Consider the following 72,089-nt stretch of genomic DNA (forward strand, 5'->3'; position numbering starts at 1 on the left):
CCATTCTATTTCTATCCCAACAAGACAGAACTATAGAAATGCTCGGTTTTTAACGGAATCTGGTTGCAACCCCCCCATTTTATGGCAGCATGTCTCCCTAACAACCATTTCCTATAGCAGGATGTCTGAGGACAAATGACATATAGGAAATCTAATAACGTTCTTGTAAAAGACTTCCCTTTGTCTCAGAAAAGAGCAAACATTTTTAAATACACAGAGATTGATATAAATATTCAATACAATAGAAGAATAACATCCATTTTCAAGACAATTATAGTGCTTCACAAAGCTTTTATTTACATGCACCATTTTTCAGACATACATAACATAATGCAAAGTGGAAAAATACATGAGGAAAAGCCAACAAATCAAATATGGTTGTGGTCAATCAATCAAATGTATTTATAAAGCTCTTTTTACATCAGCAGATGTCACAACTCAAACAGCAAGCAATGCAGAAGCAATTCATGGAGGACCAGTGAGGTAAATAAGAACATCGGTAGGCAGTGGGTGTCGATCTACAGTACGTGACGTAATACTGTTAAATTACTTTAAAGGCGCAATCTGCAGTTTGAACAACAAAGCGGACACTCCCGCCGCTGATTTGGTAAACTGCTGAGGGATGGGGTTGGAGAAATGTAAGCACTTTCAAACTCATGGACCGACCCTCCATGATATCACACTAATAGTTAACCTTGTTGAGGCTATAGTGTTTGTTTACATTTAGGGTTGAATGGGTTACGACAGTTGAGGTAAGCACATGAGGCATCTATGTTGCATTCTTCAAGAATCAATGGGTATGCATCATTCATTTGAAAGTCTAAAAACGGACATTGCAACTGCAGATTGCTCCTTTAATGATACAAACAACTTGTTTCAGCATAAAACCAGCCTGTCAAATGGTTAATCATCCCAAAACCAATCCAATTACTGTATTCTAAATATGTTGAATTAGGAGTTTAAATCCATCGAAATTAATTACCAAGACCTCCTTTGTTGCTATGAAGTTAGTTAACGTCTCTTCACGTAATCCTACTCCATGTGGGCAATCAACTCAAAATATTGACTTCATATTTTTCGGGGCAATAATTCAGAACATTGAGAGTTTATTGCTTCTGATTCTACGTGGAATGTTATTTTCCATAATCATATTTTAGGCCTAGCCTATATGTCAATATTTAGCATGAGTAAATGCTTGTAAAATGTTCAAAAATTAGATTTAAGCTGTAATTACATCACTTTAAGGAATAACAACCAGCCAACAACTGGGCCCGCAGTCATAAAGTGTCAGATTTGGAGTGCTGATCTAGGATCAGGTCCCCCCTTTACAAGCAGAATCTTGTCATCCTTTTCAGGGTTTATCACAGGAGTATTGAATACTAAAATCATATAAGAAAATTAAAACACAAGTTACATACAGTACAATTAACACAATGTGGATTACCTTGGACTTGATATTACACATAAAAACCATGTTTTATTATATAGGTGCATGGAATTGTGCACTGATGCAAGGCTTTTCAAAAACAATTGTTTATTTTGTCCTCTTTTCTGCTGAGAACATACCAGTAAAAGCATAAAAAGCTGAATCAAGTATCTACAACAAAAGGGTCACATTCGCTGGAGCTTGTTAGATGTAACCAGGCAGTCAACCACTGGACTGACAAATGGTTTGGTAAAAATATTGTTTGGTTAAGAAATATGACATGGGAAGCAGGGTAAAAAAAAAAGTTTGATATATATATATATATATATATATCAGTGTTTACAATCCACCACATAAGGACAAATCCCTGAGACTTAAAAGCAGTGTCTACTTCACATAAATCCCACTGATAACACTGGTGTTAAAAAGGTTAAAAAACATTTTTTAATGTCACTGTCCCAACAGACTACACACATGTCCAGGGCCTGTATTCACAAAGCACCTCAGAGTACAAGTGCTAATCTAAGATCAGTTTTTGCCTTTCAGATCATTATGAATAAGAGTGAGGACCTGGTCCTAGATCATCCCTTCGACTGGCAGACGATTTGTGAATACATGCCCTGAAAGCAGACTCAAGCCTCCTTGTTTTTTGGAACATGGTTTAGGGTACAAGAAGCTCATCTCCATCTTGTCTTCCAGACACGTGCAGATCTAAATATGTAATGCCTGATAATAAAAACAAGAAAATCATTGAATACTTGACACTTAGCCCTGCTATACAATCAAGTTGCACAATATGCATGAGTTATGAAAGCTCATCTGCAATGATCACTATACTGATCAGGGTTGGGTTCAATTCCATGTCAATTCAGCAAGTACACTGAAATTTCATTGAATTACCTTAACTGAAATTCAAACTGACCCCAAACTTGACACTGTTCTGAGACCGGGCACTGGGTAGTACAGTACCTCAGCTAGCTTGGAACCCAGCTTGGGGAAGAAGAGGTTTGTTTGGAGCTGGAGAATCCCCCTGCTGTACTTAAGTTATTAGTGATCTGAGTATCAGAGCGCAGGGGCGAGTGGTCAAAGCATAAGCCAAGGCAGTCAGCGTCCATCAGCTCATTACGTATGATGTCACAGTCCAGGATGCCGTTGAACCCCTCCAGATCAAGGTCTGCAGGTATTGGGAAGTGGTCCTGAGCATTCAACTGCAAAAGGCTTCCAGATCTGCTGTTGGTACAAGAGCCACCAAGCTGCATACAAGAATTTCTACTGGGAGACGGAAGGTGCTGGAGAAGCTGGTTGGCCTGCTGGGACAATTCATTGCTTGAGCACAAGACTTCATTGTCAGGTGTTGACAAGCCAGCCTGAGCCCACCAACCGGGCACTGAGGAAGTCTGTGAATTCGGACCTGCAGCACAGTCCCGGATTGATGATGACATAGGGTCCTTGCGGAGAAGCATAGCATTCCGCTGGGAATTCTGGGACAAAGTGACAGAGGTGCTGGCTTGTGACATCATCGGGTCAGAGTGTGTGAGCATGACGTCGCTGACTTGGCTGCCATGGGTCTCCAGGTTCATTAGGTCTTGCAGGGTGTGGTGGTTGTTGAAACGAGAGGACAGGCAGGAGAAGGAAGCTTGGTGGTTCTCCTGGATGGTCTGCATGGGGGACTGACGTAGGGAGGCCACTGAGGAGGGTGGGGGGCTGAGCAGGAAGATGGTGCCGGGAGGGCCAAAGCTGCCAGAGGACGGGACGACCAGACTACTGCTGCTGCTGCTTCCTGGACACGTGTAGGTAAACACTGAGCTCCCCGTCTGATTGGTTATGCTCTCCACTTCCTGCCCCTGGGGCTGCTGGGACGCTGTCAGGCTGATGTTGTCAAGAAAGTCGCCCATCAGGTGGTCAGGGAGCCCGTCGTTGAGGTTCATAGTAAGGGCCATGTCGCCCAGACCGAGGGTGGCGGTGGAGGGGGACAATCTGCTGGGACTGGAGTAGAGCATGGGGGAGAGGGGCGCGATCGAGTCGTCATCCAGAGACTCGTCCAGTTCCGGGTTGGCCAGGATGGGGGAGAGGCGCCCACTGACCGTGCTGGCGTTGGAGTTGGTACGTGACCTGAAGTCTGTCCAGGTGTCCAGTTCGTCGCTGCTGCGAGACGTGGGACTTCCTGTCCACTTGGACAGGCTAGAGGACAAAGATAAACTCTCAGAGCTGCCATCTTGGAAGGTTTGTAGGCCTAGAGATGCCTTCTTCGCGGCGCGGCCTCGAGCACCTTTGATCAGCTTGTTGCTGTTGTCCATGGATACGGCCCGTCGTCGTGGAGCTTTGCCACTTTTCCCAACCTCTGGGTTTACCATCCACCAGGAACTCTTCCCCGTTCCTTCATTATGCACCCGCATGAAACGACTGTGGAGAGAGAGGTTGTGTCGGATGGAGTTCTGGAGACAGAGGAGAGGGTTGGTTAGAATTAGGTCACTTCAGTTGTGTAATTAGTGTTACTACTCAGGTTTAAGAGCAACAATATAACGTGATCATTTTTTTTTTAATGGAGTGAGCCCAATACACGTGGATTTAGCAGTATTGATTTAATTGCTGATGCAAATTTGTGAATCGTCTTTGATGTTAAAAGATTCTTGGCAGTAAGTGGTAACTTTGCTCCAAAAAGTTGTTTTTCCTATGGAGACTTGTGTAAAATATCAACCTCTGTACTCAACTATACATAAACTGGGCACTAAGCAGAAAACACTAATATACACTGGTTATTACACTGCAGTTAGTTATACAATGCGTGTCTTCTTCTGGGAGATACAGTATTCCACTGCAGCTGTGACCCATTTTCTGTCTTCTGTAAAAGGTCTAACAGCTTTCCCTGGAGATATTCTCAACCATGTAGCGTCTAAATGAAAGTCTATTCAGGCTACACTAACCGAGTACTGCCGTAGAGCAGAGGAACCAGCGCAGTAAGTCATCTCTGGCACTGCAGCACCAGGGCTCAGAGGGCTGGGCTAATGGCATGTATGGATGGGAGTGGTTCTAGTCTTTCTACCATTTAGGCTAGAGTCAGCTGACAGCTTGATTGGTGGTATACAAATTAGATATGTCCCATATGGTTTCAGGTTGCATAATAGCCTACGTAAGCATTCCGCTAGAATCACACAATAGTCTACAAAGCTGGGAAGTTCTGTGATGTGAGAGATGACTGAACAAGTCTGTCCACGATGTACTATGGGTCATTGGGCCTGACCATGCCGGTCTATATTTTACTTTGGGGTCAATGGGTTGGTCTTGTGAAATCAAACTTCTAGCAAAGCCCTCAGCCCTCGCTTACTCCAAGCCAATTAATTACAGGGTTAAATAAAACCGTGAACCTTTTCATCACCCAGTCAGTAAGAAGTGAAACATGCTTCTCCTTAACTCTTAATGACTCAGCCTGTCTTTGTTATGGACTAGCCTGGCAAGGTGCTCATGACTAAGGTTAGCAGATCAGGGTAACACAAACCTACCTCATTAAGATCCAAATGTATTCTTTGTTACATCATTTGTATTTTCCCCATGTATAATCCAATCAAACTACAAAGGCTCATTCTTGAGAACCCATGTAGCCCAATCCAGAACTTTTCCTTGTAGGCCAAGTCATAGCATATAAACGTTTGATTGTTGTGATGCCTTTAAAAAAGAACAAAGCCTTTAGGTGGGTTTTTTTTTTTAGCTCAGCTGGGACTGACGTCAAAAGAAAGTTAATTATTTGTGGCAGAGACAGTCAAAAGCCTAAGCCCCTTTCCTTTCCCACATTCTAGGCTTTTCCAAGATCTTGGAACTTCACGTTCACTATTCAGTTAAATGAATGCCTTTGTTGCCAAGCTATGTAGTTGAACTCAAGCCCGCTACGGAAGAGTAGGAATTACATTTTCCACAACCCTCAGGCAGCGACAAGTCCCAGCCCATTTAAATGAAAACCTCCTCAAAAAGTATTGTGCAGCGTGCAGACTTCGGGTTCTCTCCCCGAAGTGCTCTTCTGTGTGGAGAAAGAAACAGGGGTACGCATGTTGGCTTCCTCCTCCAACCTGTCACACCAGTAGGCTAGCTGGCTGGCCAGTGTGGTCACATCTAAAAAGGATGTCGACTGACACGGGGATGGATGTGTGCAACACTACCACGAGGCCTGTGAACCGAATACCTTGACAATTATTCTGCATGTCTTTTGTCACTGATGTGACATTAAACAAACACATGGTAAACACTCTTCCAGTTGTGGAAAATCAAAATCAAATCAACTAAGCAAGATTCTATGGATTCTCTGATGGAATTGCAGAGTGAAAAGATATCACATCTAAAACATGATTCCTGTAGAAAGACTGTGCCAAAAGCACCCAGTGCAGTGCTCCCTTCCCCCACCCTGTCAGTGCACAGCAGCGCTAGCAGCCTTTAAGCAAAGCCTTGTGAACAGACAGGGCCTCTCCCTCACACACAAACCCTCCATTTCTGTCACCCTCTACTACCCCCCCACTTCTCTCAGGCTCTCCTGCTATCTCTCACTGCTGACCAACAGTTTCCAGTCAGCTGATTGATTGTGCTCAGGCCACCAGCCAATGAAAAAAAGGAGGTATGGAGCACAACTGCCAATGGCAAGCCTCCCATTGATTTAAAGCTAATCGTAGTAGGTAGGCCCATAACACTGCATCAGAGCATTAGCAAGGGCTGGCACTATTACTGTATTATCGTGTAAGTAACGGACAATTCTAGACAATAACGTGAACAAAATGCCTAACTGTCTTAAGTAGACATAGTTAACCCAATAGCAGTTTACTTTCTACATGGAGGGTAAAGTTGTTCATTTTTGGACGAGCACAGTAGAACGGTAGTCGGGAGTAAAAATCTTAGTTCCCAAAAGTTTCAAGCGGTCAAAACCATTGGTTTTTGAGACGTGGGTTTCACCAAAAATGTGTTGTATTAATTAAGGATGTCATAGCTCATTGTCAAAGACGCATTATGATGGATTACAAGCTCAAAACATCTTTCAACCAAAATGATTACGCTCAATTGCAAGACAATTAAATGTTACCCAAAACTCCATAACCGTCACAAAAATCTTACAATAGCTACAGCAAAAGGGTTGGTGATCCATCTAGCAGCCTCACATGATGCATAGAATCAATACTCTAAAAATAAGGTTAGTTACGTGTTGAACGAATTGGGTTGACTGCAAGGTTAAATAAAAACTACATTCAAGGTTGAATATAAGAACTGGTGTATGACAAAACAGCATTATCACAGTGGGAGCTGGATTAACTACTGTATATCAGAGATAAGATGTACATTATTTCACCCCTTATTTTTGTCACTAAGTCTCCATATACAGGGCATTGGGAAAGTATTCACATCCCTTCACTTTCTCAACATTGTTATGTTACAGCCTTATTCTAAAATTGATTTACATTTTTTTTCCCCTCAAACACAATACCCCATAATAACAAAGTGAATAGGTTGACATTTTTTGCAAATGTATTAAAAATAAAACAAATGCCTTATTTACATAAGTATTCAGACCCTTGGCTATGAATTTTGAAATATACAGTGGGGCAAAAAAAAATTTGGTCAGCCACCAATTGTGCAAGTTCTCCCACTTAAAAAGATGAGGCCTGTAATTTTCATCATAGGTACACTTCAACTATGACAGACAAAATGAGAAGAAAAAAGATCCTGAAAATCACATTGTAGGATTTATTAATGAATTTATTTGCAAATTATGGTGGAAAATAAGTATTTGGTCAATAACAAAAGTCTATCTCAATACTTTGTTATATACCCTTTGTTGGCAATGACACAGGTCAAACATTTTCTGTAAGTCTTCACAAGGTTTTCACACACTGTTGCTGGTATTTTGGCCCATTCCTCCATGCAGATCTCCTCGAGAGCAGTGATGTTTTGGGGCTGTCGCTGGGCAACACGGACTTTCAACTCCCTCCAAAGATTTTCTATGGGGTTGAGATCTGGAGACTGGCTAGGCCACTCCAGGACCTTGAAATGCTTCTTACGAAGCCACTCCTTCGTTGCCCGGGCAGTGTGTTTGGGATCATTGTCATGCTGAAAGACCAAGTCACGTTTCATCTTCAATGCCCTTGCTGATGGAAGGAGGTTCACTCAAAATCTCACGATACATGGCCCCATTCATTCTTTCCTTTACAAGGATCAGTTGTCCTGGTCCCTTTGCAGAAAAACAGCCCCAAAGCATGATGTTTCCACCCCCATGCTTCACAGTAGGTATGGTGTTCTTTGGATGCAACTCAGCATTCCTTGTCCTCCAAACACGACGAGTTGAGTTTTTACCAAAAAGTTATATTTAGGTTTCATCTGACCATATGACATTCTCCCAATCCTCTTCTGGATCATCCAAATGCTCTCTAGCAAACTTCAGATGGGCCTGGACATGTACTGGCTTAAGCAGGGGCACTGGCACTGCAGGATTTGAGTCCCTGGCGGCGTAGTGTGTTACTGATGGTAGGCTTTGTTACTTTGGTCCCAGCTCTCTGCAGGTCATTCACTAGGTCCCCCCGTGTGCTTCTGGGATTTTTGCTCACCGTTCTTGTGATCAATTTGACCCCACGGGGTGAGATCTTGCGTGGAGCTCCAGATCGAGGGAGTGGTCTTGTATGTCTTCAATTTCCTTATAATTGCTCCAGTTGATTTCTTCAAACTGCTTACCTATTGCAGATTCAGTCTTCCCAGCCTGGTGCAGGTCTACAATTGTTTCTGGTGTCCTTTGACAGCTCTTTGGTCTTGGCCATAGTGGAGTTTGGAGTGTGACTGTTTGAGGTTGTGGACAGGTGTCTTTTATACTGGTAACAAGTTCAAACAGGTGCCATTAATACAGGTAACGAGTGGAAGACAGAGGAGCCTCTTAAAGAAGAAGTTACAGGTCTGTGAGAGCCAGAAATCTTGCTTGTTTGTAGGTGACCAAATACTTATTTTCCACCATAATTTGCAAATAAATATAAAAATCCTACAATGTGATTTTCTGGATTTTTTTTTCTCATTTTGTCTGTCATAGTTGACGTGTACCTATGACAAATTACAGGCCTCATCTTTTTAAGTGGGAGAACTTGCACAATTGGTGGCTGACTAAATACTTTTTTGCCGCACTGTAGCTCAGATGCTTCCTGTTTCCATTTATCATCCTTGATATGTTCCTACAACGTGATTTGAGTCCACCTGTGGTAAATTCAATTGATTGGACATGGTTTGGAAAGGCACACACTTGTCTATAAGGTCCCACAGTTGACAGTCTTAAATGAAGAAGTTTGGAACCACCAAGACTCTTCCTAGAGCTGGCCGCCCAGCCAACTGAGCAATCAGGGGAGAAGGGCCTTGGTCAGGGAGGTGACCAAGAACCTGATGGTCACTGACAGAGCTTCAGAGTCCCTTTGTGGAGATGGGAGAACCTTCCAGAAGGACAACCATCTCTGCAGCACTCCACCAATCAGGCCTTTACAGTAGTGGCCAGACGGAAGCCACATGACTGCCCCCTTGAAGTTTGCCAAAAGGCACCTAAAGACTCTCTGGTCTGATGAAACCAAGATTGAACACTTTGGCCTGAATGCCATGCGTCACATCTGGAGGAAACCAGGCAGCACTTAGCACCTAGCCAATACCATCCCTATGGTGAAGCATGGTGGCAGCATCATGCTGTGGGGAAGTTTTTCAGTGGCAGGGAGATCAGCCAGGATCAAGGGAAAAATGAGCAAAGTAGAGCGAGATCCTTGATGAAAACCTGCTCCAGGGCGCTCAGGACCTCGACTGTGGCAAAAGTTCACCTTCCAACAGGACAACAACCCTAAGCACACAGCCAAGACAACGCAGGAGTGGCTTCGGGACAAGTCTCTGAATGTCCTTGAGTGGCCCAGCCAGAGCCCGGACTTGAACCCGGTCGAACATCTCTGGAGAGACCTGAAAATAGCTGTGCAGTGATGCTCCCCATCCAACCTGAGAACTTGAGGGGAACTACAGAGAAGAATGGGAGAAACTTCCCAGATGCCATGATTCTGAAACAGGTCTTTGAAAACCTCTTTAGGAATGGGGTTTTATTGAGGGAAGGGTCTGAGTACTTGTGTAAATGTGATATTTTTGCAAATGTATATAAAAAAACAAATACATTTGTCATTATGGGGTATTGTGTGTAGACTGATGAGGAAAAACAATAATATATTTTTGAATAAGGCTGTAACGTGACAAAATGGGGAAGTGAAGTGGTCTGAATACTTTCCAAATGCACTCAAATGCACCAATAACCAAACGGTACCGGGGGACCGTCAGACAGATGTTGTGAAGCCTGTGTATAACCACCATGTATGTGTTCGTGAGAGTCTCACCTTTACACAGAGGGGTTATATTATTGTGTAACCCAAACTGTTCAGACGATCGTGAGAAGACCGATTTTCGGGATGTCTCATGGTCTGACAAACACCGCTCTAGCTCGGTCACATTTCAACGCAGATGCGGAAGTTTTATATAGGCTGATGTGGTGGATTGGGACATCCAATGAAAAACAGATCTCTAGCTTAAAGTGATGGATTTTTATATTATGCTAATTGATTTCCACATGGGCGTTGACATGGACCTTATTAAAATGTTCCCCAAATAAGCTTTGTTGTACAATAAAAAAAAAAGTAAAAGGTCAAATACACCATTTCAAAACAGTCAGCAATAATCGAATAATTCAGGGCTTATACCTAGGCTAAAAATAAACCTACCACAATGATAATTTCATCTAAACAGTTGAACCTTTTTTGCAATAATTACTGGATGTGGCTTTCAAGTCGGTTTAAGAAAATGCCCTTTTATTCCTCTTGTAAAATTGTTCTATTTTAATTTTAAACTGCATCGTTAGGAATGGCTCGTAAGCATGCATTTCACGGTAAAAGCTACATCAATTGTATTCGGCGCATGTGACATACAATTTGATTGTAAATTTGATTTTACTAACTTGTAGCAGGGCATTACAGAAAATGAGCAAAGGTCTAGTAAACAATCACTCAAGCTAGTGAGTACCGTAATTTCCGGACTATTAAGCGCACCTGAATATAAGCCGCACCCACTGAATTAAATAAATAAAATATATATATATATATATAAATAAATAAATAAATAAATAAATAAATATATATATTTTGAACATAAATAAGCCGCACATGTCTATAAGCCGCAGGTGCCTACCGGTACATTGAAACAAATGAACTTTACACAGGCTTTAACAAAAACACGGCTTGTAACAAAAAAAAAAAAAAAAATGTTGCAGTAAGCTTTAGTTGTCTTTTTGCACTGAGTCAATTCCTCACGCTGCTGTTTCCAACGTCTTATCATCGACTCATTAAGACCAAGCTCCCGTGCAGCAGCTCTATTTCCTTTTCCAACAGCCAGATCAATCGCCTTCAACTTGAAAGCTGCATCATATGCATTTCTCCATGTCTTTGCCATGATGAGGGTGACAAAATGACTACCGTAATCAGAATGATGGGAAGTTTGAGAGCGCTCGATTTAATCAAAACAGTAAACAAAAAAGTTGTTTGACCTTAACCCGTTCGGCAATTTCATTGGTCTAATGAAAGCTTCATGCCGCCAAAAAACTGAGCACGTCACAGAATGTGTTTTTTTGGGAAAAAAAATTTGAAAGCGGGAAAAATCCATATATTAGCCGCATCATTGTTTAAGCCGTGAGGTTCAAAGCCTGGGAAAAAAGTTCCGGTTTATAGTCCGGAATTTACAGTAGCCAGCTAATCTTCATATTTAAAGTTGAGCCAAATTGGATCCATTTGTTATCTAACAGGGTAGAACAGTTTATGAACACCCTTCTGTCCGTCTCAACCTTTGAACAGCATGCTAACCTGTCCACTTTGTTCAGATGTTGAAATCAATTGGCATACCTTATTTCTCAGATTGAGAACAAGTTGCCAATTCCTTATATAAATTGTGTTTATGCTTATTGCACAGACTAGACAGCCAGTATAACAGTCTTTGGCTAAAATGCTGTTAGTGGTATGTGGTACCGCAATAAACGCGACACACTGAGCAAGCATTTTCTAGAATGACTAAAGGTTCATAGATAGTCCTATTTGAGTAGTGTCTGCTCTGCATGTAATTTGAGACATAAGGGTGTCATTAAAAGGTCATCTTTTCTATTACAGTCAAATCATGTCTTCATGTGTCAAGTCCACATGACCGATTTGGTCAGACCAAATCTCAAATTAGCAAGTTGAAACCGCTTGTCAGAGGAAGAAGTGATCTCATCTTTGTTGTAGTGTGTGGCAGGGGGAGAGGATTGGTGTGTGTAAACAGGAAGAGGTGAAGCGAGAGGTTTCACTCTCGCCAAAATAAGCCCAATGTGTTTCTATGGGCTTATTTTGGACCCAAACTTGTCACCTGCCTTCAGCACAACTCCTATTGTTAGGACGGAGACATGAGCGTCTCCTCATTATATCCAGATCTCTGGTATAAATGGTAAGGTGCACATAGCCCAGGAGTTAAATAGATGAGACCAAAAAGACAACATGAACGAACCAGCAGACAAACGCTCAAAAAAATATACAAATAATTTAAATGATACACGCATTAGGAATTACATGCAAAACAAATAGGAATTCATCTAATGAGTTTGATATGGCCCAGCCCTATGTTATCACTATGATCATTATTCCTAGAGAAGCCTGAACATTACTGATAAAATGGAAATTGGCAGATGACGAAGTACCTCCACTGGGGAAAAATAAAAGGGAAAGCACTCCCTTCCCAGGTATGATTAGGCTGCTGAGGACTAGTGGGACTCCCTTCCCAGGTATGATTAGGCTGCTGAGGACTAGTGGGACTCCCTTCCCAGGTATGATTAGGCTGCTGAGGACTAGTGGGACTCCCTTCCCAGGTATGATTAGGCTGCTGAGGACTAGTGGGACTCCCTTCCCAGGTATGATTAGGCTGCTGAGGACTAGTGGGACTCCCTTCCCAGGTATGATTAGGCTGCTGAGGACTAGTGGGACTCCCTTCCCAGGTATGATTAGGCTGCTGAGGACTAGTGGGACTCCCTTCCCAGGTATGATTAGGCTGCTGAGGACTAGTGGGACTCCCCTTCCCAGGTATGATTAGGCTGCTGAGGACTAGTGGGACTCCCCTTCCCAGGTATGATTAGGCTGCTGAGGACTAGTGGGACTCCCTTCCCAGGTATGATTAGGCTGCTGAGGACTAGTGGGACTCCCTTCCCAGGTATGATTAGGCTGCTGAGGACTAGTGGGACTCCCTTCCCAGGTATGATTAGGCTGCTGAGGACTAGTGGGACTCCCTTCCCAGGTATGATTAGGCTGCTGAGGACTAGTGGGACTCCCTTCCCAGGTATGATTAGGCTGCTGAGGACTAGTGGGACTCCCTTCCCAGGTATGATTAGGCTGCTGAGGACTAGTGGGACTCCCTTCCCAGGTATGATTAGGCTGCTGAGGACTAGTGGGACTCCCTTCCCAGGTATGATTAGGCTGCTGAGGACTAGTGGGACTCCCTTCCCAGGTATGATTAGGCTGCTGAGGACTAGTGGGACTCCCTTCCCAGGTATGATTAGGCTGCTGAGGACTAGTGGGACTCCCTTCCCAGGTATGATTAGGCTGCTGAGGACTAGTGGGACTCCCTTCCCAGGTATGATTAGGCTGCTGAGGACTAGTGGGACTCCCTTCCCAGGTATGATTAGGCTGCTGAGGACTAGTGGGACTCCCTTCCCAGGTATGATTAGGCTGCTGAGGACTAGTGGGACTCCCTTCCCAGGTATGATTAGGCTGCTGAGGACTAGTGGGACTCCCTTCCCAGGTATGATTAGGCTGCTCAGGACTAGTAGTGAGTCTTTTGTTTTCATCCTCAGCTGTATAGATCTGTTTTACATAAAGAACGGCTCTCTCACCATCATCATAGCTATCCTTCGTCACGTCCCAAATGGCAGCCTATTCCTTATATCAAGCACTATGGGCCACCTAATCAAACGTAGATCGCTATAAAAGGGACTCATTTGGTACACTTGTGTTTAACTGCCCCTTGGTTATGATCTTGTGACTGACAACTGTTCTAATAAATCCACTTAAACCACAAATCACTAGCAGTTATGTATTTATTTAAAAAAGGCAAGTCAGTTAAGGACTAATTCTTATTTACAATGACGGTCTACCCCGACCAAACCCTAACCTGGACAACGCTGGGCCAATTGTACTCCGCCCTATGGGACTCCCAAATATGGCCGGTTGTGATACAGCTTGAAATTGAACCAGGGTCAGTAGTGATGCCTTTAGCGCTGTAATGCAGTGCCTTAGACCGCTTCTCTTCTTGGGAGCCCAAAACAATTGGTTAGCCTAAAGTGTTTTAAAAGTTGCAACTAATGACAAAGATTGCTTTACAAGAAGTGTTTATTTTTTGTGATTAGAGATTTGCATGGAGGCCTGCAGGCCAGAAGTCCTTTACTACATGGTTTCACCAAACTCGGTCCTCGGGACCCCAAGGGGAGCAAGTTTGGGTTTTTGCCCTAGCACTAAACAGCGGACTCAAAATAATCATCAAGCTTTGATCATTTGAACCAGCCGTGTAGTAATACGGCCAAAAACAAAAACGTGTAGTACTACGGCCAAAAACAAAAACGTGTAGTAATACGGCCAAAAACGTGTACCCCTTGGGTTGTTTTTTTTCCCCTCTCGCGCAACGCTGCTCTACTAGATGCAAATACCCTTAGTCTCAGGTTTCCACTAGTTACCACAGCCACAACGGCTAGATTGTAAAAATTTACTGAAAACAATTATTGTTATGAATTTAAGGTTAGGCTACCCCATTCACAGACGCAAACTGTTTTAGTGCCCATTGCCAATAGTATCTTCTGACTGGGAGAGTTTTGTTAAGCACCCCGATGCTTGATGTAAACATTAACACACGTCGCTTGCGGTACTGTTTTGGAAACAAAGAACATATTTTTGTAAATCAGCAAGAAATAAGTTTCAAAAAACAAAAAGGTTCAATTACTACACACACCTTTATAGGGTTAGCGGTCCCACACAGCCATATATCCATGTTACAGACCTTGTATACAGAAAACAGACAGAAGACAACAGGTACCTGTGCTATATGGCTACTCTGAACACCTGTGTGTAAACGTAACTCGGGAAGTCACCCATATAGCTGTATGGATCTGTGCAAAACTGCTACAGTAAGTCTATCGGTTTTATTTATCAGTGATGAAAGACAATGGCCATATGTTTCAAAAGCCATGATTAATCAACGTTTCTAAACATTTAACACACAGCATGGGGATTGTAGTTCACGAGCCGGTCGTGGGCGAAGCTAATGGCTGAACTGCTAGGGGAAGGCAAAATGCCACCTAGAGTTTAAGAGCTAGGGTTAGACATAAGGTTAGCAGTGTGGTTATGGTTAAAAATCGAATTAAGAGATAAGTAGGGTTTATGAATTTGTGGTTGAGGTAACGACCACTGATACGACTGTCAGTCAGAGGAACTCTAGAATCCTAGTAGCCTAGCCTGGATCTAAAATTAAGTAAAACTGAACAATTAGCCTATAGCCCAAATCAACCAAACCAGAGCAATAATGTAAAGTACTCAGAACCCTTGACATTTTCCACATTTTATTACAGCCTTAATCTAAAACTGATTAAATATAATATTTCTCAATCTACACACAATACCTCATGACAAAGCGAAAACAGATGTATTAAGAAAAAAGAAATACCTTATTTACATTAGAATTCAGACCCTTTAATATGAGACTCGAAATTGAGCTCAGGTGCATCCTGTTTCCATTGATCATCCTTGATGTTTCTACAACTTGATTGGAGTCCACCTGTGGTCAATTCAATTGATTGGACATGATTTGGAAAGGCACACACCTGTCTATATAAAAGGTCACACGGTTGACAGTGCATGTTAGAGCAAAAACCAAGCCAAGGAAAAGGAATTGGCCAGAGCTCCGAGACAGGATTGTGCCGAGGCAAAGATCTGGGGAATGGTACCAAAACAATTCAGCAGCATTGAAGTTTCTCAAGAACGCGGGGGCCTCAATCATTCTTAAATGGAAGTTTGGAACCATCAAGACTGTTCCTAGAGCTGGCTGCCCGGCCAATCGGGGGAGAAGGGCCTTGGTCAGGGACCAAGAACCCGATGGTCACTGACAGAGCTCCAGAGGTCCTCTGTGGCGATGGGAGAACCTTCCAGAAGAACAACCATCTCCGCAGCACTTGCAGCCCACTTGGCGTTTGTCAAAAGACACCTAAAGACTCTGACCATGAGAAACAATTTTCTCTGGTCTGATGAAACCAAGATACACAGTTGTAGAAGTTTACATAAACTAGTATTAATGACTCCACCCTAAGTGTTTCAACCACTCCACAAATTTCTTGTTAACAAACTATAGTTTTGGCAAGTCGGTTAGGACATCTAGTTTGTGCATGACAAGTATTTTTTCCAACAATTGTTTACAGACAGATTATTTTGTATCACAATTCCAGTGGGTCAGAAGTTTACATGCACTAAGTTGACTGTGCCTTTAAACAGCTCGGAAAATTCCAGAAATGTACATGGCTATAGAAGCTTCTGATTGACTCAAATGATGTCAATTAGCCTATTGACATAATTTAGTCAATTGGAGGTGTACCTGTGGATGTATTTCAAGGCCTACCTTAAAACTCAGTGCCTCTTTGCTTGACGTCATGGAAAAACCAAAAGAAATCAGCCAAGACCTCAGGAAAAAAATTGTAGTCCTCCAGAAAGTATAAACGACATGGGACCACGCAGCCGTCATACCGCTCAGGAAAGAGACGCATTCTGTCGCCTAGAGATTAGTGTACTTTGGTGAGAAAAGTACAAATCAATCCCAGAACAGCAAAGGACCTTGTGAAGATGCTGGAAGAAACAGGTACAAAAGTATCTATATCCACAGTAAAACGAGTCCTATATCGACATAACCTGAAAGGGCGCTCAGCAAGGAAGAAGCCACTGCTGCAAAACCGCCATAAAAAAGCCAGACTATGGTTCGCAACTGCACATGGGGACAAATATCGTACTTTTTCGATAAATGTCCTCTGGTCTGATGAAACAAAAATAGAAATGTTTGGCCATAATGACCATTGTTATGTTTGGAGGAAAAAGGGGAAGGCTTGCAAGCCGAAGAACACCATCCCAACCGTGAAACACAGGAGTGGCAGCATCATGTTGTGGGGGTCCCTTGCTGAAGAATGGACTTGTGCACTTCAAAATAGAGGGCATCATGAGGTAGGAAAATGGTGGATATTTTTTTATTTCACCTTTATTTAACTAGATAGGCTAGTTGAGAACAAGTTCTCATTTGCAACTGCGACCTGGCCAAGATAAAGCAAAGCAATTCGACACATACAGAGTTACACATGGAATAAACAAAACATAGTCAATAATACAGTAGAAAAAAGAAAACAAGAAGTATATATACAGTGAGTGCAAATGAGGTAAGATAAGGGAGTTAAGGCAATAAATAGGCCATGGTGGCAAAGTAATTACAATATAGCAATTAAACACTGGAATGGTAGATGTGCAGAAGATGAATGTGCAAGTAGAGATACTGGGGTGCAAACGAGCAAGATAAATAAAATAAATACAGTATGGGGATGATAGCCCATCTGTAAACAGCCCATCTAAGTACAGGTGCAGTGATCTGTGAGAGCTGCTCTGACAGCTGGTGCTTAAAGCTAGTGAGGGAGATATGAGTCTCCAGCATAAGTGATTTTTGCAGTTCGTTCCAGTCATTGGCAGCAGAGAACTGGAAGAAAGAAGACCAAAGGAGGAATTGGCTTTGGGGGTGACCAGTAAGATATACCTGCTGGAGCGCGTGCTACGAGTGGGTGCTGCTATGGTGACCAGTGAGCTGAGAAGCCGGGGCTTTACCTAGCAGAGACTTGTAGATTACCTGTAGCCAATGGGTTTGGCGACGAGTATGAAGCGAGGGCCAACCAACAAGAGCGTACAGGTCGCAGTGGTGGGTAGTGTATGGGGCTTTGGCGCAACATTTCAAGACATCAGTCAGGAAGTTACAGCTTGGTCGCAAATGGGTCTTCCAAATGGACAATGACCAAGCATACTTCCAAGTAGTGGCAAAATGGCTTAAGGACAACAAAGTCAAGGTATTGGAGTGGCCATCACAAAGCCCTGACCTCAATCCTATAGAAAACTTGTAGGCAGAAATGAGAAAGCATGTGCGAGCAAGGAGGCCTACAAACCTGACTCAGATACACCAGCTCTGTGAGGAGGATTGGGCTAAAAATCACCCAATTTATTGTGGGAAGCTTGTTGAAGGCTACCCGAAATATTTGACCCAAATTAAACAATTTAACCTGTTGGGGGTAGGGGGCAGTATTGACACGGCCGGATAAAAAACATACCCGATTTAATCTGGTTACTACTCCTGCCCAGTAACTAGAATATGCATATAATTATTGGCTTTGGATAGAAAACACCCTAAAGTTTCTAAAACTGTTTGAATGGTGTCTGTGAGTATAACAGAACTCATATGGCAGGCCAAAACCTGAGAAGATTCCATGCAGGAAGTGGCCTGTCTGACAAGTTGTTGTTCATCTTGGCTCTTTTTATTGAAGACTGAGGATCTTTGCTATAACATGACACTTCCTACGGCTCCCATAGGCTCTCAGAGCCCGGGAAAAAGCTGAATGATATCGAGGCAGCCTCTGGCTGAAACACATTATCGCGTTTGGCAAGTGGCCGATCAGAGTACTATGGGCTTCGGCGCGTGCCCGAGTCGACCCCATGCTTTATCTCTTTCGTCTGTTTACCTAAACGCAGATTCCCGGTCGGAATATTATCGCTTTTTTATGAGAAAAATGGCATAAAAATTGATTTTAAACAGAGGTTGACATGCTTCGAAGTACGGTAATGGAATATTTACAATTTTTTTTGTCACGAATTGCGCCATGCTCGTCACCCTTATTTACCCTTTCGGATAGTGTCTTGAACGCATGAACAAAACGCCGCTATTTGGATATAACAACGGATTATTTGGGACCAAACCAACATTTGTTATTGAAGTAGAAGTCCTGGGAGTGCATTCTGACGAAGACAGCAAAGGTAATAACATTTTTCTTATAGTAAATCTGACTTTGGTGAGTGCTAAACTTGCTGGGTGTCTAAATAGCTAGCCCTGTGATGCCGGGCTATCTACTGAGAATATTGCAAAATGTGCTTTCACCGAAAAGCTATTTTAAAATCGGACATAGAGTGCATAGAGGAGTTCTGTATCTATAATTCTTAAAATAATTGTTATGCTTTTTGTGAACGTTTATCGTGAGTAATTTAGTAAATTCACCGGCAGTGTTCGGTGGGAATGCTAGTCACATGCTAATGTAAACAGCTGGTTTTTGATATAAATATGAACTTGATTGAACAAAACATGCATGTATTGTATAACATAATGTCCTAGGGTTGTCATCTGATGAAGATCATCAAAGGTTAGTGCTGCATTTAGCTGTGGTTTGGGTTTATGTGACATTATATGCTAGCTTGAAAAATGGGTGTCTGATTATTTCTGGCTGGGTACTCTGCTGACATAATCTAATGTTTTGCTTTCGTTGTAAAGCCTTTTTGAAATCGGACAGTGTGGTTAGATTAACGAGAGTCTTGTCTTTAAAATGGTGTAAAATAGTCATATGTTTGAAAAATTGAAGTTTTTGCATTTGAGGTATTTGAATATCGCACCACGGGATTACACTGGCTGTAGAGTAGGTGGGACGCAAGCGTCCCACCTAGCCCATAGAGGTTAAAGGCAATGCTACCAAATACTAATTGAGTGTATGTAAACTTCTGACCCACTGGGAATGTGATGAAAGAAATAAAAGCTGAAATTAGTCACTCTACTATTATTCTGACATTTCACATTCTTAAAATAGTGGTGATCCTAACTGACCTAAAACAGGGAATTTTACTAGGATTAAATGTCAGGAATTGTGAAACTGAGTTTAAATGTATTTGGCTAAGGTGCATGTAAACTACCGACTTCAACTATAAACTCTTTGGCCTGAATGCCAAGCGTCACGTATGGAGGAAACCTGGCACCCTCCCTATGGTGAAGCATGGTTGTAGCAGCATCATGCTCTGGGGATGTTTTTCAGTCGCAGTGACTGGGGGACTAGTCAGGATTGAGGGAAGAGATCCTTGATGAAAACCTGCTCCGGAACGCGCAGGACCTCAGACTGGGGTGAAAGGTCACCTTCCAACAGGACAATGACCATAAGCACACAGCCACAAGACAAGGCAGAAGTAGCTTCTGTACAAGTCTTGATGTCCTTGAGTGGCACAGCCAGAGCCCGGACTTTAACCCGGTCGAACATCTCTGGAGAGACCTGAAAATAGATGTGCAGCGACGCTCCCCATCAAACCCGAGAGCTTAAAAGCCCCATATACTACCCACCACTGTGACCTGTATGCTCTCGTTGGCTGGCCCTCACCACATATTCGTCGCCAAACCCACTGGCAAAGGTAAAGCCCCACCTTATCTCAGCTCACTGGTCACCATAGCAGCACCCACCCGTAACACGCGCTCCAGCAGGTATATTTCACTGGTCATCCCCAAAGCCAACACCTCTTTGGCCACCTTTCCTTCCAGTTCTCTGCTGCCAATGACTGGAACGAATTGCAAAAATCACTGAAGTTGGAGACATATCTCCCTCACTAACTTTAAGCATCAGCTGTCAGAGCAGCTTACCATTCATTACAGCCTATCTGTAAATAGCCCACCCAACTACCTCATCCCCATATTGATTTTTTTTGCTCCTTTGCACCCCAGTATCTCTACTTGCACATCATCATCTGCACATCTATCACTCCAGTGTTTAATTGCTAAATTGTAATTATTTTGCCACTATGGCCTATTTATTGCCTTACCTCCCTAATCGTACTTAATTTTCACACTGTATATAGACTTTTCTATTGTGTTATTGAGTGAATGTTTGTTTATCCCATGTGTAACACTGTTGTTTGTGTCACACTGCTTTGCTTTATCTTGTCCAGGTCGCAGTTGTAAATGAAAACTTGTTCTCAACTGGCCTACCTGGTTAAATAAAAGGTGAAATAAATACAAATAAAATCTATTTTCTATTTAACAAAAATGTCCAAAAACCTGTTTTTGCTTTGTTATTATGGGGTATTGTGTGTAGATCGATAAGGATTTTTTTTTAAATGCATTTTAGAATAAGGCTGTAACATCACAAAACATGGAAAAGGTCAAGGGGTCTGAATACTTTCCGAATGCAATGTATATTAGAGGTCGACCGATTATGATTTTAACGCCGATACCGATTATTGGAGGGCCAAAAAGGCCGGTACCGATTAATCGGCCGATTTTTAAAAAATTATTTATTTGATATAATGACAATTACAACAATACTGAATGAACACTTATTTTAACTTAATATAATACATCAATAAAATCAATTTAGCCTCAAATAAAATGAAACTTGTTCAATTTGGTTTAAATAATGCAAAAACAAAGTGTTGGAGAAGAAAGTAAAAGTGCAATATGTGCCATGTAAGAAAGCTAACGTTTAAGTGCCTTGCTCAGAACATGGGAACATATGAAAGCTGGTGGTTACTTTTAACATGAGTCTTCAATATTCCCAGGTAAGAAGTTTTAGGTTGTAGTTATTATAGGAATTATAGGACTCTCGATACTATTTGTATTTCATATACCTTTGACTATTGGATGTTCTTATAGGCACTTTAGTATTGCCAGTGTAACAGTATAGCTTCCGTCCCTCTCCTCGCTTCTACCTGGGCTCGAACCAGGAACACATCGACAACAGCCACCCTCGAAGCAGCGTTACCCATGCAGAGTAAGGGAAACAACTACTCCAAGTCTCAGAGCGAGTGACGTTTGAAACGCTATCAGCGCGCACCCGGCTAACTAGCTAGCCAATTCATAACAGTTAGACCAGCCTAATCTTGGGAGTTGACAGGCTTGAAGTCATAAACAGCGCAATGCATTGCGAAGGGCTGCTGGCAAAACGCACGAAAGTGCTATTTTGAATGAATGCTTACGAGCCTGCTGCTGCCTACCATCGCTCGGTCAGACTGCTCTATCAAATCATAGACTTAATTATAACATAACACACAGAAACACGAGCCTTAGGTCATTAATATGGTCGAATCCGGAAACTATCATCTCCAAAACAAAACGTTATTCATGTTACATTGCACAACCTTCAGTGTTATGTCATAATTACGTAAAATTCTGGCAAATTAGTTCGCAACGAGCCAGGCGGCCCAAACTGTTGCATATACCCTGACTGCGTGCAATGAACGCAAAATGACCATTTCACCTGGTTAATATTGCCTGCTAACCTGGATTTCTTTTAGCTAAATAAGCAGATTTAAAAAATATATACTTCTTTGTATTGATTTTAAGGCATTGATGTTTATGGTTAGGTACAGTCGTGCAACGATTGTGTTTTTTTCGCAAATGCGCTTTTGTTAAATCATCCCCCGTTTGGCGAAGTCGGCTGTTTTTGTTAGGAAGAAAGTCTTCACAGTTCGCAACGAGCCAGACAGCCCAAACTGCTGCATATACCCTGACTCTGTTGCAAGAGAAGTGACACATTTTCCCTAGTTAAAAGAAATTCATGTTAGCAGGCAATATTAACTAAATATGCAGGTTTAAAAATATATACTTGTGTATTGATTAAGAAAGGCATTGATGTTTATGGTTGGAGCAACGTGTACCTAAGCGATTATATGCAACGCAGGACAGGCTAGATAAACTAGTAATATCATCAACCATGTGTAGTTAACTAGTGATTATGATTGATTGATTGTTTTTTATAAGATAAGTTTAATGCTTGCTAGCAACTTACCTTGGCTTCTTACTGCATTCGCGTAACAGGCAGGCTCCTCGTGGAGTGCAATGTAAAGCAGGTGGTTAGAGCGTTGGACTAGTTAACCGTAAGGTTGCAAGATTGAATCCCTGAGCTGACAAGGTAAAAATCTGTCGTTCTGCCCCTGAACAAGGCAGTTAACCCACCGTTCCTAGGCCATCATTGAAAATAAGAATGTGTTCTTAACTGACTTGCCTAGTTAAAAAGGTCTAAAATATATATATTTAAATCTGACAAGTCGGCATCCAAAAATACCGATTAATCGGTCGACCTCTACTGTATATGGCTCTGTCCTAAACGCGAGACCACACCTGATTGTCCTGAATTTCTCTGAATGGTCTTCATCAAGAGAGCTGAATGACAATTGGTGCATCTTTTTCTATTACAGTACAACACTGCATCATGGGGTGACAGGAGAGCTGTTGGCAACAGTCATCAGTGATATCTGCGAGGGACCGGGCAGTCCCTGGACAGTGCTGCATGATTGAATAAATTCTGGGATCTCATCTAATACACACCGAGAGACATGGTCTAACAGCATACCATACTGTGGTCCTTGGTATGCATGTGATTGAATGCGTCCGAGTGTCTGTTTGAATGCACCTTTAAAATGTTGGAATACTTCTTGATGTAATGTGAATCAAATAAAGTATTTAACGTGTGTGTGCGCCTGTCCACTACAATATGTACATTATGTACCTAAAAGGTGGATTTAGTCCAAGTGAAAGCAGTGCATTTCTTTATCAATTCAGACGCCACCTTCATATGACGGCGTACCTTAAAAACATGGGCTCGGTCACACAGCACTTTGTTAGTATTCTGACTGAACGCATAGTTCCCATATCAGTGATGTCACCCCACTACCACTGCTTACCTTCCAGCCTGCAGAGCTGTTGCTGTCCCCTTTGTCCTTGAAGTAAGTGACAGATCTCACCATCCAATCATAGATCTGGGCTAACGTCAGCCTCTGGTCCGGGGAGCTCTCTATGGCCTGGGTGATGAGGTCCGCATAGGAGTAGTTCCCCCAGGCATTCCTCCGAGTTGAGGACTTCCTAGGTTGGGAGGCCAGGCCATTGAGAGCTGTGAAAGCATGTGTCTGTGAAGCATGCGTCTCCTCTTTTGAAGTTGGGGTTAGTACTTCTTCCTTAGTGGCGGAGATGGTTTGGTGTTCAGATAAGTTATTTGTGTTCTGAGGTATAGTTATGCCACCATTCACATTGTTGACAGGAGTGGAGCTAGAGATGCTGGGCGCTGTGACATAATCCTCCTCGTCCTCCGGGATGATGTCATCGTTCGAGTCGGGCTTCCCTGTGTTGGACTCGGGTCGAGGCAGAGGCCAGGTACAAGACCTTGGTCGTTTCTGGGGCTCGAAGTCTGGATCGATGTCAATATCATTGTGCGGTACTTCAGCCATATTCCTCTCCTTGGTTTGTCGCTTGTATTCGGTATACACTGATTAACAAAATTGCATTCCATTAATAAAATGTTATTTGTTTGGTTATCATGCATAATATCAGCATGACATTACCAGACTCATATTAAAACAATGAGTACAATAACTAGTACCCACATTCCACACATCCAGCTGATAGAACTCCACGTGCGTCCAGTCGACTGTCTTCTCTGCTGATCGCAGCAAAACTGATGGCGCGGCTTAAAAGTCCCTTGTTTTATGTGCATTGAGATAGCGTCTGTTTGTACTTTGTAAAAAAAAAAAAATTATATAATTTGTTAATACATACGTTAAGGGATTCAATATAATTCCATCACCTATCTTGGGAATGGCGTGTAGCGCGTCCTCAATGAATAGATAACGTTAGCTACTCAATCAACAGCGCTCCGTTTGCCCGTGTTCCTTTACCATTTCCAATATGCGGGTTACATCAAAATGTAAAACTAGCACCTTCACATACCGAGTGCAGCTGCCATCTTGACCATTTCCTTTCGAAGTCCTTTATTATTCGTTTAGCTATGAGCAGAGCACCACCGAGAGCCCTTTCCCTGCCTCCAGTGAGCTAGCTACTGGTTACCATCGAGACATTTTCAGCATTTGCACCGAGTCCAATTGTAGAGTTAAGCTACTTACAAAATGTTGCATGTCGAAATTCGAATAAATAAAACATTCGCTCCGTCTGTGACTCTGCGCTACCTCTCCTCATCTCGAGTAGTCGTGCACACCACACACACAACCTCCAAGGCCATCCCTAACTGGCACCTAGCACTGTAGTACAATACAATTAGCCTAGCAACTAGTAGTCCCAGAGGACAGAACAGACCTGCGCTAAAGGAATCGGCTTTTAAAGAGACACGCTGTATCGCATCACATTGACAGGTTGGAACGTTTCAAGTGACGTTAAGTGAACGTAACATACTAATGCCGCGTTCATGTGCTAGTCGGAACACGACATTTTCCGGCTTCCTACTGGTTGTAGTTTATCAAGTGCTGCGTTCAATGAATTAGCTAATTGAAAATGTCCGAGTTTCCTAGTTCAGACTAGTACGTGAATGCAGCACAATAATATAATTTAAAGGCCAATATGCAGGACTCTAATTTCCGTTTATGTGACAAAACAAGCACTCAGAATGTAGAGAATCATTGTACCATCTAAACCGCTGTGAAATATATTTTTAATAACCAAACATGTTGTATTTTCAGCAGGTGGAAGCTAGTGTACAAAACCATAAGTATAAAAACCAAAAACGAAATGTATGAACTGAAAGCATAGAAATAGCACACATAGAACATATCTACCACTTCGTAGACTTGCTTTCAATGAGAATTACAAATCTATAACTCAATTTCTATGTGAATTGGGTCAGGTCACCCAAAAAGTTATTGCAGCTTTAATACAGTGACGTGTCATCATAATTCTACAGAATTACAGAGGTACTTACTTGGAATTTAAAATAATAATTATAATACTATTATGATCATGAAATCGCATTGGAGGGCAAAATTACACAAGGTGCTGCACAGTCAAGGTATGTCATCATGTCTTAAACTACAAGGTTATGCCCAGTAATCTATGTTTCCTAGCCTGGTCCCAGATCGGTTGTCTCCTTCTATATCCTGCTCCCAGATCTGTTGTCTCCTTCTGTACCCTGGGCCCAGATCTGTTGTCTCCTTCTATAGCCTGGTCCCAGATCTGTTGTCTCCTTCTATAGCCTGGTCCCAGATCTGTTGTCTCCTTCTATAGCCTGGTCCCAGATCTGTTGTCTCCTTCTATAGCCTGGTCCCAGATCTGTTTGGGCGCTTGCCAACTCCATTGCTTATTGTCAAGCCAATTGTTTGGCATGACAATTAGTGACAAAGCGGTGACATGAAAGCACATCACAGACTGGCACTCAGGCTACAGTAATCTCTGTTTCCTAAATAAAATGTAAGACTATGAAGAAGGTAGGTGGCAGGATGTTGCCTTCAACATTAGACAAGCAGCCTTAAATACATCTATGATATTATTCACCCTACTGTAGTAGTTCTCTCTTAGTGATCGTTTTAATTAAATAATACAGTACATCACTTATTAAAATTAACAATCCTTTTCATCACCAGATTTCAATCAAATAAAATAGCAATGCACCTCGAACCAGGAGTTCCATTTGTACAAGTGGATTCCCTTGAAGACTTCTTTGCAAACGCCATTCACATGTACTGCATAGTAAATGTAAATGATTAAAATATAGAAAAAAATCAACGGATACCAGGGTTTTAATGTAAAAATATTCTGCACAATATGGTCAGTTTGTATTATTATATATATATTTTTTAAAAAGGTTTTATTATTTGACCCCTAATTCTCCCCAATTTTGTGGTATCCAATTGGTAGTTACAGTCCTGTCCCATCGCTGCAACTCCCGTACTGACTTGGGAGAGGCGAGGGTCGAGAGCCCCCCGAAACAACCCAGCCAAGCCACACTGCCTGCTTAACCCAGAAGAGTGTCGGAGGAAGCACCGTACACCTGGCGACCATGTCAGCGTGCACTGCTCGCCACTGGAGTTACAATGGGAGCGGAACATCCCTGCCAACCAAACCCTTCCCTAATCCGGACGACGCTGGGCTAATTGTGCCCCGCCCCATGGGTCTCCCGGTCACAGCCGGCTGCGACAGAGCCTGGACTCGAACCAGGTTCTCTAGTGGCACAGCTAGCACTGCCTTAGACCACTGCACCACTCAGGAGGCCCATATGGTCAGGTTTTAAAGTGCAATGGCAAAGTAAAATCAAAGGCTTGAATTCATACTGTCTTACCTTCTGATCAAACCGGCTCAGAGCGTGCATCTGCGTGCGCATGTTGATTTTGTCTATCCCCACACGACAAGTTCATGACACGCAGGTTAATATACCAAAACCCACTGTGAACCAACTATATTCATTTGGGGACAAGTCGAAACACACATGAAACATTCATGGACATTTAGCTAGCTTGCTGTTGATAGCTAATTTGTCCTGGGAGATAAACATTTGGTTGTTATTTTATCTGAAATGCATATGGTCTTTTTTTTAGCTGGATCTTTGTAGAATTTTGACACATTTTGGGCTATTCTTTACTCTGGCAATTAATCCACAGATAAAAAGGGGAAACCTAGTTTGTTTTTAGTACATCTTTTTTTATTAATCTCTCCTCATTCATCTTTCTTCTCCTGTGGATTTTATATGGCGGTTGGCAACCAACTTTAACGTGCATTACTGCCACCAACTGGACTGGAGTGTAAACCTCGTTCATCATTCTATCACCAACTTGGGTATATGCTCATAAAAAACAATGAGTAGATAGGAGAGGCAGGACTTGCAGCGAGTCAAGCGTCTAAAATAGAACCAATTTCTATTTCAGCGCCTGGCTACGTAGACGCCCATGAGCAGTTGGGATGAAATGATTGAATGGCAGGTACACGTGTAAATGTAAACTCAGCACAAAAAAGAAACATCCCTTTTTCAGGACCATGTGTTTCAAAGATAATTCATAAAAAATCCAAATAACTTCACAGATCTTAATTGTAAAGGGTTTAAACACTGTTTCCCATGCTTGTTCAATGAACCATAAACAATTAATGAACATGCACCTGTGAAACGGTCGTTAAGACACTAACAGCTTACAGACGGAAGGCAATTAATGTCACAGTTATGAAAACTTAGGACACTAAAGAGGCCTTTACTGACTATGAAAACACCAAAAGAAAGATGCCCAGGGTCCCTGCTCATCTGCGTGAACGTGCCTTAGGCATGCTGCAAGGAGGCATGAGGACTGCAGATGTGGCCAGGGCAATAAATTGCAATGTCCGTACTGTGAAAAGCCTAAGACAGCGCTACAGGGAGACAGGACGGACAGCTGATCATCTTCGCAGTGGCAGACGACGTGTAACAACACCTGCACAGGATCGGTACATCCGAACATCACACCTGCGGGACAGGTACAGGATGGCAACAACAACTGCCTGAGTTACACCAGGAACGCACAATCCCTTAATCAGTGCTCAGACTGTCTGCAATAGACTGACAGAGGCTGGACTGACTGCTTCTAGGCCTGTTGTAAGGCAGGTCCTCACCAGACATCACCGGCAACAACGTCGCCTATGGGCACAAACCCACCGTCACTGGACCAGACAGGACTGGCAAAAAGTGCTCTTTTTGTGTCACAGCATCATCGGACTGAGCTTGTTGTCATTGCAGGCAATCTCAACGCTGTGTGTTACAGGGAAGACATCCTCCTCCCTCATGTGTTACCCTTCCTGCAGGCTCATCCTGACATGACCCTCCAGCATGACAATGCCACCAGCCATACTGCTCATTCTGTGCGTGATTTCCTGTAAGACAGGAATGTCAGTGTTCTGCCATGGCCAGCGAAGAGCCCGGATCTCAATCCCATTGAGCACGTCTGGGACCTGTTGGACCGGAGGGTGAGGGCTAGGGCCATTCCCCCCAGAAATGTCCGGGAACTTGCAGGTGCCTTGGTGGAAGAGTGGGGTAACATCTCACAGCAAGAACTGGCAAATCTGGTGCAGTCCGTGAGGAGATGCCCTGCAGTACTTAATGCAGCTGGTGGCTACACCAGATACTGACTGTTTCTTTTGATTTTGACCCCCCCTTTGTTCAGGGACACATTATTCAATTTCTGTTAGTCACATGTCTGTGGAACTTGTTCAGTTCATGTCTCAGTTGTTGAATCTTGTTATGTTCATACAAATATTTACACATGTTAAGTTTGCTGAAAATAAACGCAGTTGACAGAGAGAGGACGTTTCTTTTTTTGTTTAGTTTACATGTAAACAGGAGTAATAGTGACTGATAGGAGGAATATATAAATACTGATGGTAATATATACATGTAAACAGGAGTAATAGTGACTGATAGGGGGAATATATAAATACTGATGGTAATATATACATGTAAACAGGAGTAATAGTGACTGATAGGGGGAATATATAAATACTGATGGTAATATACTAGTGATAATATATACATGTAAACAGGAGTAATAGTGACTGGTAGGGGGAATATATAAATACTGATGGTAATATACTAGTGATAATATATACATGTAAACAGGAGTAATAGTGACTGATAGGAGGAATATATAAATACTGATGGTAAGGTAATATATACATGTGAACAGCAGTAATAGTGACTAGTAGCAGGAATATATAAATACTGATGGAATGATAATATATACATGTGAAGAGCAGTAATAGTGACTGATAGGAGGAATATATAAATACTGATGGAAATATAATATATACATGTGAAGAGCAGTAATAGTGACTAGGCAGGAATATATAAATACTGATGGTTTAATATATACATGTGAACAGCAGTAATAGTGACTGGTAGCGGGAATATATAAATACTGATGGTAATATACTATATAATATATACATGTGAAGAGCAGTAATAGTGACGTAGGAGGAATATATAAATACTGATGGTAATATATACATGTGAAGAGCAGTAATAGTGACTAGTGCAGGAATATATAAATACTGATGGTAATATATACATGTGAACAGCAGTAATAGTGACTAGTAGCAGGAATATATAAATACTGATGGTAATATATACATGTGAAGAGCAGTAATAGTGACTAGTGCAGGAATATATAAATACTGATGGTAATATATACATGTGAAGAGCAGTAATAGTGACTAGTGCAGGAATATATAAATACTGATGGTAATATATACATGTGAACAGCAGTAATAGTGACTAGTAGCAGGAATATATAAATGCTGATGGTAATATATACATGTAAACAGGAGTAATAGTGACTGATAGGAGGAATATATAAATACTGATGGTAATATACTAGTGATAATATATACATGTAAACAGGAGTAATAGTGACTGATAGGAGGAATATATAAATACTGATGGTAATATATACATGTGAAGAGCAGTAATAGTGACTAGTGCAGGAATATATAAATACTGATGGTAATATACTAGTGATAATATATACATGTGAACAGCAGTAATAGTGACTAGTAGCAGGAATATATAAATACTGATGGTAATATATACATGTGAACAGCAGTAATAGTGACTAGTAGCAGGAATATATAAATGCTGATGGTAATATATACATGTGAACAGCAGTAATAGTGACTAGTGCAGGAATATATAAATACTGATGGTAATATATACATGTGAACAGCAGTAATAGTGACTAGTAGCAGGAATATATAAATACTGATGGTAATATATACATGTGAAGAGCAGTAATAGTGACTAGTGCAGGAATATATAAATACTGATGGTAATATATACATGTGAACAGCAGTAATAGTGACTAGTAGCAGGAATATATAAATACTGATGGTAATATATACATGTGAAGAGCAGTAATAGTGACTAGTGCAGGAATATATAAATACTGATGGTAATATATACATGTGAACAGGAGTAATAGTGACTAGTAGCAGGAATATATAAATACTGATGGCAATATACTAGTGGTAATATATACATATAAACAGGGCTGAAAAGTGAGTGGTAGCAGGAGTATATAAATACTGATGGTAATATACTAGTGATAATATATACATGTAAACAGCAGTAATAGTGACCAGTAGCAGGTCAAATAGATGCGTGGTGATTGGTTGAAATTGAGAGCTCTCTTTTTGTACTGTGTGTTGGATCAGTTTTATGTGATGATTTGACTGTTTTATGTGGAAATAGTGCTGTGATTGGTCAAATTTGCAAGCCCACGCATAATATGCAGGGAAGTGTTGATTTTGCTAAAATGTTTGAATTGGAGAATTCTGAGATCAATAAAATACTGGAGCAATTCTTAACATTTTTAGGTCAAGGTCATCCATAAGTTCATAGCGGTGGTTTTCGTGATTTCCATCGTGTACAAAGAAGTTTATTTCTGTTTTATTTTATTTCACCAGGTAGGCCAGTTGAGAACAAGTTCTCATTTACAACTGCAACCTGGCCAAGATAAAGCAAAGCAGTGCGACAAAAACAACAACACAGAGTTACATATAAACAAACGTACAGTCAATAACACAATAGAAAAATCTCTATACAGTGTGTACAAATGAAGTAAGGAGGTAAGGCAATAAATAGGCCATAGTGGCGAAGTAATTACAATTTAGCAATTTACACTGGAGTGATACATGTGCAGATGAGGAGGTGCAAGTAGAAATACTGGTGTGCAAAAGAGCAGAAAAACAAAAAACAAATATGGGGATGAGGTAGGTAGTTGGTTGGATGGGCTATTTACAGATGGGCTGTGTACAGCTGCAGCGATCGGTAAGCTGCTCTGACAGCTGACGCTTAAAGTTAGTGAGGGAGATATAAGTCTCCAACTTCAGTGATTTTTGCAATTTGTTCCAGTCATTGGCAGCAGAGAACTGGAAGGAAAGGCGGCCAAAGGTGGTGTTGGCTTTGGGGATGACCAGTGAAATATACCTGCTGGAGCGCGTGCTATGGGTGGGTGTTGCTATGGTGACCAGTGAGCTGAGATAAGGTGGGGGCTTTACCTAGCAAAGACTTATAGATGACCTGGAGCCAGTGGGTTTGGTGACAAATATGTAGCGAGGACCAACCAACGAGAGCATACAGGTCGCAGTGGTGAGTAGTATATGGGACTTTGGTGACAAAACGGACGGCACTGTGATAGACTGCATCCAATTTGCTGAGTAGAGTGTTGGAGGCTATTTTGTAAATGACATCGCCGAAGTCAAGGATCGGTAGTATAGTCAGTTTTACAAGGGTAAGTTTGGCAGCATGAGTGAAGGAGCCTTTGTTGCGAAATAGGAAGCCGATTCTAGATTTCATTTTGGATTGGAGATGCTTAATATGAGTCTGGAAGGAGAGTTTACAGTCTAACCAGACACCTAGGTATTTGTAGTTGTCCACATATTCTAAGTCAGAACCGTCCAGAGTAGTGATGCTAGTCGGGCGGGCGGGTGCGGGCAGCGATCGGTTGAAGAGCATGCATTTCGTTTTACTAGCAATTAAGAGCAGTTGGAGACCACAGGAGGAGTGTTATATGGTGTTGCAGCTCATTTGGAGGTTTGTTAACACAGTGTCTTAAGAAGGGCCAGAAGTATACAGAATGTATTTATTTTTTATTTTTTATTTCACCTTTACTTAACCAGGTAGGCAAGTTGAGAACAAGTTCTCATTTACAATTGCGACCTGGCCAAGATAAAGCAAAGCAGTTCGACACATACAACAACACAGAGTTACACATGGAGTAAAACAAACATACAGTCAATAATACAGTAGAAAAATAAGTCTATATACAATGTGAGCAAATAAAGTGAGATAAGGGAGGTAAAGGCAAAAAAGGCCATGGTGGCAAAGTAAATACAATATAGCAAGTAAAACACTGGAATGGTAGATTTGTAGTGGAAGAAAGTGCAAAGTATAAATATAAATAATGGGGTGCAAAGGAGCAAAATAAATAAATACAGTAGGGGAAGGGGTAGTTGTTTGGGCTAAATTATAGATGGGCTATGTACAGGTGCAGTGATCTGTGAGCTGCTCTGACAGCTGGTGCTTAAAGCTAGTGAGGGAGATAAGTGTTTCCAGTTTCAGAGATTTTTGTAGTTCGTTCCAGTCATTGGCAGCAGAGAATTTGAAGGAGAGACGGCCAAAGGAGGAATTGGCTTTGGGGGTAACGAGAGAGATATACCTGTTGGAGCGCGTGCTACAGGTGGGTGCTGCTATGGTGACCAGTGAGCTGAGATAAGGGGGGTCTTTACCTAGCAGGGTCTTGTAGATGACCTGGAGCCAGTGGGTTTGGCGACGAGTATGAAGCGAGGGCCAGCCAACGAGAGCGTACAGGTCGCAGTGGTGGGTAGTATATGGGGCTTTGGTGACAAAACGGATGGCACTGTGATAGACTGCATCCAGTTTATTGAGTAGAGTATTGGAGGCTATTTTGTAAATTACATCGCTGAAGTCGAGGATCGGTAGGATGGTCAGTTTTAAGAGGGTATGTTTGGCAGCATGAGTGAAGGATGCTTTGTTGCGAAATAGGAAGCCAATTCTAGATTTAACTTTGGATTGAAGATGTTTTATGTGAGTCTGTGTCACGTCCTGACCAGCAGATGGAGCTGTTGTTGTAGTTTTGGGGTCAGGACGTGGCAGTCTTGTGTGTGTGATTGTTCTGTGTTGGTCTTGTGACTCCTGATCAGGAACAGCTGGGGATCGTTGTTCCTGATTGGGAGTCATATATGTAGGAGTATGTTTGTCACTTGGTTTTGTGGGTAGTTGTTTTTGCACTGCGTGTTGTGTGCCTGCAAAACTGTTCCTGTCTGATATATTGTTTGAATTGTTAAGTGGATGCTCTACTCCTTTATTTTAATTAAAGATGAGTATTCACATACCTGCTGCGCCTTGGTCCATTTTTACAGAAGACAGCCGTTACAGAACTACCCTCCACCAAAGGACCAAGCAGCAGAAGAGGAGGAAGCCACAGGAGAGAAAAAGGGAACAATGGACATGGGAGGACGTCCTGGACGGCAAGGGAGCCTACACCTGGGAAGAGATCCTGGCCGGAAGGGATCGCCTCCCATGGGAACAGGTGGAGGCACTCAGGAGAGTGGAGGCAGCTGGACAGAGGAACCATCGGGAAAGTTACGCTGGAACACGGTTGGCTAGGAAACCCGAGAGGCAGCCCCAAGATTTTTTTTGGGGGGGGCACACGGGTAGCTTGGCCAGGCCAGGGAAGAGCCGTAAGCCAGCTACCCGTGACTGCAGGGAGGTGCGTACGAGGTGGAGGGCGCCATGTTACGCTGAGGTGCGCACCATCTCGCCTATACGGACGCACAGCCCAGTGCGCCCAGTACCAGCGCCCCGCAGGTGCCAGGGCAAGGGGAGCATCGAGCCGGAAGGGGTGATGCCAACCCTGCACTCAAGACCGCCAGTGCGCCCTTTCGGTCTGGTGTTTCCCGCCAGACGCACTAGCATGGAGGTGCGTGTCTCCGGGCTGGCACGTCCTATACCAGCCCCGCGCATCAGGAGTCTAGTGTGTCAACCCAGCCTCGCCAGTCAACCATCACCAGAGCTGCCCGCCAGTCAACAGTCGTCAGAGCTGCCCGCCAGTCAACAGTCGTCAGAGCTGCCCGCCAGTCAACAGTCGTCAGAGCTGCCCGCCAGTCAACAGTCGGCAGAGCTGCCCGCCAGTCAACAGTCGTCAGAGCTGCCCGCCAGTCAACAGTCGTCAGAGCTGCCCGCCAGTCAACAGTCGTCAGAGCTGCCCGCCAGTCAACAGTCGTCAGAGCTGCCCGCCAGTCAACAGTCGTCAGAGCTGCCCGCCAGTCAACAGTCGTCAGAGCTGCCCGCCAGTCAACAGTCGTCAGAGCTGCCCGCCAGTCAACAGTCGTCAGAGCTGCCCGCCAGTCAACAGTCGCCAGAGAGGTCAGACTGCCCTGAACTGCCGGAGTGGCCAGACTGCCCTGAACTGCCGGAGTGGCCAGACTGCCCTGAACTGCCGGAGTGGCCGGACTGCCCTGAACTGCCGGAGTGGCCGGACTGCCCTGAACTGCCGGAGTGGCCGGACTGCCCTGAACTGCCGGAGTGGCCGGACTGCCCTGAACTGCCGGAGTGGCCGGACTGCCCTGAACTGCCAGAGTGGCCGGACTGCCCTGAACTGCCAGAGTGGCCGGACTGCCCTGTTCTGCCAGAGTGGCCGGACTGCCCTGTTCTGCCAGAGTGGCCGGACTGCCCTGTTCTGCCAGAGTGGCCGGACTGCCCTGTTCTGCCAGAGTGGCCGGACTGCCCTGTTCTGCCAGAGTGGCCGGACTGCCCTGTTCTGCCAGAGTGGCCGGACTGCCCTGTTCTGCCAGAGTGGCCGGACTGCCCTGTTCTGCCAGAGTGGCCGGCTGCCGTCGGACTGCCCTGTTCTGCCAGAGTGGCCGGACTGCCCTGTTCTGCCAGAGTGGCCAGACTGCCCGGTTCTGCCAGAGGTGCCCGCCTGCCCTGATCTGCCAGGGTGCCCGGCCTGTCAGGATCAGCCCGAGTGGTCCTCCTGCACTCCGGTCCAGCCCGAGTGGTCCTCCTGCCCTCCGGTCCAGCCCGAGTGGTCCTCCTGCCCTCCGGTCCAGCCCGAGTGGCCCGCATGCCTTCCGGCCCAGCCCGAGTGGCCCGCATGCCTTCCGGCCCAGCCCGAGTGGCCCGCATGCCTTCCGGCCCAGCCCGAGTGGCCCGCATGCCTTCCGGCCCAGCCCGAGTGGCCCGCATGCCTTCCGGCCCAGCCCGAGTGGCCCGCATGCCTTCCGGCCCAGCCCGAGTGGCCCTCCTGCCTTCCGGCCCAGCCCGAGGGGCCCTCCTGCTCTCCGGCCCAGCCCGAGGGGCCCTCCTGCTCTCCGGCCCAGCCCGAGGGGCCCTCCTGCTCCCCGGCCCAGCCCGAGGGGCCCTCCTGCCCCCCGGCCCAGCCCGAGGGGCCCTCCTGTCCCCCGGCCCAGCCCGAGGGGCCCTCCTGTCCTCCGGCCCGGCTCGAGGGGTCCGTCTGCCTGGCGCAGCTATCGGCTCCACCGAAGTGGGCGACGCCGAGGGTGGAGCAGGGTCCACGTCCTGCACCGGAGCCACCTCCAGGATAGGTGGGTTGGGGAGGGAGGGTGTAGCACAGTGCCGTCATTGACGGCAGCCACCCTCCCTTCCCTCCCTTATTGTTTAGGGGTTATTGTTTATGGGTTTTGTTGGGGATTTTGTTTGTTGGTGTTTTTTCGTTGTTAGGTGCATTCCGGGGTCTGCACCTTGAGGGGGGGGTACTGTCACGTCCTGACCAGCAGATGGAGCTGTTGTTGTAGTTTTGGGGTCAGGACGTGGCAGTCTTGTGTGTGTGATTGTTCTGTGTTGGTCTGTCTGATATATTGTTTGAATTGTTAAGTGGATGCTCTACTCCTTTATTTTAATTAAAGATGAGTATTCACATACCTGCTGCGCCTTGGTCCATTTTTACAGAAGACAGAAGACAGCCGTTACAGTCTGGAAGGAGATCTTACAGTCTAACCAGACACCTAGGTATTTGTAGTTGTCCACATATTCTAAGTCAGAACCGTCCAGAGTAGAGATGCTGGACGGGCGGGCAGGTGCGGGCAGCGATCGGCTGAAGAGCATGCATTTAGTTTTACTTGTATTTAAGAGCAGTTGGAGGCCACGGAAGGAGAGTTGTATAGCATTGAAGCTCGTTTGGAGGGTTGTTAACACAGTGTCCAAAGAAGGGCCAGAAGTATACAGAATGATATCATCTGCTGGTGGATCAGAGACTCACCAGCAGCAAGCGAAACATCATTGATGTATACAGAGAAAAGAGTTGGCCCAAGAATTGAACCCTGTGGCATCCCCATAGAGACGTCCAGAGGCCCGGACAACAGGCCTCCCGATTTGACACATTGACTCTATCAGAGAAGTAGTTGGTGAACAAGGCGAGGCAATCATTTGAGAAACCAAGGCCATTGAGTCTGCCGATGAGGATGTGGTGATTGACAGAGTCAAAAGCCTTGGCCAGGTCGATGAAGACGGCTGCACAGTACTGTCTTTTATCGATGCCGGTTATGATATCATTTAGGACCTTAAGTGTGGCTGAGGTGCACCTGTGACCAGCTCTGAAACCGGATTGCATAGCGGAGAATGTACGGTGGGATTCGAAATGGTCAGTGATCTGTTTGTTAACTTGGCTTTCGAAGACTAGAAAGGCAGGGCAGGATGGATATAGGTCTGTAACAGTTTGGGTCTAGAGTGTCTCCCCCTTTGAAGAGGGGGATGACCGCGGCCGCTTTCCAATCTTTAGGAATCTCAGACGATACGAAAGAGAGGTTGAACAGACTAGTAATAGGGGTTGCAACAATGGCGGCGGATAATTTTAGGAAGAGGGGGTCCAGATTGACTAGCCGAGCTGATTTGTAGGGATCCAGATTTTGCAGCTCTTTCAGAACATCAGCTGGCTGGATTTGGGTGAAGGAGAAGGGGGGGGGGGGTGCAGAGCTGTTGGCCTTGGCCGGGGTTGTGATCCAGAGGGTGATCGGCCAGAATCACCACTCGTACCTGAAGAAACCAAGGATGAGCGGTTTACTGAGACTGGGAGTTCTCCTTTAGCCAGATCTGGGACCAGGCTAGTTCTCAGCAACTCACCAAATACAAGTGCATCCAACAATGTTAATCGAACAACCTCAGCGGCTACATCTACATATAAAATGAAAATAAAATATTACCCCAACTAAAATAGACATGGGTTTTAGGCTGGGTTTCTGTATAGCACTTTCTGACATCTGCTGATGTAAAAAGGGCTTCATAAATATATTTCATTGATTGATAGATTACGCGAGCAGTGTGCAGAATGTACCTTGTGGTCATAGAAGGCATCTATGAGCGTTAGGAAGCATCTAGCTTGAGTGTCCTGCTTCATAGTGAGCGGGGAAATGTTCCTGATGAAGACCGTATCAAAGAGCCTGGAGATCTCAACGTAGTCACTGGCTCCTGTTAAGTTCTGAACAGAGTAAAACTCACGGACGACTAGTGAAGCTCAAACCAAGTTTATTCCCCCACTGGGTAAAACAGCTGCAGGAGACAAAGACATGTTTACACAAGCACATATATTTATACCCTACTTCTAGGCGGAGTCCCCTCCTTGCACCTCTAGACAGCCAATACATCTTTGTTGCTAGGCAGGAACTTAAGTGATGACTGTTCCTTCTGACTTCATCTGACCTGACCTCGGCCCATAATTCATCACTCCTCGCTAATTGACGGCTATCCAACCTTATCAGTGAATGAAACCAGACTGTTGCTCTTTGCCTTTCTCCATAGGATACATTAGGTTTTTACAATAACATGTTCTGAGAGAATGTCAACTTTCTTCACTCCCCCTTATCCAACCTCTATTGATCCCCAATATATATATTCATTATACATGTAAAGTAGTATGGTAACATGAATAAGTATATTCCAAGCTAGAATCCAACACTCCCAACGTCTGGAAAGGAAAATACATTATATATGCCACTTAGCAGACATTTGTCTCCATGTCGACTTACAGTAGAGAGTACATAGATATTTAGAATGTGTTATGATCTCTGCGGGAATTATGGGAGAAAATAGTGTCGAAGGAGAGAGACCCACTTACTATCAGATAGCTCCTCAAACATACAGTCTGCTATGGTCACTATCACACAGCTCCTCCAACATACTGTCTGCTATGGTAACTATCACACAGCTCCTCCAACAAACAGTCTGCTATGGTCACTATCACACAGCTCCTCCAACATACTGTCTGCTATGGTAACTATCACACAGCTCCTCCAACATACTGTCTGCTATGGTCACTATCACACAGCTCCTCCAACAAACAGTCTGCTATGGTCACTATCAGACAGCTCCTCCAACATACAGTCTGTTTTGGTCACTATCTCACAGCTCCTCCAACATACAGTCTGCTATGGTCACTATCACAAAGCTCCTCCAACATACAGTCTGCTATGGTCACTATCACACAGCTCCTCCAACATAGTCTGCTATGGTCACTATCAGACAGCTCCTCCAACATACAGTCTGCTATGGTCACTATCACACAGTGTCAGACGATTGCTAGGAGTGGTGGTAGGAGTCAGGCGCAGAGAGCAGAGGTACGGAACTGTGTGTTTATTTTAATCCAAAACACAACACGAACAACGCCAACACAAACGGCGTGGAAAAAATGCCAAGTGCCCAAAACAGGTGCACAGCCAGCCTACAATCTCACAGTAGTAAATCGCCAGCACATCCAATGAAAAAACACAACCTGACGCTAAAATAATCCCGCACAACACTGGACGGGCTAACCAGGCTTAAATAACCAAAATCAAAAGACAAATGAGGAACAGGTGCAAACAATAAGTCAAACCTAAAGAAAAGGAAAAAAGGATCAGCGGCGGCTAGTAGGTCGGTGACGACGACCGCCGAGCGCCGCCCGAGCAGGCAGGGGAGCCACCTTCGGTGGGATTCGTGACAGTACCCCCCTCCTGACGCGCGGCTCCCGCAGCGCGCCGCCACCGACCTCGAGGGCGACCCGGAGGACGAGGCGCAGGGCGATCCCCATGAAGGCGGTGGAACTCCCTCAGTAGTGGTGGGTCCAAAATGTCCCTCCTGGGTACCCAGCACCTCTCCTCTGCGCCGTACCCCTCCCAGTCGACGAGGTACTGTAGGCCCCCCGAAGTCTGGAGTCCAGAATGGCGCGTATTTTATACGCCGGGGACCCCCCAATGTCCAGCGGGGGGGGGAGGAACCTCCGGCACCTCACCTTCCTGCATGGGACCAGCCACCACCGGCCTGAGGAGAGACACATGAAACGAGGGGTTAATACGGTAGTAAGATGGGAGTTGTAACCGGTAACACACCTCGTTTATCCTCCTCAGGACTTTAAACGGCCCTACAGACTGCCGGCCCAGCTTCCGGCAGGGCAAGCGGAGGGGCAGGTTTCTAGCCGAGAGCCAGACTCGATCTCCTGGTGCAAAAACAGGGGTCTCACTGCGGTGCTGGTCAGCGCTCTTCTTCTGCCGTCCACTCGCCTTTGTAAGTGCGTCTTTGACGGCTCTCCAGGTGTCCTTCGAGCGCTGCACCCAATCCTCCACCGCAGGAGCCTCGGTCTGGCTCTGGTGCCATGGAGCCAGGACCGGCTGGTAGCCCAACACGCACTGGAACGGTGACATGTTGGTTGATGAGTGCCGTAGAGAATTTTGGGCTATTTCTGCCCATGGCACGTATCTCGCCCATTCTCTGGGCCGGTCCTGGCAATACGTCCTTAGAAACCTACCCACCTCTTGGTTCACCCTCTCCACCTGCCCATTACTCTCGGGGTGGAAACCCGAGGTCAGGCTGACCGAGACCCCCAAACGTTCCATGAACGCCCTCCAAACTCTGGACGTGAACTGGGGACCCCGATCAGAAACGATGTCCTCGGGCACCCCATAGTGCCGGAAGACATGGGTAAACAGGGCCTCCGCAGTCTGCAGAGCCGTAGGGAGACCGGGCAACGGGATGAGACGACAGGACTTCGAGAACCGATCCACAACGACCAGGATAGTGGTGTTCCCCTGCGATACGGGAAGGTCAGTGAGGAAGTCCACTGACAAGTGTGACCACGGCCGCTGTGGAACGGGAAGGGGGTGTAATTTCCCTCTAGGCAGGTGTCGAGGAGCCTTGCTCTGAGCGCACACCGAGCAGGAGGAAACATAAAACCGCACGTCCTTACCCAAGGTGGGCCACCAGTACTTCCCCCTCAGGTTCCGCACTGTCCTCTCGATCCCAGGGTGACCCGAAGAGGGGAGATTATGGGCCCATCGAATCAATCGATCACGGAGACCAAGCGGTACGTACTGAACACCTGCTGGACACTGCGATGGTGCAGGTTCCGACCGTAACGCCCGCTCGATCTCCGCGTCCAACTCCCATACCACCGGAGCTACCAAACACGACGCCGGAAGAATGGGAGCCGGATCGATGGCCCTCTCCTCGGTGTCATATAGGCGGGACAGTGCGTCGGCCTTCGTGTTCAGTGAACCTGGCCGATAAGAGATGGTGAACCGGAAACGGGTAAAGAACATGGCCCACCTGGCCTGACGCGGATTCAGTCACCTAGCTGCCCGGATGTACTCGAGATTACGGTGGTCAGTCCAGATGAGGAAAGGGTGCTTTGCCCCCTCAAGCCAATGTCTCCACACCTTCAGAGCCTTGACCACAGCTAACAACTCCCTGTCCCCCACATCATAGTTCTGCTCCGCCGGCCCTAGCTTCCTAGAGAAGAAAGCGCACGGGCGGAGTTTGGGTGGCGTGCCCGAGCGCTGTGATAGCACGGCCCCCACCCCAGTCTCGGACGCGTCCACCTCCACTATGAATGCCAAAGAGGGATCCGGATGAGCCAGCACTGGAGTGACGGTAAACAGCTCCTTCAGGCGACTGAACACACTGTTCGCCTCTGCTGACCAGCGCAAGCGCGCCGGACCCCCCTTCAGCAGTGAGGTAATGGGAGCAGCAACTTGACCAAAGCCCCGGATAAACCTCCGGTAGTAATTGGCAAACCCTAAAAACCGCTGCACCTCCTTTACCGTGGTCGGAGTCGGCCAATTACGCACGGCTTTAACGCGGTCATCCTCCATCACCACCCCCGAGGTGGAAATGCGATACCCCAGGAAGGAAACGGCTCGTTTGAAAAACTCACATTTCTCAGCCTTGACGTACAGGTCATTCTCCAGCAGTCGCCCAAGCACCTTGCGCACCAGGGAGACATGCGCGGCGCGGGTGGCGGAATAAATCAGGATGTCGTCAATATACACCACCACCCCCTGTCCGTGCAGGTCCCTGAGAATCTCGTCAACAAAGGATTGAAAGACGGCTGGAGCATTCTTTAACCCGTACGGCATGACGAGGTACTCATAGTGGCCCGATGTGGTACTGAATGCGGTTTTCCACTCGTCTCCTCCCCGGATACGCACCAGATTGTACGCGCTCCTGAGGTCCAGTTTCGTGAAAAAAAGCGCGCCGTGAAATGATTCCACCGCCGTAGCGATGAGAGGTAGTGGGTAACTGAACCCTACTGTGATGGAATTTAGACCTCGATAATCAATGCACGGACGCAACCCTCCATCCTTTTTCTTCACGAAAAAGAAACTCGAGGAGACGGGTGACATGGAGGGCCGAATATACCCCTGTCTCAGAGATTCCGTGACATATGTCTCCATAGCCAACGTCTCCTCCTGTGACAATGGGTACACGTGACTCCTGGGAAGTGCAGCGTTTACCTGGAGATTTATCACGCAATCCCCTCGTCGATGAGGTGGTAATCGGGTCGCCCTCTTTTTACAGAAGGCGATAGCCAAATCGGCATATTCTGAGGGAATGCGCACAGTGGAAACCTGGTCTGGACTCTCCACCGTCGTCGCACCGATGGAAACTCCCTTACACCTGCCTGAGCACTCCTCTGACCACCCTCTGAGAGCCCCTTGTCTCCACGAAATATTGGGATTGTGATTGGCCAGCCAGGGAATCCCCAGCACCACCGGAAACGCAGGAGAATCAATGAGGAAGAGACTAATCCGTTCCCCATGATCCCCCTGCGTTACCATGTCCAGTGGCACCGTGGCCTCCCTGACCAGTCCTGACCCTAATGGTCTGCTATCTAAGGAGTGCACGGGGAAAGGTTGGTCCAACGACACCAGGGGAATCCCTAGCCTTAATGCGAGCCCACGATCCATAAAGTTTCCAGCTGCGCCTGAATCGACTAGCGCCTTATGCTGGAAAGAGGGAGAAAACAAGGGGAAAGTTACTAAAACGAACATGTGACCAACAGGGAGCTCTGGGTGAGGTTGGTGCTTACTCACCTGAGATGGACGAGGAGTGCTCCGCCTGCCATCCCGATTCCCAGAGGAGCTCCCCCAGCACCTGTCGGCAGTGTGTCCTCTCCGACCACACTGGATACAAGGGGAGCCTCCTCCTCCGGTTCCCCTGGACGCGGCCCCCCCTAGCTCCATAGGTATGGGAGCTGGAGGACCTGGAGGTGGAACCAACAGGGCCCCGTCTGGACGCCCGCGCGCAGCCAGCAGATTGTCAAGACGAATGGACATGTCGATTAGTTCGTCTAGCGACAGGGTAGTGTCCCGACAGGCTAGCTCACGGCGGACGTCCTCCCGGAGGCTACACCGATAGTGGTCCATCAGGGCCCTGTCGTTCCACCCCGCTCCAGCAGCCAAGGTCCGGAACTCCAGAGCAAAGTCCTGTGCGCTCCTCGTCTCCTGACGCAGGTGGAACAGCCGTTCACCCGCCGCCCGGCCTTCTGCTGGGTGGTCGAACACGGCCCGGAACCAGCGGGTGAACTCAGGGTAGTGATCCCTTGCCGAGTTTGGGCCGTACCACACTGCGTTGGCCCACTCCAGGGCACGTCCCGTTAAGCAGGAGACGAGGACGCTTACGCTCTCCTCTCCGGAGGGAGCTGGATGAACGGTAGCCAGGTACAAATCCAACTGTAGCAGGACCCCTGGCACCCAGCCGCCGCTCCATCGTACTCCCTGGGGAGAGCCAGGCGTAGGGCTCCGGGTCCGGACGTCGGTGGAGGGGTAGATGGTGGAGGGGGAGTTGGTGCTGGGGATGCGGTAGGGAGGCCACTCCTCTCCCATCGGTCCATCCTCTCCATCATCTGCTCCATCGCTGAGCCGATTCGGTGGAGGATGGTGGTATGGTGAAGGACCCGTTCCTCCATCGATGGGAGAGGAGGGGAGGCTGCTCCTGCTGACTCCATAGCTGGTGCGGGATTCTGTCAGACGATTGCTAGGAGTGGTGGTAGGAGTCAGGCGCAGAGAGCAGAGGTACGGAACTGTGTGTTTATTTTAATCCAAAACACAACACGAACAACGCCAACACAAACGGCGTGGAAAAAATGCCAAGTGCCCAAAACAGGTGCACAGCCAGCCTACAATCTCACAGTAGTAAATCGCCAGCACATCCAATGAAAAAACACAACCTGACGCTAAAATAATCCCGCACAACACTGGACGGGCTAACCAGGCTTAAATAACCAAAATCAAAAGACAAATGAGGAACAGGTGCAAACAATAAGACAAACCAAACGAAAAGGAAAAAAGGATCAGCGGCGGCTAGTAGGTCGGTGACGACGACCGCCGAGCGCCGCCCGAGCAGGCAGGGGAGCCACCTTCGGTGGGATTCGTGACACACAGCTCCTCCAACATACAGTCTGCTATGGTCAATATCACACAGCTCCTCCAACATACAGTCTGCTATGGTCACTATCACACAGCTCCTCCAACATACAGTCTGCTATGGTCACTATCACACAGCTCCTCCAACGACTGTCTGCTATGGTCACTATCACACAGCTCCTCCAACATACAGTCTGCTATGGTCACTATCTGACAGCTCCTCCAACATACTGTCTGCTATGGTCACTATTACACAGCTCCTCCAACATACAGTCTGCTATGGTCACTATCACACAGCTCCTCCAACATACAGTCTGCTATGGTCACTATCACACAGCTCCTCCAACATACAGTCTGCTATGGTCACTATCACACAGCTCCTCCAACATACTGTCTGCTATGGTCACTATCACACAGCTCCTCCAACATACAGTCTGCTATGGTCACTATCACACAGCTCCTCCAACATAGTCTGCTATGGTCACTATCTGACAGCTCCTGCGAAATACTGTCTGCTATGGTCACTATCTCACAGCTCCTCCAACATACAGTCTGCTATGGTCACTATCAGACAGCTCCTCCAACATACTGTCTGCTATGGTCACTATCAGACAGCTCCTCCAACATACTGTCTGCTATGGTCACTATCAGACAGCTCCTCCAACATACAGTCTGCTATGGTCACTATCTCACAGCTCCTCCAACATACAGTCTGCTATGGTCACTATCTCACAGCTCCTCCAACATACAGTCTGCTATGGTCACTATCACACAGCTCCTCCAACATACAGTCTGCTATGGTCACTATCACACAGCTCCTCCAACATACAGTCTGCTATGGTCACTATCACACAGCTCCTCCAACATACAGTCTGCTATGGTCACTATCAAACAGCTCTTCCAACATACAGTCTGCTATGGTCACTATCTCACAGCTCCTCCAACATACAGTCTGCTATGGTCACTATCTCACAGCTCCTCCAACATACTGTCTGCTATGGTCACTATCTCACAGCTCCTCCAACATACAGTCTGCTATGGTCACTATCAGACAGCTCTTCCAACATACAGTCTGCTATGGTCACTATCACACAGCTCCTCCAACATACAGTCTGCTATGGTCACTATCACACAGCTCCTCCAACATACAGTCTGCTATGGTCACTATCAGACAGCTCCTCCAACATACAGTCTGCTATGGTCACTATCTCACAGCTCCTCCAACATACAGTCTGCTATGGTCACTATCACACAGCTCCTCCAACATACTGTCTGCTATGGTCACTATCAGACAGCTCCTCCAACATACAGTCTGCTATGGTCACTATCTCACAGCTCCTCCAACATACAGTCTGCTATGGTCACTATCACACAGCTCCTCCAACATACAGTCTACTATGGTCACTATCACACAGCTCCTCCAACATACAGTCTGCTATGGTCACTATCACACAGCTCCTCCAACATACAGTCTGCTATGGTCACTATCTCACAGCTCCTCCAACATACAGTCTGCTATGGTCACTATCAAACAGCTCTTCCAACATACAGTCTGCTATGGTCACTATCAAACAGCTCCTCCAACATACAGTCTGCTATGGTCACTATCACACAGCTCCTCCAACATACAGTCTGCTATGGTCACTATCACACAGCTCCTCCAACATACAGTCTGCTATGGTCACTATCACACAGCTCCTCCAACATACAGTCTGCTATGGTCACTATCAGACAGCTCCTCCAACATACAGTCTGCTATGGTCACTATCACACAGCTCCTCCAACATACAGTCTGCTATGGTCACTATCACACAGCTCCTCCAACATACAGTCTGCTATGGTCACTATCAGACAGCTCCTCCAACATACAGTCTGCTATGGTCACTATCACACAGCTCCTCCAACATACAGTCTGCTATGGTCACTATCACACAGCTCCTCCAACATACAGTCTGCTATGGTCACTATCACACAGCTCCTCCAACATACAGTCTGCTATGGTCACTATCACACAGCTCCTCCAACATACAGTCTGCTATGGTCACTATCACACAGCTCCTCCAACATACAGTCTGCTATGGTCACTATCAGACAGCTCCTCCAACATACAGTCTGCTATGGTCACTATCACACAGCTCCTCCAACATACAGTCTGCTATGGTCACTATCAGACAGCTCCTCCAACATACAGTCTGCTATGGTCACTATCACACAGCTCCTCCAACATACAGTCTCTTATGGTCACTATCCCACAGCTCCTCCATCATAGTCTGCTATGGTGACTATCACACAGCTCCTCCATCATACAGTCTGCTATGGTCACTATCAGACAGCTCTTCCAACATACAGTCTGCTATGGTAACTATCACACAGCTCCTCCAACATACTGTCTGCTATGGTCACTATCACACAGCTCCTCCAACATACAGTCTGCTATGGTCACTATCACACAGCTCCTCCAAAATACTGTCTGCTATGGTCACTATCACACAGCTCCTCCAACATACAGTCTGCTATGGTCACTATCAGACAGCTCCTCCAACATACTGTCTGCTATGGTCACTATCAGACAGCTCCTCCAACATACAGTCTGCTATGGTCACTATCACACAGCTCCTCCAACATACAGTCTGCTATGGTCACTATCACACAGCTCCTCAAACATACTGTCTGCTATGGTCACTATCACACAGCTCCTCCAACATACAGTCTGCTATGGTCACTATCACACAGCTCCTCCAACATACAGTCTGCTATGGTCACTATCACACAGCTCCTCCAAAATACTGTCTGCTATGGTCACTATCTCACAGCTCCTCCAACATACAGTCTGCTATGGTCACTATCAGACAGCTCCTCCAACATACTGTCTGCTATGGTCACTATCTCACAGCTCCTCCAACATAGTCTGCTATGGTCACTATCAGACAGCTCCTCCAACATACTGTCTGCTATGGTCACTATCTCACAGCTCCTCCAACATACAGTCTGCTATGGTCACTATCACACATCTCCTCCAACAAACTGTCTGCTATTGTCACTATCTCACAGCTCCTCCAACATACAGTCTGCTATGGTCACTATCACACAGCTCCTCCAACATACTGTCTGCTATGGTCACTATCTCACAGCTCCTTCAACATACAGTCTGCTATGGTCACTATCACACAGCTCCTCCAACATACAGTCTGCTATGGTCACTATCACACAGCTCCTCCAACATACAGTCTGCTATGGTCAATATCACACAGCTCCTCCAACATACAGTCTTCCATGGTCACTATCACACAGCTCCTCCAACATACTGTCTGCTATGGTCACTATCACACAGCTCCTCCAACCTACTGTCTGCTATGGTCACTATCACACAGATCCTCCAACATACTGTCTGCTATGGTCACTATCACACAGCTCCTCCAACATACTGTCTGCTATGGTCACTATCACACAGCTCCTCCAACATTCTGTCTGCTATGGTCACTATCACACAGCTCCTCCAACATACTGTCTGCTATGGTCACTATCACACAGCTCCTCCAACCTACTGTCTGCTATGGTCACTATAACACAGCTCCTCCAACATACTGTCTGCTAAGGTCACTATCACACAGCTCCTCCAACATACTGTCTGCTATGGTCACTATCACACAGCTCCTCCAACATACTGTCTGCTATGGTCACTATCACACAGCTCCTCCAACGACTGTCTGCTATGGTCACTATCACACAGCTCCTCCAACATACAGTCTGCTATGGTCACTATCACACAGCTCCTCCAACATACTGTCTGCTATGGTCACTATCACACAGCTCCTCCAACATACTGTCTGCTATGGTCACTATCACACAGCTACTCCAACATACTGTCTGCTATGGTCACTATCACACAGCTCCTCCAACCTACAGTCTGCTATGGTCACTATCACACAGCTCCTCCAACGACTGTCTGCTATGGTCACTATCACACAGCTCCTCCAACATACAGTCTGCTATGGTCACTATCACACAGCTCCTCCAACATACTGTCTGCTATGGTCACTATCACACAGCTCCTCCAACATACAGTCTGCTATGGTCACTATCAGACAGCTCCTCCAACATACAGTCTGCTATGGTCACTATCTCACAGCTCCTCCAACATACAGTCTGCTATGGTCACTATCACACAGCTCCTCCAACATACAGTCTGCTATGGTCACTATCAGACAGCTCCTCCAACATACAGTCTGCTATGGTCACTATCCCACAGCTCATCCATCATAGTCTGCTATGGTCACTATCACACAGCTCCTCCAACATACAGTCTGCTATGGTCACTATCACACAGCTCCTCCAACGACTGTCTGCTATGGTCACTATCACACAGCTCCTGCAACATACAGTCTGCTATGGTCACTATCACACAGCTCCTCCAACATACAGTCTGCTATGGTCACTATCACACAGCTCCTCCAACATACAGTCTGCTATGGTCACTATCACACAGCTCCTCCAACATACTGTCTGCTATGGTCACTATCACACAGCTCCTCCAACATACAGTCTGCTATGGTCACTATCAGACAGCTCCTCCAACATACAGTCTGCTATGGTCACTATCAGACAGCTCCTCCAACATACAGTCTGCTATGGTCACTATCTCACAGCTCCTCCAACATACAGTCTGCTATGGTCACTATCACACAGCTCCTCCAACATACGGTCTGCTATGGTCACTATCAGACAGCTCCTCCAACATACAGTCTGCTATGGTCACTATCTCACAGCTCCTCCAACATACAGTCTGCTATGGTCACTATCACACAGCTCCTCCAACATACAGTCTGCTATGGTCACTATCACACAGCTCCTCCAAAATACTGTCTGCTATGGTCACTATCTCACAGCTCCTCCAACATACAGTCTGCTATGGTCACTATCTCACAGCTCCTCCAACATACAGTCTGCTATGGTCACTATCACACAGCTCCTCCATCATAGTCTGCTATGGTCACTATCAGACAGCTCCTCCAACATACAGTCTGCTATGGTCACTATCACACAGCTCCTCCAACGACTGTCTGCTATGGTCACTATCACACAGCTCCTGCAACATACAGTCTGCTATGGTCACTATCACACAGCTCCTCCAACATACTGTCTGCTATGGTCACTATCACACAGCTCCTCCAACATACAGTCTGCTATGGTCACTATCACACAGCTCCTCCAACATACAGTCTGCTATGGTCACTATCAGACAGCTCCTCCAACATACAGTCTGCTATGGTCACTATCTCACAGCTCCTCCAACATACAGTCTGCTATGGTCACTATCACACAGCTCCTCCAACATACTGTCTGCTATGGTCACTATCTCACAGCTCCTCCAACATACAGTCTGCTATGGTCACTATCAGACAGCTCCTCCAACATACTGTCTGCTATGGTCACTATCTCACAGCTCCTCCAACATAGTCTGCTATGGTCACTATCAGACAGCTCCTCCAACATACTGTCTGCTATGGTCACTATCTCACAGCTCCTCCAACATACAGTCTGCTATGGTCACTATCACACAGCTCCTCCAACAAACTGTCTGCTATTGTCACTATCTCACAGCTCCTCCAACATACAGTCTGCTATGGTCACTATCACACAGCTCCTCCAACATACTGTCTGCTATGGTCACTATCTCACAGCTCCTTCAACATACAGTCTGCTATGGTCACTATCACACAGCTCCTCCAACATACTGTCTGCTATGGTCACTATCACACAGCTCCTCCAACATACAGTCTGCTATGGTCACTATCACACAGCTCCTCCAACATACAGTCTTCCATGGTCACTATCACACAGCTCCTCCAACATACTGTCTGCTATGGTCACTATCACACAGCTCCTCCAACCTACTGTCTGCTATGGTCACTATCACACAGATCCTCCAACATACTGTCTGCTATGGTCACTATCACACAGCTCCTCCAACATACTGTCTGCTATGGTCACTATCACACAGCTCCTCCAACATTCTGTCTGCTATGGTCACTATCACACAGCTCCTCCAACATACTGTCTGCTATGGTCACTATCACACAGCTCCTCCAACCTACTGTCTGCTATGGTCACTATAACACAGCTCCTCCAACATACTGTCTGCTAAGGTCACTATCACACAGCTCCTACAACATACTGTCTGCTATGGTCACTATCACACAGCTCCTCCAACATACAGTCTGCTATGGTCACTATCACACAGCTCCTCCAACGACTGTCTGCTATGGTCACTATCACACAGCTCCTCCAACATACAGTCTGCTATGGTCACTATCACACAGCTCCTCCAACATACTGTCTGCTATGGTCACTATCACACAGCTCCTCCAACATACTGTCTGCTATGGTCACTATCACACAGCTACTCCAACATACTGTCTGCTATGGTCACTATCACACAGCTCCTCCAACATACAGTCTGCTATGGTCACTATCACACAGCTCCTCCAACGACTGTCTGCTATGGTCACTATCACACAGCTCCTCCAACATACAGTCTGCTATGGTCACTATCACACAGCTCCTCCAACATACTGTCTGCTATGGTCACTATCACACAGCTCCTCCAACATACAGTCTGCTATGGTCACTATCAGACAGCTCCTCCAACATACAGTCTGCTATGGTCACTATCTCACAGCTCCTCCAACATACAGTCTGCTATGGTCACTATCACACAGCTCCTCCAACATACAGTCTGCTATGGTCACTATCAGACAGCTCCTCCAACATACAGTCTGCTATGGTCACTATCCCACAGCTCCTCCATCATAGTCTGCTATGGTGACTATCACACAGCTCCTCCATCATACAGTCTGCTATGGTCACTATCAGACAGCTCCTCCAACATACAGTCTGCTATGGTCACTATCACACAGCTCCTCCAACATACAGTCTGCTATGGTCACTATCACACAGCTCCTCCAACATACAGTCTGCTATGGTCACTATCACACAGCTCCTCCAACATACAGTCTGCTATGGTCACTATCACACAGCTCCTCCAACATACAGTCTGCTATGGTCACTATCACACAGCTCCTCCAACATACAGTCTGCTATGGTCACTATCAGACAGCTCCTCCAACATACAGTCTGCTATGGTCACTATCACACAGCTCCTCCAACATACAGTCTGCTATGGTCACTATCACACAGCTCCTCAAACATACTGTCTGCTATGGTCACTATCACACAGCTCCTCCAACATACAGTCTGCTATGGTCACTATCACACAGCTCCTCCAACATACAGTCTGCTATGGTCACTATCACACAGCTCCTCCAACATACTGTCTGCTATGGTCACTATCACACAGCTCCTCCAACATACAGTCTGCTATGGTCACTATCAGACAGCTCCTCCAACATACTGTCTGCTATGGTCACTATCTCACAGCTCCTCCAACATAGTCTGCTATGGTCACTATCAGACAGCTCCTCCAACATACTGTCTGCTATGGTCACTATCTCACAGCTCCTCCAACATACAGTCTGCTATGGTCACTATCACACAGCTCCTCCAACATACTGTCTGCTATTGTCACTATCTCACAGCTCCTCCAACATACAGTCTGCTATGGTCACTATCACACAGCTCCTCCAACATACTGTCTGCTATGGTCACTATCTCACAGCTCCTTCAACATACAGTCTGCTATGGTCACTATCACACAGCTCCTCCAACATACTGTCTGCTATGGTCACTATCACACAGCTCCTCCAACATACAGTCTGCTATGGTCACTATCACACAGCTCCTCCAACATACAGTCTTCCATGGTCACTATCACACAGCTCCTCCAACATACTGTCTGCTATGGTCACTATCACACAGCTCCTCCAACCTACTGTCTGCTATGGTCACTATCACACAGATCCTCCAACATACTGTCTGCTATGGTCACTATCACACAGCTCCTCCAACATACTGTCTGCTATGGTCACTATCACACAGCTCCTCCAACATTCTGTCTGCTATGGTCACTATCACACAGCTCCTCCAACATACTGTCTGCTATGGTCACTATCACACAGCTCCTCCAACCTACTGTCTGCTATGGTCACTATAACACAGCTCCTCCAACATACTGTCTGCTAAGGTCACTATCACACAGCTCCTCCAACATACTGTCTGCTATGGTCACTATCACACAGCTCTTCCAACATACTGTCTGCTATGGTCACTATCACACAGCTCCTCCAACGACTGTCTGCTATGGTCACTATCACACAGCTCCTCCAACATACAGTCTGCTATGGTCACTATCACACAGCTCCTCCAACATACTGTCTGCTATGGTCACTATCACACAGCTCCTCCAACATACTGTCTGCTATGGTCACTATCACACAGCTACTCCAACATACTGTCTGCTATGGTCACTATCACACAGCTCCTCCAACATACAGTCTGCTATGGTCACTATCACACAGCTCCTCCAACGACTGTCTGCTATGGTCACTATCACACAGCTCCTCCAACATACAGTCTGCTATGGTCACTATCACACAGCTCCTCCAACATACTGTCTGCTATGGTCACTATCACACAGCTCCTCCAACATACAGTCTGCTATGGTCACTATCAGACAGCTCCTCCAACATACAGTCTGCTATGGTCACTATCACACAGCTCCTCCAACATACAGTCTGCTATGGTCACTATCACACAGCTCCTCCAACATACAGTCTGCTATGGTCACTATCAGACAGCTCCTCCAACATACAGTCTGCTATGGTCACTATCCCACAGCTCCTCCATCATAGTCTGCTATGGTCACTATCACACAGCTCCTCCAACATACAGTCTGCTATGGTCACTATCACACAGCTCCTCCAACGACAGTCTGCTATGGTCACTATCACACAGCTCCTCCAACATACAGTCTGCTATGGTCACTATCACACAGCTCCTCCAACATACTGTCTGCTATGGTCACTATCACACAGCTCCTCCAACATACAGTCTGCTATGGTCACTATCACACAGCTCCTCCAACATACTGTCTGCTATGGTCACTATCACACAGCTCCTCCAACATACAGTCTGCTATGGTCACTATCACACAGCTCCTCCAACATACAGTCTGCTATGGTCACTATCAGACAGCTCCTCCAACATACAGTCTGCTATGGTCACTATCACACAGCTCCTCCAACATACAGTCTGCTATGGTCACTATCACACAGCTCCTCCAACATACAGTCTGCTATGGTCACTATCAGACAGCTCCTCCAAAATACAGTCTGCTATGGTCACTATCTCACAGCTCCTCCAACATACAGTCTGCTATGGTCACTATCTCACAGCTCCTCCAACATACAGTCTGCTATGGTCACTATCACACAGCTCCTCCAACATACAGTCTGCTATGGTCACTATCACACAGCTCCTCCAACATACAGTCTGCTATGGTCACTATCACACAGCTCCTCCAACGACATAAGTCTGCTATGGTCACTATCACACAGCTCCTGCAACATACAGTCTGCTATGGTCACTATCACACAGCTCCTCCAACATACTGTCTGCTATGGTCACTATCACACAGCTCCTCCAACATACAGTCTGCTATGGTCACTATCACACAGCTCCTCCAACATACAGTCTGCTATGGTCACTATCAGACAGCTCCTCCAACATACAGTCTGCTATGGTCACTCTCACACAGCTCCTCCAACATACAGTCTGCTATGGTCACTATCACACAGCTCCTCCAACATACTGTCTGCTATGGTCACTATCTCACAGCTCCTCCAACATACAGTCTGCTATGGTCACTATCAGACAGCTCCTCCAACATACTGTCTGCTATGGTCACTATCTCACAGCTCCTCCAACATAGTCTGCTATGGTCACTATCAGACAGCTCCTCCAACATACTGTCTGCTATGGTCACTATCTCACAGCTCCTCCAACATACAGTCTGCTATGGTCACTATCACACAGCTCCTCCAACAAACTGTCTGCTATGGTCACTATCTCACAGCTCCTCCAACATACAGTCTGCTATGGTCACTATCACACAGCTCCTCCAACATACTGTCTGCTATGGTCACTATCTCACAGCTCCTTCAACATACAGTCTGCTATGGTCACTATCACACAGCTCCTCCAACATACTGTCTGCTATGGTCACTATCACACAGCTCCTCCAACATACAGTCTGCTATGGTCACTATCACACAGCTCCTCCAACATACAGTCTGCTATGGTCACTATCACACAGCTCCTCCAACATACTGTCTGCTATGGTCACTATCACACAGCTCCTCCAACCTACTGTCTGCTATGGTCACTATCACACAGCTCCTCCAACATACTGTCTGCTATGGTCACTATCACACAGCTCCTCCAACATACTGTCTGCTATGGTCACTATCACACAGCTCCTCCAACATTCTGTCTGCTATGGTCACTATCACACAGCTCCTCCAACATACTGTCTGCTATGGTCACTATCACACAGCTCCTCCAACCTACTGTCTGCTATGGTCACTATAACACAGCTCCTCCAACATACTGTCTGCTAAGGTCACTATCACACAGCTCCTACAACATACTGTCTGCTATGGTCACTATCACACAGCTCCTCCAACATACTGTCTGCTATGGTCACTATCACACAGCTCCTCCAACGACTGTCTGCTATGGTCACTATCACACAGCTCCTCCAACATACAGTCTGCTATGGTCACTATCACACAGCTCCTCCAACATACTGTCTGCTATGGTCACTATCACACAGCTCCTCCAACATACTGTCTGCTATGGTCACTATCACACAGCTACTCCAACATACTGTCTGCTATGGTCACTATCACACAGCTCCTCCAACCTACAGTCTGCTATGGTCACTATCACACAGCTCCTCCAACGACTGTCTGCTATGGTCACTATCACACAGCTCCTCCAACATACAGTCTGCTATGGTCACTATCACACAGCTCCTCCAACATACTGTCTGCTATGGTCACTATCACACAGCTCCTCCAACATACAGTCTGCTATGGTCACTATCAGACAGCTCCTCCAACATACAGTCTGCTATGGTCACTATCTCACAGCTCCTCCAACATACAGTCTGCTATGGTCACTATCACACAGCTCCTCCAACATACAGTCTGCTATGGTCACTATCAGACAGCTCCTCCAACATACAGTCTGCTATGGTCACTATCCCACAGCTCATCCATCATAGTCTGCTATGGTCACTATCACACAGCTCCTCCAACATACAGTCTGCTATGGTCACTATCACACAGCTCCTCCAACGACTGTCTGCTATGGTCACTATCACACAGCTCCTGCAACATACAGTCTGCTATGGTCACTATCTGACAGCTCCTCCAACATACTGTCTGCTATGGTCACTATCACACAGCTCCTCCAACATACAGTCTGCTATGGTCACTATCACACAGCTCCTCCAACATACTGTCTGCTATGGTCACTATCACACAGCTCCTCCAACATACAGTCTGCTATGGTCACTATCACACAGCTCCTCCAACATACAGTCTGCTATGGTCACTATTTGACAGCTCCTCCAACATACAGTCTGCTATGGTCACTATCTCACAGCTCCTCCAACATACAGTCTGCTATGGTCACTATCACACAGCTCCTCCAACATACGGTCTGCTATGGTCACTATCAGACAGCTCCTCCAACATACAGTCTGCTATGGTCACTATCTCACAGCTCCTCCAACATACAGTCTGCTATGGTCACTATCACACAGCTCCTCCAACATACAGTCTGCTATGGTCACTATCACACAGCTCCTCCAAAATACTGTCTGCTATGGTCACTATCTCACAGCTCCTCCAACATACAGTCTGCTATGGTCACTATCACACAGCTCATCCATCATAGTCTGCTATGGTCACTATCACACAGCTCCTCCAACATACAGTCTGCTATGGTCACTATCACACAGCTCCTCCAAAATACAGTCTGCTATGGTCACTATCACACAGCTCCTCCAACATACAGTCTGCTATGGTCACTATCACACAGCTCCTCCAACATACAGTCTGCTATGGTCACTATCACACAGCTCATCCATCATAGTCTGCTATGGTCACTATCAGACAGCTCCTCCAACATACAGTCTGCTATGGTCACTATCACACAGCTCCTCCAACGACTGTCTGCTATGGTCACTATCACACAGCTCCTGCAACATACAGTCTGCTATGGTCACTATCACACAGCTCCTCCAACATACTGTCTGCTATGGTCACTATCACACAGCTCCTCCAACATACAGTCTGCTATGGTCACTATCACACAGCTCCTCCAACATACAGTCTGCTATGGTCACTATCAGACAGCTCCTCCAACATACAGTCTGCTATGGTCACTCTCTCACAGCTCCTCCAACATACAGTCTGCTATGGTCACTATCACACAGCTCCTCCAACATACTGTCTGCTATGGTCACTATCTCACAGCTCCTCCAACATACAGTCTGCTATGGTCACTATCAGACAGCTCCTCCAACATACAGTCTGCTATGGTCACTATCTCACAGCTCCTCCAACATAGTCTGCTATGGTCACTATCAGACAGCTCCTCCAACATACTGTCTGCTATGGTCACTATCTCACAGCTCCTCCAACATACAGTCTGCTATGGTCACTATCACACAGCTCCTCCAACAAACTGTCTGCTATTGTCACTATCTCACAGCTCCTCCAACATACAGTCTGCTATGGTCACTATCACACAGCTCCTCCAACATACTGTCTGCTATGGTCACTATCTCACAGCTCCTCCAACATACAGTCTGCTATGGTCACTATCACACAGCTCCTCCAACATACTGTCTGCTATGGTCACTATCACACAGCTCCTCCAACATACAGTCTGCTATGGTCACTATCACACAGCTCCTCCAACATACAGTCTTCCATGGTCACTATCACACAGCTCCTCCAACATACTGTCTGCTATGGTCACTATCACACAGCTCCTCCAACCTACTGTCTGCTATGGTCACTATCACACAGATCCTCCAACATACTGTCTGCTATGGTCACTATCACACAGCTCCTCCAACATACTGTCTGCTATGGTCACTATCACACAGCTCCTCCAACATACTGTCTGCTATGGTCACTATCACACAGCTCCTCCAACATACTGTCTGCTATGGTCACTATCACACAGCTCCTCCAACCTACTGTCTGCTATGGTCACTATCACACAGCTCCTCCAACATACTGTCTGCTAAGGTCACTATCACACAGCTCCTACAACATACTGTCTGCTATGGTCACTATCACACAGCTCCTCCAACATACTGTCTGCTATGGTCACTATCACACAGCTCCTCCAACGACTGTCTGCTATGGTCACTATCACACAGCTCCTCCAACATACAGTCTGCTATGGTCACTATCACACAGCTCCTCCAACATACTGTCTGCTATGGTCACTATCACACAGCTCCTCCAACATACTGTCTGCTATGGTCACTATCACACAGCTACTCCAACATACTGTCTGCTATGGTCACTATCACACAGCTCCTCCAACATACAGTCTGCTATGGTCACTATCACACAGCTCCTCCAACGACTGTCTGCTATGGTCACTATCACACAGCTCCTCCAACATACAGTCTGCTATGGTCACTATCACACAGCTCCTCCAACATACTGTCTGCTATGGTCACTATCACACAGCTCCTCCAACATACAGTCTGCTATGGTCACTATCAGACAGCTCCTCCAACATACAGTCTGCTATGGTCACTATCTCACAGCTCCTCCAACATACAGTCTGCTATGGTCACTATCACACAGCTCCTCCAACATACAGTCTGCTATGGTCACTATCAGACAGCTCCTCCAACATACAGTCTGCTATGGTCACTATCCCACAGCTCATCCATCATAGTCTGCTATGGTCACTATCACACAGCTCCTCCAACATACAGTCTGCTATGGTCACTATCACACAGCTCCTCCAACGACTGTCTGCTATGGTCACTATCACACAGCTCCTGCAACATACAGTCTGCTATGGTCACTATCTGACAGCTCCTCCAACATACTGTCTGCTATGGTCACTATCACACAGCTCCTCCAACATACAGTCTGCTATGGTCACTATCACACAGCTCCTCCAACATACTGTCTGCTATGGTCACTATCACACAGCTCCTCCAACATACAGTCTGCTATGGTCACTATCACACAGCTCCTCCAACATACAGTCTGCTATGGTCACTATTTGACAGCTCCTCCAACATACAGTCTGCTATGGTCACTATCTCACAGCTCCTCCAACATACAGTCTGCTATGGTCACTATCACACAGCTCCTCCAACATACGGTCTGCTATGGTCACTATCAGACAGCTCCTCCAACATACAGTCTGCTATGGTCACTATCTCACAGCTCCTCCAACATACAGTCTGCTATGGTCACTATCACACAGCTCCTCCAACATACAGTCTGCTATGGTCACTATCACACAGCTCCTCCAACATACTGTCTGCTATGGTCACTATCTCACAGCTCCTCCAACATACTGTCTGCTATGGTCACTATCAGACAGCTCCTCCAACATAGTCTGCTATGGTCACTATCACACAGCTCCTCCAACATACAGTCTGCTATGGTCACTATCACACAGCTCCTCCAACAGACAGTCTGCTATGGTCACTATCACACAGCTCCTCCAACATACAGTCTGCTATGGTCACTATCACACAGCTCCTCCAACATACAGTCTGCTATGGTCACTATCACACAGCTCCTCCAACATACAGTCTGCTATGGTCACTATCACACAGCTCCTCCAACATACAGTCTGCTATGGTCACTATCAGACAGCTCCTCCAACATACAGTCTGCTATGGTCACTATCACACAGCTCCTCCAACATACAGTCTGCTATGGTCACTATCACACAGCTCCTCCAACATACTGTCTGCTATGGTCACTATCAGACAGCTCCTCCAACATACAGTCTGCTATGGTCACTATCACACAGCTCCTCCAACATACAGTCTGCTATGGTCACTATCACACAGCTCCTCCAACATACAGTCTGCTATGGTCACTATCACACAGCTCCTCCAAAATACAGTCTGCTATGGTCACTATCACACAGCTCCTCCAACATACAGTCTGCTATGGTCACTATCACACAGCTCCTCCAACATACAGTCTGCTATGGTCACTATCACACAGCTCCTCCAACATACTGTCTGCTATGGTCACTATCACACAGCTACTCCAACATACAGTCTGCTATGGTCACTATCACACAGCTCCTCCAACATACAGTCTGCTATGGTCACTATCACACAGCTCCTCCAACATAAGTCTGCTATGGTCACTATCACACAGCTACTCCAACATACTGTCTGCTATGGTCACTATCACACAGCTCCTCCAACATACAGTCTGCTATGGTCACTATCACACAGCTCCTCCAACGACTGTCTGCTATGGTCACTATCACACAGCTCCTCCAACATACAGTCTGCTATGGTCACTATCACACAGCTCCTCCAACATACAGTCTGCTATTGTCACTATCACACAGCTCCTCCAACAAACAGTCTGCTATGGTCACTATCACACAGCTCCTCCAACATACAGTCTGCTATGGTCTCTATCACACAGCTCCTCCAACGACTGTCTGCTATGGTCACTATCACACAGCTCCTGCAACATACAGTCTGCTATGGTCACTATCACACAGCTCCTCCAACATACTGTCTGCTATGGTCACTATCACACAGCTCCTCCAACATACAGTCTGCTATGGTCACTATCACACAGCTCCTCCAACATACTGTCTGCTATGGTCACTATCACACAGCTCCTCCAACATACAGTCTGCTATGGTCACTATCACACAGCTCCTCCAACATACAGTCTGCTATGGTCACTATCAGACAGCTCCTCCAACATACAGTCTGCTATGGTCACTATCTCACAGCTCCTCCAACATACAGTCTGCTATGGTCACTATCACACAGCTCCTCCAACATACGGTCTGCTATGGTCACTATCAGACAGCTCCTCCAACATACAGTCTGCTATGGTCACTATCTCACAGCTCCTCCAACATACAGTCTGCTATGGTCACTATCACACAGCTCCTCCAACATACAGTCTGCTATGGTCACTATCACACAGCTCCTCCAAAATACTGTCTGCTATGGTCACTATCTCACAGCTCCTCCAACATACAGTCTGCTATGGTCACTATCACACAGCTCCTCCAACATACAGTCTGCTATGGTCACTATCACACAGCTCATCCATCATAGTCTGCTATGGTCACTATCACACAGCTCCTCCAACATACAGTCTGCTATGGTCACTATCACACAGCTCCTCCAACGACTGTCTGCTATGGTCACTATCACACAGCTCCTGCAACATACAGTCTGCTATGGTCACTATCACACAGCTCCTCCAACATACTGTCTGCTATGGTCACTATCACACAGCTCCTCCAACATACAGTCTGCTATGGTCACTATCACACAGCTCCTCCAACATACAGTCTGCTATGGTCACTATCAGACAGCTCCTCCAACATACAGTCTGCTATGGTCACTGTCACACAGCTCCTCCAACATACAGTCTGCTATGGTCACTATCACACAGCTCCTCCAACATACTGTCTGCTATGGTCACTATCAGACAGCTCCTCCAACATACAGTCTGCTATGGTCACTATCACACAGCTCCTCCAACATACAGTCTGCTATGGTCACTATCACACAGCTCCTCCAACATACAGTCTGCTATGGTCACTATCACACAGCTCCTCCAAAATACTGTCTGCTATGGTCACTATCTCACAGCTCCTCCAACATACTGTCTGCTATGGTCACTATCTCACAGCTCCTCCAACATACAGTCTGCTATGGTCACTATCACACAGCTCCTCCAACAAACTGTCTGCTATGGTCACTATATCACAGCTCCTCCAACATACAGTCTGCTATGGTCACTATCACACAGCTCCTCCAACATACTGTCTGCTATGGTCACTATCACACAGCTCCTCCAACATACAGTCTGCTATGGTCACTATCACACAGCTCCTCCAACATACTGTCTGCTATGGTCACTATCACACAGCTCCTCCAACATACAGTCTGCTATGGTCACTATCACACAGCTCCTCCAACATACAGTCTGCCATGGTCACTATCACACAGCTCCTCCAACATACTGTCTGCTATGGTCACTATCACACAGCTCCTCCAACATACTGTCTGCTATGGTCACTATCACACAGCTCCTCCAACATACTGTCTGCTATGGTCACTATCACACAGCTACTCCAACATACTGTCTGCTATGGTCACTATCACACAGCTCCTCCAACATACAGTCTGCTATGGTCACTATCACACAGCTCCTCCAACGACTGTCTGCTATGGTCACTATCACACAGCTCCTCCAACATACAGTCTGCTATGGTCACTATCACACAGCTCCTCCAACATACTGTCTGCTATGGTCACTATCACACAGCTCCTCCAACATACAGTCTGCTATGGTCACTATCAGACAGCTCCTCCAACATACAGTCTGCTATGGTCACTATCTCACAGCTCCTCCAACATACAGTCTGCTATGGTCACTATCACACAGCTCCTCCAACATACAGTCTGCTATGGTCACTATCAGACAGCTCCTCCAACATACAGTCTGCTATGGTCACTATCACACAGCTCCTCCAACATACATTCTGCTATGGTCACTATCACACAGCTCCTCCAACGACTGTCTGCTATGGTCACTATCACACAGCTCCTGCAACATACAGTCTGCTATGGTCACTATCTGACAGCTCCTCCAAACATACTGTCTGCTATGGTCACTATCACACAGCTCCTCCAACATACAGTCTGCTATGGTCACTATCACACAGCTCCTCCAACATACTGTCTGCTATGGTCACTATCACACAGCTCCTCCAACATACAGTCTGCTATGGTCACTATCACACAGCTCCTCCAACATACAGTCTGCTATGGTCACTATCAGACAGCTCCTCCAACATACAGTCTGCTATGGTCACTATCTCACAGCTCCTCCAACATACAGTCTGCTATGGTCACTATCACACAGCTCCTCCAACATACGGTCTGCTATGGTCACTATCAGACAGCTCCTCCAACATACAGTCTGCTATGGTCACTATCTCACAGCTCCTCCAACATACAGTCTGCTATGGTCACTATCACACAGCTCCTCCAACATACAGTCTGCTATGGTCACTATCACACAGCTCCTCCAAAATACTGTCTGCTATGGTCACTATCTCACAGCTCCTCCAACATACAGTCTGCTATGGTCACTATCTCACAGCTCCTCCAACATACAGTCTGCTATGGTCACTATCACACAGCTCATCCATCATAGTCTGCTATGGTCACTATCACACAGCTCCTCCAACATACAGTCTGCTATGGTCACTATCACACAGCTCCTCCAACGACTGTCTGCTATGGTCACTATCACACAGCTCCTGCAACATACAGTCTGCTATGGTCACTATCACACAGCTCCTCCAACATACTGTCTGCTATGGTCACTATCACACAGCTCCTCCAACATACAGTCTGCTATGGTCACTATCACACAGCTCCTCCAACATACAGTCTGCTATGGTCACTATCAGACAGCTCCTCCAACATACAGTCTGCTATGGTCACTCTCTCACAGCTCCTCCAACATACAGTCTGCTATGGTCACTATCACACAGCTCCTCCAACATACTGTCTGCTATGGTCACTATCAGACAGCTCCTCCAACATACAGTCTGCTATGGTCACTATCTCACAGCTCCTCCAACATACAGTCTGCTATGGTCACTATCACACAGCTCCTCCAACATACAGTCTGCTATGGTCACTATCACACAGCTCCTCAAAAATACTGTCTGCTATGGTCACTATCTCACAGCTCCTCCAACATACTGTCTGCTATGGTCACTATCTCACAGCTCCTCCAACATACAGTCTGCTATGGTCACTATCACACAGCTCCTCCAACAAACTGTCTGCTATTGTCACTATCTCACAGCTCCTCCAACATACAGTCTGCTATGGTCACTATCACACAGCTCCTCCAACAAAATGTCTGCTATTGTCACTATCTCACAGCTCCTCCAACATACAGTCTGCTATGGTCACTATCACACAGCTCCTCCAACATACTGTCTGCTATGGTCACTATCTCACAGCTCCTTCAACATACAGTCTGCTATGGTCACTATCACACAGCTCCTCCAACATACTGTCTGCTATGGTCACTATCACACAGCTCCTCCAACATACAGTCTGCTATCTCACTATCACACAGCTCCTCCAACATACAGTCTTCCATGGTCACTATCACACAGCTCCTCCAACATACTGTCTGCTATGGTCACTATCATACAGCTCCTCCAACCTACTGTCTGCTATTGTCACTATCACACAGATCCTCCAACATACTGTCTGCTATGGTCACTATCACACAGCTCCTCCAACATACTGTCTGCTATGGTCACTATCACACAGCTCCTCCAACATACTGTCTGCTATGGTCACTATCACACAGCTCCTCCAACCTACTGTCTGCTATGGTCACTATCACACAGCTCCTCCAACATACTGTCTGCTAAGGTCACTATCACACAGCTCCTCCAACATACTGTCTGCTATGGTCACTATCACACAGCTCCTCCAACATACTGTCTGCTATGGTCACTATCACACAGCTCCTCCAACGACTGTCTGCTATGGTCACTATCACACAGCTCCTCCAACATACAGTCTGCTATGGTCACTATCACACAGCTCCTCCAACATACTGTCTGCTATGGTCACTATCACACAGCTCCTCCAACATACTGTCTGCTATGGTCACTATCACACAGCTACTCCAACATACTGTCTGCTATGGTCACTATCACACAGCTCCTCCAACATACAGTCTGCTATGGTCACTATCACACAGCTCCTCCAACATAGTCTGCTATGGTCACTATCACACAGCTACTCCAACATACTGTCTGCTATGGTCACTATCACACAGCTCCTCCAACATACAGTCTGCTATGGTCACTATCACACAGCTCCTCCAACGACTGTCTGCTATGGTCACTATCACACAGCTCCTCCAACATACTGTCTGCTATGGTCACTATCACACAGCTCCTCCAACATACAGTCTGCTAGTGTCACTATCACACAGCTCCTCCAACAAACAGTCTGCTATGGTCACTATCACACAGCTCCTCCAACATACAGTCTGCTATGGTCACTATCACACAGCTCCTCCAACGACTGTCTGCTATGGTCACTATCACACAGCTCCTGCAACATACAGTCTGCTATGGTCACTATCTGACAGCTCCTCCAACATACTGTCTGCTATGGTCACTATCACACAGCTCCTCCAACATACAGTCTGCTATGGTCACTATCACACAGCTCCTCCAACATACTGTCTGCTATGGTCACTATCACACAGCTCCTCCAACATACAGTCTGCTATGGTCACTATCACACAGCTCCTCCAACATACAGTCTGCTATGGTCACTATCAGACAGCTCCTCCAACATACAGTCTGCTATGGTCACTATCTCACAGCTCCTCCAACATACAGTCTGCTATGGTCACTATCACACAGCTCCTCCAACATACGGTCTGCTATGGTCACTATCAGACAGCTCCTCCAACATACAGTCTGCTATGGTCACTATCTCACAGCTCCTCCAACATACAGTCTGCTATGGTCACTATCACACAGCTCCTCCAACATACAGTCTGCTATGGTCACTATCACACAGCTCCTCCAAAATACTGTCTGCTATGGTCACTATCTCACAGCTCCTCCAACATACAGTCTGCTATGGTCACTATCTCACAGCTCCTCCAACATACAGTCTGCTATGGTCACTATCACACAGCTCATCCATCATAGTCTGCTATGGTCACTATCACACAGCTCCTCCAACATACAGTCTGCTATGGTCACTATCACACAGCTCCTCCAACGACTGTCTGCTATGGTCACTATCACACAGCTCCTGCAACATACAGTCTGCTATGGTCACTATCACACAGCTCCTCCAACATACTGTCTGCTATGGTCACTATCACACAGCTCCTCCAACATACAGTCTGCTATGGTCACTATCACACAGCTCCTCCAACATACAGTCTGCTATGGTCACTATCAGACAGCTCCTCCAACATACAGTCTGCTATGTTCACTGTCTCACAGCTCCTCCAACATACAGTCTGCTATGGTCACTATCACACAGCTCCTCCAACATACTGTCTGCTATGGTCACTATCAGACAGCTCCTCCAACATACAGTCTGCTATGGTCACTATCTCACAGCTCCTCCAACATACAGTCTGCTATGGTCACTATCACACAGCTCCTCCAACATACAGTCTGCTATGGTCACTATCACACAGCTCCTCCAAAATACTGTCTGCTATGGTCACTATCTCACAGCTCCTCCAACATACTGTCTGCTATGGTCACTATCTCACAGCTCCTCCAACATACAGTCTGCTATGGTCACTATCACACAGCTCCTCCAACAAACTGTCTGCTATTGTCACTATATCACAGCTCCTCCAACATACAGTCTGCTATGGTCACTATCACACAGCTCCTCCAACATACTGTCTGCTATGGTCACTATCTCACAGCTCCTTCAACATACAGTCTGCTATGGTCACTATCACACAGCTCCTCCAACATACTGTCTGCTATGGTCACTATCACACAGCTCCTCCAACATACAGTCTGCTATGGTCACTATCACACAGCTCCTCCAACATACAGTCTTCCATGGTCACTATCACACAGCTCCTCCAACATACTGTCTGCTATGGTCACTATCACACAGCTCCTCCAACCTACTGTCTGCTATGGTCACTATCACACAGCTCCTCCAACATACTGTCTGCTATGGTCACTATCACACAGCTACTCCAACATACTGTCTGCTATGGTCACTATCACACAGCTCCTCCAACATACAGTCTGCTATGGTCACTATCACACAGCTCCTCCAACGACTGTCTGCTATGGTCACTATCACACAGCTCCTCCAACATACAGTCTGCTATGGTCACTATCACACAGCTCCTCCAACATACTGTCTGCTATGGTCACTATCACACAGCTCCTCCAACATACAGTCTGCTATGGTCACTATCAGACAGCTCCTCCAACATACAGTCTGCTATGGTCACTATCTCACAGCTCCTCCAACATACAGTCTGCTATGGTCACTATCACACAGCTCCTCCAACATACAGTCTGCTATGGTCACTATCAGACAGCTCCTCCAACATACAGTCTGCTATGGTCACTATCACACAGCTCCTCCAACATACATTCTGCTATGGTCACTATCACACAGCTCCTCCAACGACTGTCTGCTATGGTCACTATCACACAGCTCCTGCAACATACAGTCTGCTATGGTCACTATCTGACAGCTCCTCCAAACATACTGTCTGCTATGGTCACTATCACACAGCTCCTCCAACATACAGTCTGCTATGGTCACTATCACACAGCTCCTCCAACATACTGTCTGCTATGGTCACTATCACACAGCTCCTCCAACATACAGTCTGCTATGGTCACTATCACACAGCTCCTCCAACATACAGTCTGCTATGGTCACTATCAGACAGCTCCTCCAACATACAGTCTGCTATGGTCACTATCTCACAGCTCCTCCAACATACAGTCTGCTATGGTCACTATCACACAGCTCCTCCAACATACGGTCTGCTATGGTCACTATCAGACAGCTCCTCCAACATACAGTCTGCTATGGTCACTATCTCACAGCTCCTCCAACATACAGTCTGCTATGGTCACTATCACACAGCTCCTCCAACATACAGTCTGCTATGGTCACTATCACACAGCTCCTCCAAAATACTGTCTGCTATGGTCACTATCTCACAGCTCCTCCAACATACAGTCTGCTATGGTCACTATCTCACAGCTCCTCCAACATACAGTCTGCTATGGTCACTATCACACAGCTCATCCATCATAGTCTGCTATGGTCACTATCACACAGCTCCTCCAACATACAGTCTGCTATGGTCACTATCACACAGCTCCTCCAACGACTGTCTGCTATGGTCACTATCACACAGCTCCTGCAACATACAGTCTGCTATGGTCACTATCACACAGCTCCTCCAACATACTGTCTGCTATGGTCACTATCACACAGCTCCTCCAACATACAGTCTGCTATGGTCACTATCACACAGCTCCTCCAACATACAGTCTGCTATGGTCACTATCAGACAGCTCCTCCAACATACAGTCTGCTATGGTCACTCTCTCACAGCTCCTCCAACATACAGTCTGCTATGGTCACTATCACACAGCTCCTCCAACATACTGTCTGCTATGGTCACTATCAGACAGCTCCTCCAACATACAGTCTGCTATGGTCACTATCTCACAGCTCCTCCAACATACAGTCTGCTATGGTCACTATCACACAGCTCCTCCAACATACAGTCTGCTATGGTCACTATCACACAGCTCCTCAAAAATACTGTCTGCTATGGTCACTATCTCACAGCTCCTCCAACATACTGTCTGCTATGGTCACTATCTCACAGCTCCTCCAACATACAGTCTGCTATGGTCACTATCACACAGCTCCTCCAACAAACTGTCTGCTATTGTCACTATCTCACAGCTCCTCCAACATACAGTCTGCTATGGTCACTATCACACAGCTCCTCCAACATACTGTCTGCTATGGTCACTATCTCACAGCTCCTTCAACATACAGTCTGCTATGGTCACTATCACACAGCTCCTCCAACATACTGTCTGCTATGGTCACTATCACACAGCTCCTCCAACATACAGTCTGCTATGGTCACTATCACACAGCTCCTCCAACATACAGTCTTCCATGGTCACTATCACACAGCTCCTCCAACATACTGTCTGCTATGGTCACTATCATACAGCTCCTCCAACCTACTGTCTGCTATTGTCACTATCACACAGATCCTCCAACATACTGTCTGCTATGGTCACTATCACACAGCTCCTTCAACATACTGTCTGCTATGGTCACTATCACACAGCTCCTCCAACATACTGTCTGCTATGGTCACTATCACACAGCTCCTCCAACCTACTGTCTGCTATGGTCACTATCACACAGCTCCTCCAACATACTGTCTGCTAAGGTCACTATCACACAGCTCCTCCAACATACTGTCTGCTATGGTCACTATCACACAGCTCCTCCAACATACTGTCTGCTATGGTCACTATCACACAGCTCCTCCAACGACTGTCTGCTATGGTCACTATCACACAGCTCCTCCAACATACAGTCTGCTATGGTCACTATCACACAGCTCCTCCAACATACTGTCTGCTATGGTCACTATCACACAGCTCCTCCAACATACTGTCTGCTATGGTCACTATCACACAGCTACTCCAACATACTGTCTGCTATGGTCACTATCACACAGCTCCTCCAACATACAGTCTGCTATGGTCACTATCACACAGCTCCTCCAACATACTGTCTGCTATGGTCACTATCACACAGCTCCTCCAACATACAGTCTGCTATGGTCACTATCACACAGCTCCTCCAACGACTGTCTGCTATGGTCACTATCACACAGCTCCTCCAACATACTGTCTGCTATGGTCACTATCACACAGCTCCTCCAACATACAGTCTGCTAGTGTCACTATCACACAGCTCCTCCAACAAACAGTCTGCTATGGTCACTATCACACAGCTCCTCCAACATACAGTCTGCTATGGTCACTATCACACAGCTCCTCCAACGACTGTCTGCTATGGTCACTATCACACAGCTCCTGCAACATACAGTCTGCTATGGTCACTATCTGACAGCTCCTCCAACATACTGTCTGCTATGGTCACTATCACACAGCTCCTCCAACATACAGTCTGCTATGGTCACTATCACACAGCTCCTCCAACATACTGTCTGCTATGGTCACTATCACACAGCTCCTCCAACATACAGTCTGCTATGGTCACTATCACACAGCTCCTCCAACATACAGTCTGCTATGGTCACTATCAGACAGCTCCTCCAACATACAGTCTGCTATGGTCACTATCTCACAGCTCCTCCAACATACAGTCTGCTATGGTCACTATCACACAGCTCCTCCAACATACGGTCTGCTATGGTCACTATCAGACAGCTCCTCCAACATACAGTCTGCTATGGTCACTATCTCACAGCTCCTCCAACATACAGTCTGCTATGGTCACTATCACACAGCTCCTCCAACATACAGTCTGCTATGGTCACTATCACACAGCTCCTCCAAAATACTGTCTGCTATGGTCACTATCTCACAGCTCCTCCAACATACAGTCTGCTATGGTCACTATCTCACAGCTCCTCCAACATACAGTCTGCTATGGTCACTATCACACAGCTCATCCATCATAGTCTGCTATGGTCACTATCACACAGCTCCTCCAACATACAGTCTGCTATGGTCACTATCACACAGCTCCTCCAACGACTGTCTGCTATGGTCACTATCACACAGCTCCTGCAACATACAGTCTGCTATGGTCACTATCACACAGCTCCTCCAACATACTGTCTGCTATGGTCACTATCACACAGCTCCTCCAACATACAGTCTGCTATGGTCACTATCACACAGCTCCTCCAACATACAGTCTGCTATGGTCACTATCAGACAGCTCCTCCAACATACAGTCTGCTATGGTCACTCTCTCACAGCTCCTCCAACATACAGTCTGCTATGGTCACTATCACACAGCTCCTCCAACATACTGTCTGCTATGGTCACTATCAGACAGCTCCTCCAACATACAGTCTGCTATGGTCACTATCTCACAGCTCCTCCAACGTACAGTCTGCTATGGTCACTATCACACAGCTCCACCAACATACAGTCTGCTATGGTCACTATCACACAGCTCCTCCAAAATACTGTCTGCTATGGTCACTATCTCACAGCTCCTCCAACATACTGTCTGCTATGGTCACTATCTCACAGCTCCTCCAACATACAGTCTGCTATGGTCACTATCACACAGCTCCTCCAACAAACTGTCTGCTATTGTCACTATCTCACAGCTCCTCCAACATACAGTCTGCTATGGTCACTATCACACAGCTCCTCCAACATACTGTCTGCTATGGTCACTATCTCACAGCTCCTTCAACATACAGTCTGCTATGGTCACTATCACACAGCTCCTCCAACATACTGTCTGCTATGGTCACTATCACACAGCTCCTCCAACATACAGTCTGCTATGGTCACTATCACACAGCTCCTCCAACATACAGTCTTCCATGGTCACTATCACACAGCTCCTCCAACATACTGTCTGCTATGGTCACTATCACACAGCTCCTCCAACCTACTGTCTGCTATGGTCACTATCACACAGATCCTCCAACATACTGTCTGCTATGGTCACTATCACACAGCTCCTCCAACATACTGTCTGCTATGGTCACTATCACACAGCTCCTCCAACATACTGTCTGCTATGGTCACTATCACACAGCTCCTCCAACCTACTGTCTGCTATGGTCACTATCACACAGCTCCTCCAACATACTGTCTGCTAAGGTCACTATCACACAGCTCCTCCAACATACTGTCTGCTATGGTCACTATCACACAGCTCCTCCAACATACTGTCTGCTATGGTCACTATCACACAGCTCCTCCAACGACTGTCTGCTATGGTCACTATCACACAGCTCCTCCAACATACAGTCTGCTATGGTCACTATCACACAGCTCCTCCAACATACTGTCTGCTATGGTCACTATCACACAGCTCCTCCAACATACTGTCTGCTATGGTCACTATCACACAGCTACTCCAACATACTGTCTGCTATGGTCACTATCACACAGCTCCTCCAACATACAGTCTGCTATGGTCACTGTCACACAGCTCCTCCAACATAGTCTGCTATGGTCACTATCACACAGCTACTCCAACATACTGTCTGCTATGGTCACTATCACACAGCTCCTCCAACATACAGTCTGCTATGGTCACTATCACACAGCTCCTCCAACGACTGTCTGCTATGGTCACTATCACACAGCTCCTCCAACATACTGTCTGCTATGGTCACTATCACACAGCTCCTCCAACATACAGTCTGCTAGTGTCACTATCACACAGCTCCTCCAACAAACAGTCTGCTATGGTCACTATCACACAGCTCCTCCAACATACAGTCTGCTATGGTCACTATCACACAGCTCCTCCAACGACTGTCTGCTATGGTCACTATCACACAGCTAGTCCAACATACAGTCTGCTTTGGTCACTATCACACAGCTCCTCCAACATACTGTCTGCTATGGTCACTATCACACAGCTCCTCCAACATACAGTCTGCTATGGTCACTATCAGACAGCTCCTCCAACATACAGTCTGCTATGGTCACTATCTCACAGCTCCTCCAACATACAGTCTGATATGGTCACTATCACACAGCTCCTCCAACATACTGTCTGCTATGGTCACTATCAGACAGCTCCTCCAACATACAGTCTGCTATGGTCACTATCAGACAGCTCTTCCAACATACAGTCTGCTATGGTCACTATCACACAGCTCCTCCAACATACAGTCTGTTATGGTCACTATCACACAGCTCCTCCAACATACTGTCTGCTATGGTCACTATCTCACAGCTCCTCCAACATACTGTCTGCTATGGTCACTATCTCACAGCTCCTCCAACATACAGTCTGCTATGGTCACTATCACACAGCTCCTCCAACAAACTGTCTGCTATTGTCACTATCTCACAGCTCCTCCAACATACAGTCTGCTATGGTCACTATCACACAGCTCCTCCAACATACTGTCTGCTATGGTCACTATCTCACAGCTCCTTCAACATACAGTCTGCTATGGTCACTATCACACAGCTCCTCCAACATACAGTCTGCTATGGTCACTATCACACAGCTCCTCCAACATACAGTCTGCTATGGTCACTATCAGACAGCTCCTCCAACATACAGTCTGCTATGGTCACTATCACACAGCTCTTCCAACATACAGTCTGCTATGGTCACTATCACACAGCTCCTCCAACATACAGTCTGCTATGGTCACTATCACACAGCTCATCCATCATAGTCTGCTATGGTCACTATCACACAGCTCCTCCAACATACAGTCTGCTATGGTCACTATCACACAGCTCCTCCAACGACTGTCTGCTATGGTCACTATCACACAGCTCCTGCAACATACAGTCTGCTATGGTCACTATCTGACAGCTCCTCCAACATACTGTCTGCTATGGTCACTATCACACAGCTCCTCCAACATACAGTCTGCTATGGTCACTATCACACAGCTCCTCCAACATACTGTCTGCTATGGTCACTATCACACAGCTCCTCCAACATACAGTCTGCTATGGTCACTATCACACAGCTCCTCCAACATACAGTCTGCTATGGTCACTATCAGAC

General features: G+C 46.2%; 1 protein-coding gene across 3 annotated transcripts; it reads right to left on the reverse strand.

The window, feature by feature from the left end:
* Positions 1 to 276: 276 nt before the first annotated feature.
* Positions 277 to 24,685, reverse strand: LOC106611315 (forkhead box protein O3-like). Of its 3 annotated transcripts, XM_045723670.1 has the most exons (4): positions 24,257 to 24,685; positions 23,914 to 24,043; positions 23,218 to 23,795; positions 277 to 3,861 (listed from the first exon to the last, which is right to left on the reverse strand). In XM_045723670.1, the coding sequence occupies exons 3-4, from the start codon at positions 23,755 to 23,757 to the stop codon at positions 2,401 to 2,403; spliced, it is 2,001 nt and encodes a 666-aa protein (XP_045579626.1). In that variant the 5' UTR covers positions 23,758 to 23,795; positions 23,914 to 24,043; positions 24,257 to 24,685; the 3' UTR covers positions 277 to 2,400. The 3 variants fall into 3 exon arrangements, with proteins under 3 accessions (XP_045579626.1, XP_014066840.1, XP_014066839.1); XM_014211365.2 differs by having other exon boundaries at positions 23,914 to 24,685; XM_014211364.2 differs by having other exon boundaries at positions 23,218 to 24,684.
* Between the last annotated feature and the right edge of the window lie 47,404 nt (positions 24,686 to 72,089).

This window comes from Salmo salar, chromosome ssa09 (assembly GCF_905237065.1).
Source record: "Salmo salar chromosome ssa09, Ssal_v3.1, whole genome shotgun sequence".
Classification (NCBI taxonomy): domain Eukaryota; kingdom Metazoa; phylum Chordata; class Actinopteri; order Salmoniformes; family Salmonidae; genus Salmo; species Salmo salar.

Excerpts from the sequence above, each read along its gene's own strand:
- LOC106611315 (XM_045723670.1), bottom strand. The coding sequence starts at position 23,757 with ATGGCTGAAGTACCGCACAATGATATTGACATCGATCCAGACTTCGAG. Across the intron at positions 3,862-23,217 it reads ACAGCTCTGCAGGCTGGAAG|AACTCCATCCGACACAACCT; the intron begins GTAAGCAGTGGT and ends CTCTGTCTCCAG.